Source organism: Cucumis melo, chromosome 9, assembly GCF_025177605.1.
Source record: "Cucumis melo cultivar AY chromosome 9, USDA_Cmelo_AY_1.0, whole genome shotgun sequence".
In the NCBI taxonomy this organism is placed as follows: domain Eukaryota; kingdom Viridiplantae; phylum Streptophyta; class Magnoliopsida; order Cucurbitales; family Cucurbitaceae; genus Cucumis; species Cucumis melo.
In genome coordinates, this window is record NC_066865.1 from 614,211 (window position 1) to 686,299 (window position 72,089).

At 30.5% G+C, this 72,089-nt stretch overlaps 7 protein-coding genes and 1 long non-coding RNA gene across 12 annotated transcripts; 3 read left to right on the top strand and 5 right to left on the bottom strand.

Moving 5' to 3' along the window:
* The first annotated feature begins 2,315 nt into the window (after window positions 1-2,315).
* LOC103498683 (ethylene-responsive transcription factor ERF021) lies at window positions 2,316-3,918 on the top strand. The gene has a single exon (XM_008461382.3). The coding sequence runs from the start codon at window positions 2,556-2,558 to the stop codon at window positions 3,120-3,122; it is 567 nt and encodes a 188-aa protein (XP_008459604.1). The 5' UTR covers window positions 2,316-2,555; the 3' UTR covers window positions 3,123-3,918.
* Window positions 3,919-7,142: 3,224 nt separating this feature from the next.
* LOC103498682 (protein DETOXIFICATION 12-like) lies at window positions 7,143-14,338 on the bottom strand. Of its 2 annotated transcripts, none has more exons than XM_051090111.1 (7): window positions 14,058-14,338; window positions 8,843-9,387; window positions 8,675-8,761; window positions 8,489-8,545; window positions 7,990-8,228; window positions 7,556-7,761; window positions 7,143-7,315 (listed from the first exon to the last, which is right to left on the bottom strand). In XM_051090111.1, the coding sequence occupies exons 1-7, from the start codon at window positions 14,256-14,258 to the stop codon at window positions 7,274-7,276; spliced, it is 1,377 nt and encodes a 458-aa protein (XP_050946068.1). In that variant the 5' UTR covers window positions 14,259-14,338; the 3' UTR covers window positions 7,143-7,273. The 2 variants fall into 2 exon arrangements, with proteins under 2 accessions (XP_050946068.1, XP_050946067.1); XM_051090110.1 differs by lacking the exon at window positions 14,058-14,338 and adding an exon at window positions 10,684-11,153.
* Window positions 14,339-17,621: 3,283 nt separating this feature from the next.
* On the top strand, window positions 17,622-19,528 carry LOC127150977 (uncharacterized). The gene is made up of 4 exons (XM_051090052.1): window positions 17,622-18,320; window positions 18,524-18,895; window positions 19,133-19,192; window positions 19,307-19,528. Exons 1-4 carry the CDS (start codon window positions 17,622-17,624, stop codon window positions 19,526-19,528), a joined length of 1,353 nt encoding a protein of 450 aa, XP_050946009.1.
* A 443-nt stretch (window positions 19,529-19,971) lies between these two features.
* Window positions 19,972-29,715, bottom strand: LOC127150991 (uncharacterized). Its single transcript, XM_051090112.1, has 4 exons — window positions 22,916-29,715; window positions 21,702-22,650; window positions 20,694-21,474; window positions 19,972-20,523 (listed from the first exon to the last, which is right to left on the bottom strand). Exons 2-3 carry the CDS (start codon window positions 22,636-22,638, stop codon window positions 20,762-20,764), a joined length of 1,650 nt encoding a protein of 549 aa, XP_050946069.1. The 5' UTR covers window positions 22,639-22,650; window positions 22,916-29,715; the 3' UTR covers window positions 19,972-20,523; window positions 20,694-20,761.
* A 15,166-nt stretch (window positions 29,716-44,881) lies between these two features.
* LOC103498679 (uncharacterized) lies at window positions 44,882-46,394 on the bottom strand. Of its 2 annotated transcripts, XR_001763888.2 has the most exons (5): window positions 46,291-46,394; window positions 46,075-46,202; window positions 45,875-45,955; window positions 45,223-45,317; window positions 44,882-44,926 (listed from the first exon to the last, which is right to left on the bottom strand). It is a non-coding gene; the product is annotated as an uncharacterized LOC103498679 (long non-coding RNA). The 2 variants fall into 2 exon arrangements; XR_539633.3 differs by having other exon boundaries at window positions 46,075-46,363.
* Window positions 46,395-57,024: 10,630 nt separating this feature from the next.
* On the top strand, window positions 57,025-57,770 carry LOC103498680 (ethylene-responsive transcription factor ERF022-like). The gene has a single exon (XM_008461373.3). It carries the CDS (start codon window positions 57,092-57,094, stop codon window positions 57,575-57,577), a length of 486 nt encoding a protein of 161 aa, XP_008459595.1. The 5' UTR covers window positions 57,025-57,091; the 3' UTR covers window positions 57,578-57,770.
* Window positions 57,771-60,840: 3,070 nt separating this feature from the next.
* On the bottom strand, window positions 60,841-68,764 carry LOC103498681 (uncharacterized). Of its 3 annotated transcripts, none has more exons than XR_007823653.1 (14): window positions 68,459-68,764; window positions 66,400-66,484; window positions 66,090-66,160; window positions 65,394-65,508; window positions 65,185-65,264; window positions 64,139-64,223; window positions 63,967-64,047; window positions 62,774-62,868; window positions 62,610-62,660; window positions 61,833-61,913; window positions 61,656-61,728; window positions 61,483-61,560; window positions 61,244-61,325; window positions 60,841-61,152 (listed from the first exon to the last, which is right to left on the bottom strand). XR_007823653.1 is itself a non-coding variant. In XM_051090113.1 (13 exons), exons 1-13 carry the CDS (start codon window positions 68,575-68,577, stop codon window positions 61,296-61,298), a joined length of 1,044 nt encoding a protein of 347 aa, XP_050946070.1. In that variant the 5' UTR covers window positions 68,578-68,764; the 3' UTR covers window positions 60,841-61,295. The 3 variants fall into 3 exon arrangements, 1 of the variants encoding a protein (XP_050946070.1); XR_007823654.1 differs by having other exon boundaries at window positions 65,394-65,488; window positions 68,459-68,690; XM_051090113.1 differs by having other exon boundaries at window positions 60,841-61,325.
* A 666-nt stretch (window positions 68,765-69,430) lies between these two features.
* LOC103498678 (40S ribosomal protein S9-2) lies at window positions 69,431-71,512 on the bottom strand. Its single transcript, XM_008461372.3, has 3 exons — window positions 71,344-71,512; window positions 70,559-70,940; window positions 69,431-69,853 (listed from the first exon to the last, which is right to left on the bottom strand). The coding sequence occupies exons 1-3, from the start codon at window positions 71,369-71,371 to the stop codon at window positions 69,670-69,672; spliced, it is 594 nt and encodes a 197-aa protein (XP_008459594.1). The 5' UTR covers window positions 71,372-71,512; the 3' UTR covers window positions 69,431-69,669.
* Window positions 71,513-72,089: the final 577 nt, after the last annotated feature.

The window sequence follows — 72,089 nt, forward strand, 5'->3', positions numbered from 1 at the left end:
ATATCGATTTTCTGCCTCATATTGACGTATTCGTGTATTTTATAGATTAAAATAGTCGTTTATCAATGATAAAATAATCTATCAGTCTAACATGACAAACAATTTTTAGCACCCATTAACCATAATCGTTTGTCCAAATTGTTTGTGAAATTTTCAAAGTATAGTAGGATCTACCCATTTAATTTTATATAACCCCATGAGGCTTATCCATATGTTTATTTCATTCCATGAGTCAACAGATAAATATATAAAATATCTATATATTAGATATTAGAAATATGTATATAAATGTGATTTGTTTTATAATTCTAATTTTCACATTTGGTCTCACATGATTGAATATTTAGCTTTCTCATTAAATTCTATATATGAATTAAGCCAATGGGGTGCTAAGGGCGGCTACATTACATCACCTAAATGCTTTTTCTAAAAGTGTTACCATCCACAAAAATAGATTGCTTTCCTTTCCATTACATTATTTAGCCTTTTGTCTTTTAAGTTTATGTAAAATACTCTTTTACCCATTTCCATTTTTAATATATTATTCTAATAATAATAATAATAAAACATTTGACAAAGTGGTTTTAATAAATAGTTCGTTAGATTTTTCTATTTAAAAAAAAACTCTATTAAAATATAGTTATGTTTAATTTTCGCATTTGATTCATTTTGATCTTTAAATAAATAAAAATGAAAATGAGAGGAAAAAAAAAAGAACATTTTAAACGTTCGAAAACTAAAATGAACTAAAGTTAAAAATATACATAGAGACTAAAATGAACGTTTTAAAAATATAAAGACGAAATCTGTATCTAATATTTTAATTCTTTATATTCTCGAATATTTCCTCATTTGAACACTTTCTAATTCAGCCAAGATTAAAATTAATTGATCGTAAATTCTTAATAACATTTTAGTTGACACAAATTTAAAAAAGAACAAAATTTGTTTAGAGTATGTATGTATGAAAAATTAAAGAGTTCAATAATCATAAACTTTTCTTAATTTCTCCTCTAAATTTCATTTGATTTAGCCAAATTGTATGGCAACCTTAACGACAAACTACTTCTCCTCTCTTACTTAAATGAAAGAGTTGAAAAAATGTAAATCATGTCTTAATGATTTTGGCTTTTGTGTATATAATTCATTATTTTGTCAATCATAATATAATATGATAAACCCAAATTCTTAAAAGTAACAAATCCTAAAAGAAAACATTAGCTAAAAAAATTGAAACATATCATCTATGTAAAAGAAGACGTGATGTCTAACAACTTAAACTATATTTAATTTCACCTAAGATAACATAGACTACTTTATTATTATTATTGTTGTTATTATTATCAAATACACAAAATTAATCAATCAATCAAATCGATAAAAACAATAACATTTTTAAATATAATAAAATAAACTAAAATATTTACAAAATATACCAAAAGTTTGGATTTTACCATCAAGTAAACTTTTATTATTGTCTACCAATATAACTGATAGAAACATATCTAGATAAAATCTGAAATTTTACTCTATTTTATCATTATTTTTGTCAAAATTACCATTTTAACGATTCCCCTAATATCTTTTAGACGGTGTTTGAGAAATTACAACATAGATAGAATTACTAGAAGTCGAAGAACCATTAGAATGCGTCTCAAATTGAGAGTGAAACAAAAATAAAATATTAAAAAGTCAAAGCGACTGAAAAATAAAGTTGTCGAAATGAATTTAATATTACAATACAAATTCAAAATATTACCTCCAACCATGAACTTTAGATTATACACTCGAGTTCGAACACGCGATAAGATAAAAAAAAAAAGTAGATAGAATATACTATATCCTACTCTTATTGTGTAGCTTTTATCTAGAGTGTATATATATATAAACATTTATGTGTATATTTAAATTTATATAACTTCACTAAGATGACATCACTCTTTCACCCATATATTATAATCACAACCACTGATTCCATGGCGTGTGGATTACTTTCCTTTCATAAGGTTAATATTAAATATTTAAATCAATATATTGTAAATTAAATCAGATTGAGATATTTCTTTGTATTGTAATATCCGAAAGGTTATGGGGTCCATTCACAAATTTCCAAGACTTCAGCCACCTGATTGCAAAACCGCGTCCCTCTACAGTTCCTCGGCCTTCTGCAATTTTCCTCTTCTTGATCTTCTTCTTCTTCCCTTCTAATGGAGATTCATTTTTCTCCATCACTTTCAATCCCCATTTTTTAAATTTTATTCTTTTCACCTTTTTAAATTAAATAATTTTAAAAAATAAAATAAATCTAAAAGCTTTTGAATTTGCTTAAGCAACTACTTGGAAGCTCACTCTTGCCATGAGAAGTGTCCACGTTTCAATTGAAGCTCTTTAGTTCATCCATTTAGTTTTTTTTTTCTCTATATATACTCTTTAACTCCTTCACTTACTTCCCCAATAATCAAAATCTACACAAATTGAGAATTACAAAAGGGACAAATTAAATTTGTTATTACATACATTTATTACATTTATTATTGTTATTATTGTTTGCGTGCATGGGAGAGCCCAGCTCAATGAGGAGTCATGGCGCAGCCACGTCCAGCTACCGCGGTGTTCGGAAGAGGAAATGGGGGAAATGGGTGTCGGAGATTCGTGAACCAGGAAAGAAGACGAGAATATGGTTGGGGAGCTTTGAGACCCCGGAGATGGCGGCGACGGCCTATGACGTAGCCGCCTACCATTTTCGTGGTCGTGATGCTCGTCTCAACTTCCCACATCTTGTCAACTCTCTCCCTTTCCCTCTTAGCTCCACTCCTGATGACATTCGTCTGGCTGCCCATGAGGCAGCTTTACGGGTACGAACAACGCCTGCTGTTGCATCGTCTGAGCTGGGTGACGAAACTTCCACCTTGGGGCTTGCGCCAGTGACTGTCCGATTGTCGCCGAGCCAAATTCAGGCGATTAATGAGTCGACCTTGGATTCGCCTAACATGTGGATGCAAATGTCGTCGGAGAGTATGCTAATGGATCAAGAGTTTTCAAATGGTAATGTGTTTGTTGATGACATGCAGGATGATGAGATGTGGGAGAATATGCATAATGATTCACTTTGGGATCCTTAGAGTCATTGGACGGTAACATTATTTTTTTAAAATTAAAAAATAGAAAAAATGACACATCATTTTTACAAAAAAAAAGAAAAAAAAGAAAAAAAGAGAAAGAATTTGGGTTGTGTGTTTAATTAACTAAGTATACTTTGACCATAATTAATTAATTAGGATTAAGCAAGGTGGATTTACTCAAAGATAGATGGATTAGTTAAGAAAATTAATTATTAGGAAATAATTGATTTGGTGTCCAATAAAGGAAAAGGGTACTTTTCTTTTTACTCTTTCCTTTTTTTTTTAATACAAAATTTACAATATTATAACCATCAATTTGATTATAAGAAAAAGAATATATATACTCTTTTTTTTTTTAATTTCTCTCACATACAATTAACAAACTATAGTAAAGTTGATAGTTTTGCCCTTTGAAATACAAAACAAAACAAAACAAAACCAAAATGAAAGGGGAGAGATTGATAATGTTTTTGGGTGAGAGCCAATTTGTGTCAATTCATGGAAAAGGAAAAGGAAGAGGAAAAAGAAAAAGAAAAAGAAGGGTTTTGGTGAACCCAAATTTGGATCATGGAATTTGGGTCTTCTTTAATTTCTTTATGAATTTAGAGATTTAAATTAAATTGTGGCATTTAATTGGGGTCCATATGAACCACACTTGTAGTTAGAATATTGGTTACCCTAATAGGCTATGTTTGTGGGAGAAATTAATAGAGTGTGGAGTGTGTGCTTTTTGTCCAATCACATTTGTATAATATAATATATGTTAAATGAAGTTTCATTATTACCATTTACAATATCCATTGTTCCCTTACTTCTTTCTCTCTCTCTCTCTTTTTCTTTTATTTTTTATGTTCAATGTTTATTAGTCAAATTAAAGAATATGAGAAGAAATTAAAGAAAAGAACTTTAAAAGTAAAATGATGATACATAACTTTGTTTAAGAATTCTATTCAAATGATTATAAAATGGATCCCAAATTTCTCTTTCTTTTTTAGAATATTAAATAATATATGGAACAAAGAATTTAAATTTGATTACAACGTTCTAAAAGAAGTAAAACATATATGTCATAATTGTATGTTTGTTTATGTTAACGTTCATGGACTACTCATTTAATTAACGATTCTAAGGAATCAAAAAAGAATAAATCAATCTACAATTCGAAGTACAATTGGAATCATTAAAAGCATTTCTTTACGAATAAAAGGAAGAGGGTTCAATTTCTCCAACTCCATTTATCGAGCTACAAAAATAGTGAGAATTATAATAGGTAAACTATTTAATTTTAATCCCATTAATTAATCAAGAATTGAAAACATGTTGTGATCGTCTAACATCATTTCCAGGGTTAGAGCTCTATGTAAGAGAAATTGTTTTTAATAGTAAATCTACTTAAAATATTTATAAATAAACAAAAAATTTATCGTGTGTCAATAATAATAAACGGTGGTAAACACTAATAGACATTTATCGGTAGCTATCAATAATAAATACTGATATTATGATATATATGTAAATATTTTGATTCATTTTACTCTTTATTTGAAAACAATCCTATATATAATATTTAGTTCCTAATATTTAATATAGGATTTTGCTCGTCTCTAATTTTTAAAATTCTAATTTTGTATCTATATCTTTAAAAGAACCTATACTTTATATCCGGACTTTGATAACATTTTTTGAAAATTTTGTATCTATATCTTAAGAACCTATACTTTATATCATTTTTGAAAATTTGTTTTAGGTCTTCAATTTTCTTTTTTTTTAAAAAAACATATAATTTTGGGTTACAATTTTAGAGTTTTTTTTATTAATAAAATAAATTAGTAACTATTTTTTAGAATTTTGTTTTAAAATAATTAAAAAAGACTTAAAATTTAGATATCAAATACAAAATTGATTTTGATTTGAATAAAATCTATTGAATTTGTTAATGTAATGGTAGATGATATTAAAAAAAAGAAAATATCTAGAAGATTAAAAAGTATCCGAAAAAGATTGGACAAAAAAAAAAAAAAATTTGTTTTAAGTAAAGATGATATTTTACAAGGATATCATAAAAAATGATAAATTTGATAAAATATTTATAAATTATAACAAAATTTCAGATTCTATCCATTGATAGACACCGATATACTTTTATCAGTTTTATTGATAGACATTAATAAAAATTGATAAACAATAATAGAAGTGAACCGATGTCTATCGATCATTGACAAAATTTAAGAGTTTGCTATATATGGTATAGTTTATTTTACTATATTTAAAAATGTTAATATTTTAGAAATATTTGGAAGGGTTTAGGATTTATAATAATTATTGGGACTTATATTTTAGTTTTATGATATAAATGATTAATTTTGATTTTATTTATTTAGGGTTAAGAAGATATAAGAAATGGAGTAAACACGGAAAAGCAAAGTAGTGGGTTTGAGTTGGGCTCCATACTCCATACCCAATAATATTTGCATCATAAGTGGTCATCAAACTTCCATGCCCAAACCAATTATTTCATATCCAAATGCCCCTTTTCATTTTATCCACAAAAAATCTATACATCCCTACCTATACCTATACCTATACCTATACCTCTCTCTCTCTCTCCCTCTTTACATATATATATAAAGGGAACTACGAACACATATATTTAAACAAAATTTTCTTATAATAAATTACTAAAATATTTACGATTCGTGGAACAAAATTCATAAATTTAACTATTTTTTTTTTAAATATTTCAGTTTGTTCTTCTGTCTTTCTTCTCTTTTTACTGCGATTTTTTCTATCGACTTTTTTTTTTCGTTGCGATTTCTTTCCATCGTCTTTCTCTCTTCTTCTTTTTTTTACGTCGTCTTTCTTCTCTTGCTCTTTGTTTTAGGTCGTTCAGATTTAGATAAATAAATCTGATTTTTTTTTTCTTATTTTTCTCTATGGTTGCTTCCCATTGTCTTTCTTATTTTTCTCTATAATTTCTTCCCATTGTCTTTCTTCCTTTCCTCTCCTTTTTTTACGTCGTTTAGATTAGCATAACCAAATCTAAAATATCGTGTATAAAAAATCTTTAAAAAATCATTTAGATTGAAAAGGTCAAATCTAAACGATCGTGTAAAGAAAATAGTAAAATCTAAATGATCTTATACCAAAGAATCTTGAAAAAAATAAACGATCGTGTAAACAAATTGAGACAATTGTGTACCAAAACAATCTTGAAAAAATTCATTTAGCCAAATTTAAATGATTGTGTACCAAATTAAACGATAGAATTGAAAAATAAATCAAAATCTAAACGTTCGCGTACCAAACAATAGCCAAGTCTAAACAACGATTGTGTAGCAAATATATTACGCGTATTGTTAACGGGACGTTTTTTAGTATTTTTCATTGTGGGCCTATAAATTTTTTTCGTTTTCAGAACTATTGTTAAATATTTTACCGCTTTGTTATATATTTGAAAAAAATACGATCGAATGGACTATTTTAGATATAAAAGTTTTCTTTTCTAATCATCAATTATATCTCACCAATATAATATATTATGCATGAGAAAGTTAAAGTTATCTTCTGAAATGTTTAAATTGGTAATGAATATATGTTGGATATAATAAATATAAAATACAATATATATTTGTATTTTAATAATAACTAATGTATTAATTAAAGAAAAAGAAACATATATATATATATATAAAATATGAATTGGATTCAAACGTTTGAAAGATTTGAATGAGATTGAAATATGTTAATAAAATGTACATATATTATTATAATACACTAGAAATACCATATGGCTGAATTTATAAATGTAATTATTACAAATATTTACCATATATATGTCTTTATAAATAAATGGAACATTTAGGTTGAACCATCCACTCTACATAATTGGAGAATTCTCTCTAAATAAGCTTCTCCCCTTCTCAATTTATTGAATTTTCTTTCAAGATGTTTTCCATCAATGTATTCCATATAATTTATTTTTCACCCTGTAAATTTTTATTTGATTATAAATAAATTAAATTAAGTAGAACCTGATGATTGATTAAGTAGTGTTCCTTAATGGATAATTGTTACCCTTTAATTTAAACCCCATAAATGGGTGAGTTTACAATTGAATCAAACTATTGTGATGATATAATTGGGGAGAGATTTTAGGTATTTCCTTCAAGAGCCCTTTCCCTTGCTTTTAAGGCCTGCATGGTATGTTTGATCATAACGTAGATGAGAAGATAGTAAAATTATATAATCACTATTATTATTAATTTATTCCTAAATTATTTTTTTCTAATATAGAAATGTTACGAGCAATTTTTGCGTTTAATTTTTTTAACTTTCAATTTTGGTTCATTTTGATCCTTAAATCGTGAATAAAAAGAACAAAAACAAGATTGATTAAAAAATAGAGGGAGAGAGAGAGAGAGAGAGAGAGAGACCTGTTGATTCCAATTAGTGAAAGTGGTAATGAGAGCAAAAAGAAAGGTTTGAAGAGCAGCTCCAGAAACCAAACCAATCCAAAGCCCTTTGACTCTCAAATGTACAACAAAAGCCAACACTGCTGACATTGGAATCCCAACTATATAATATGATCCCAAATTCACATATGCCCCTAAATCTTGCCATCCACTTCCTCTTGCAACACCTAATAATTATAATTTAACATTATTCCAATTCACACACACAAATATATATATATATATATATATATATATATATATATATATATATATTAAATCTCTCTCTTTCTTCTTAATTACCACAGAAAAAATAAATAAACGATGACGAAACACGTTTTTGTTTGACAGCATGCAGGATGAAAGGTGTAATTTAGAATGATTTTAAACACATAAAGATATATATTATGCGATACCTGAAAGAACACCAAGGAAACTATCAATGAGAATGGAGAGGCAAATCAAAGGCCACATGGAAGCAATGTGATTGGCAATTTGAGTGTCACTTGTGAATGCATATCCCAAGAACTTGTGACATCCAAACAGAGTTAAACTCACAACAATTGATTCAATGATTCCAAGAACTCCCACTACCTTCACTGCTACTTTAGCTTCCTCTGGATTTCCAGCTCCTAGTTCATTTGATACTCTTGTGCTATATATATAATCAAATATATAATGTAATTATATAATTAAGGGAGTTGAGAGCTTTGTAAATTTGTATAAATCATAGAGAAATTGAATGAGATAGTACACTTTAGTGAGAAACTCTTCAATTTTATGATGGTGTTACATGTTTCTTTTCTTATTATTTTTTTCTGTTAAGCTTAGATATTTTCATGTATAGAAATATGACAGACAATGGAATATATATATATAGAGAGAGAGAGAGAGAAAGGGAGAGAGAGAACTCACCTTACTGTGGCCCCCAACCCATATGGTATGAAATAATGCAAATAAGTGATTGAGAAACTGTCAAATACCATCCAAAAAAATAAAGAAAAAGAGTTAAAACACTTTAGTCTTATATATCTTTTTGAAAAGTTTTCATAAGTACTTCTCAACATCAAAACTAAAAGGCATAAATAAATTAAATAATACCATATAGAAAGCACAGAAGCCTCCACCTTAGGATTTGGTAAAAGCCCAGAAAGCAAAAGAATAACCTCATAAGACCACCACTCAAGGCTATGAAACAAAAAACAAAAATCAAATTAAATGATATCAAATCAAAACCAGATCAAATAATATATATCTGCTATCACTTACCAAACCATCAAGGCAGAAGGAAGGGCAAGCCGAAAGAACTTAGGGATACTCGAGATAGCCTCACTTGAGAACGGAGCTCGAGTCTTGTTACAAGAAGGAGAGAAGAAGATATAAAGACCAAGAAAAATAGCATTGAGCCAATAAGATATGCCAAGAGCCAAAGCAGCTCCCATAACTTTAAACTTGAAATGAAGAACAAGAAGCCAACAAATGGGAATATGCAAAGAGAGTGTAACAAATGAGAAAAAGAGCAAAGGAAGGATCAAGCTTTGAGTGAGGAGATAGCGCACAAGAGATTGAAGGATTGCATAGGCAAAGAGGTTTGGAATGAGAAAAATTGAGTAATTTCTTGCCACAAAAGAAATTGAAGGGTCTTGGCCAATCAAAATTAGTAATTTATCTGTGAAAAACCATAATATAGAGATTGGAAAACAAACTAAAAGGAGAGAAATCATGCAACTATAAGTATAAATTCCAATCTTATGATATTGTTCTGCTCCATATGCTTGTCCACATAGAGTTTCTAAAGCTCCAGCCATTCCTAGCTGCAACAATAATAACACCATATACAAAGCGTTAGAAAATATAATATAATACCAAAAAAATTGATTGTAAATGTATTTTGGAGTCTATCGGTGATAAACTATATCACTAGAAAGAGTTTTATTAGCAATAACCGTGTCTTTTATTAATAGATTTTGTCTTATTTTAGAAGAATCGTAAGTATAGCAAAACCTATAAACGATAGATTTCAATAGATTTTGTTACATTGACAATTTTTTTTAGATGTTGCCATATATACTAATATTATAAATTTAATATCTATATTTGTAATTAGTCCATATACATTTTTGTACTGAAACATTTAAGTTATTATCAATATTTTTATTTAATTCGATAGTACTATTTTAATTATCATTTAGAGTTAGTCATATACACAAATAAAATTAAAAAAAAGAGATTTTTGTTAATCAATTGTCAACATGAATTATCTTACATCTATTAAATTAATACAAAAAAAATTTAAAATTCTAAAAAGATGAGGAAATATAATAAATATCTTAGAAGAATAATAAATAGCTCAAGGAATATTAGAGAAAATTAAGAGAGGAAAAAAGGAAAGAAAATGAAAAGGAGAGAAAATGAAAAGGAGAGAAAAGAAATGAGAGAGAAATTATTTAGAAAATGAAATGAGAAAGAAAGAAAAACGGAAAAAACACTTAAAAGAGGAAAATAGTAAACGATAAAAGGAAGGGAAAGAGAGAAAAAAAAGAGATGAGAGATTGGAGAGAGAAATATACAAAAAGTAAGCTTAGTTAACATATGAATTTGTTAGTAATCACAATACAACATTTTTCTATCTTTAATTAATGATATATATTAAAATATATATAAAATAAAAAAAAAAAAAAAGGAAAAAGGATAAACACTCTCAATTAGATTCTTTGATAATAAATTTTGTTTTTCTTCTTTTTGTCGGTTTTTTTAAGTTAAACTTATCGATACAACTTTATCACTTATTTTCAGTAAATTTTTCTTCAACCAAAATCAAATTACGGAACCAAAAAAGAAAAGAAAAGAAATAGTTCAAAAAAGTTATTTCTTTAAGATAACCTTGAAAACTAGGATGAAAAAATTAGATAAACAAACCTAAAGAACAAAAAAGGAAATCATCGTTTACCTTAACTTCTCAAATTCGTTTTTTTTCTTCCATTCTAAAATCTATAAGAAAAAAAAAACAGTCATAGTTGCGTTTACGAGTTCTACATCGTAAAAGTTAGAAGAAAAGAAGACAAAGAAAGCAAAGAGAACGGAGATGGAAAGGGAGAGGATGAGATTACGAGGAGGCTAAATCCAGTAACCCGAACAAAGGAAATGGCAATGGAGACACCGGAAAGCAAAAGCTCGTCGTCGAGATGGCCGATGAGGATGAGAGTGATGACCTGCAAAAGGTACTGAAGAAGAAGGGCAGTGATTATGGGAGCTCCTAAGAAGATGACCTTCTTCACTTCCTTTGTATAATTTCTCCATTTTTCTCCCATTCTTTTTGTTCAAAATTTTCGTTCTCTTCTCCCAAACAAAATCCCCCAAATAAAGGAAACTAATAGTTTATGATAAAAATTCCAAAACTACACATTCATTTTTGCACTTATTGGTGACTATTTGAACATTGGACCCACACAGCACTCCTTTCTTTCAAGTTTAATTGTCTCTTCTCATCGTATCTAATCCCATACTGCTTCCGAATCTAAACTAATGCTTCAATTACCTAAAGAGAGATTACATTTCATTCCAAAATAAAAGTCATTGCTTAGAATCTTTTTTTTTTAAAAAAAATGTTTACATATAACATTTCATTTTTAAATAATTACAAACATAGAAAAATCTATCCGTTGATACACGTTTACTAGTAATATGATCTATCACTAATAGATTTTTAATAATGATATGGTCTATCATCGATAAATTTTGAAAACTAGATTTAAATTTTGTCATATTCACTTTTTTTGCAATGTCAATACTTTATGTCTAATTGCTATATTTATAATTATCCTTCAAAATTTGTACGTGGGAATTAAAATAGATTCATTAAGAAATATAAAAATTAAATAATAATAATAAAGATTACAGGGATCAAGAATAAAATCTAAAATTCTATATAAACCAAAATTCTTCTACTTTTCCGATTGTTCTATAATATGTCTGGGATGGGATTGCAATTAAGAATGAATTTATAAATATTTTAATTTATTTTATTATTAAGAAAAAAGGAAAAAAACTAAGAGGAGATTAGAGACTAAAACCAGAGATAATTACTCCTTATGAACATATTTATAGATATCTTATATATGTGAAAATAATAATTGATTGTTTCAACATCACGTATATAATAGGGTTTTTAAAATTTATAACAAACTGGTAAAATATTTATAAAAAAAATTCGAAAATGAAAAAAGCCCACAAACCTACAATGAGCAATATAAAAAATATCACAGTCACACGTGCACATGAGTAATCTTCTTCTAAACAATTGTGTACTATAGTCTAAATGAATGATATTCGATCGTTTATAGGTCATGATACACGATCGTCTAGTTTTTTTTAACAATGGAAAAATGCTTCAATTTTAAACGATTGTGTTGACTATGATAAACGATCGTTTAGATCATATTCACACGATCATGTAGTTCTTTTTAAACGATGGAAAAATACTTTAAATTTAAACGATCGTATTGACTATGATTAATAATCATTTAGATCATATCAACACGGACTTCAAATTTAAACAATCGTGTTGACAATTGTAAATGATCGTTTAAATCATGTCAAAATGATGTTTAGACGATCTTGATATATTTTTGAATATGAGGAAGATAAAGTAGCTCCAAAAAATCTTGCAAAAAATGGTGAAGATAAAATGAGAGATTTAAACCGAATAAATCGTTTAAAAATAGAAAAATGAAAATTTGGAAAAAGGAGATGAAAAAATCTAGAAGAGAAAGCACAAAGAAGGAAGAATAAGAAAGACAAGTGATGCCAGGGCAAAATTGAAAATTATAAAAGTATTTTATTGGCTTCATGAGCTTTTGCTTTTTTGTTACACAGGCGGTAAATATTTTTAGATTTTGTTACGTTTATGTAAATTAACATATTATATAAACAAGGTAAATATGAAAAAACCAATTCGACAAAATATATATACACACATATATATATAATATGAGTGTGTGTATATATATGTGAAACAATAATTTTCTTCAATGCAATCTTTTCTTTATATTATCCTATATGATTTTACATTTTTGTCCCTTTAAAAAGTGATGTGGTCTCATCTTTCATTAATAAAGTTGTTTAGACGATGGGCCATCTATTACTTTGTCCACAAAGAAAACTTTTCTTCTCCTAAAAAAGAAGGAAAAAAAGAAAATAACTTTTCTTGATCTCAAAATTCTTTAAAAGAAAGATAATTAATTAGGAGATAAAAACTAAAATGAACTTCATTCCTACAAATAAAGATGATTTAGTAGAACTTAAGACAAAGAAAACCCTCTTGAGAATAAGGGTAAATAAATAAATTATTACACAAATATTTCCAAAAGAACAAAGGTTGCAACATATTTTCATACACATATATATATATATATCAAAGTTTAGTTGCCAACATTATTATATCTACATTTTATGAGAATCAATCATGCACATGAAATAAGTGATCAACATCAACATCAGTACTTTATAACTTTTACAAGAATTACCATTATTATTTCTTTTAGAGAGATCATAATTAAATTATCAAATCTTCCAACTCCATCTACTCAATGATGTAAATATTTAGAATTACCATAGTAACCAATCACATGGGTATTTTAGAACTTATGAATGGGAAATCTAGACGTCAAATGGAACAACACACCAAGCTCAAGATTTGGATGAAAAATGACCAATTATTGTTGCCTCTAAGGACAGTATTTTGTAATGCTAGGTAATGTCGAGGAGCAATGTTGCAAGACTATATTCTAGCGTATCGTGACCTTGTCAAGGCTGATGAAGCTAAGGATGAGCGTTAATATTATTCTCTCTAACAGAATTGTTCTCCCTCTATCTCGGGAATGAAGCTAACACACTATTAGTGAACCACATAAATTTCTACATTAGCTAATTCAAATATAAAAAAGGCTCAACAAGTGGAAATTAATATTAAACGGAAAGGAAATAAAGTTGTAGGGGCTTGAACGTAACCGAGAACATTCTAAAGTAACCTTCCCTGGTACTATTTGAAAATTAACTATTCAACCCAAAAGCTTAGTTGATAGATGGAGTAGGTAAATTTAATATAATACATTCGAGAGTTATCTAGTACAAGAGTTGTAGGTAATATGATGTGTATATTTATGAAAATTTAACTTTAATTGGATGCACACGTTTAATTTTGGAAGAAGAACCGCTAATGAAAATTGAACTTTAACTACGTTTTGTATTTTTGTTGGCATTTTTGTCAATGCTCAAACGCGTTGGCAGATGAAGCTCTGTCAACGAACTCTTATCCACGTAGCTTGTATCGACAGAGACAAAGATTCTTATAATAATAATATATGGACTTATATATGGTTACGTTGAATTGTATCTTATCATATGATTGTGACATACATAGCTTATCACACATTTAAAATGTGTAATAAGCTAAAGAAAGTGTTACAGAAAGAAAAGGACTTACAAGAACACTACATCCAGTGACATTGATGAAGGATGAAGCAATGGAAAGTCCAGAAAGCAAAAGTTCATCTCCAAGATGTCCAACCATCATCACTCCAACAGTTTGCATTCCATACTGCAAAATTGTGCTAGCAGCCATTGGAGCTGCCATGAAGATCACTGTCTTCAACTCCTTTCTATAAACCCACAATTTTTCTCTCATTTTCTCACTAAACAAACAACATATCTTTAACCGCTTTTTTCTCCTTTACCTTCTCTTCCCCTATCTCTTAAAATAGAAAATACATAAATGGCAATTTGAGATAGGATCGCTATAAGTATTTGGAATCTGACACATGAAAGCATTGAACTTAATTAGGGTCCACAACTTTAATGAATCCTCTATTTTCCACTAAACCTCATGGTATATAATCGAAGTAAATTAGATAATGGATTATTGTTAGGGACATTGTCATTTGCACTACTAAAGATTTAATTTTTGAAGCATTTGCTTGCAACTGATCTATTTTTATATTCATGGGAAATTTAAGGTTGTTCAAGTTTCTACACACACACATATATAAATTAAAGAAAAAAAATTGGACAGAAATGAATATATGTAATGTTTTTTTAATCCTGTATCTTGTAAAATTGTATGAAATCTTCATCAAGGATCTCAAAAAACATTACTGTTAAAAAAAAAATTCAAACACAGTACCTTTTGACATGCAGGTTTGCTTTTTATAATAATATTGGATAATATGTGAATTTGCAATGCGAGAAAAAATGAGATATCCTTTCATTTTTTTCGGTGTTGGATTCTCAACACATCTCTCCTCAAGATTATATCTCCTTAGATCATCAAACTTAGACCATAATCGATTTTTGCTTAGGCTTTATAAACTCTAATATCATATTAGATTCCATAGGGTTTCAATCTCAAAATTGTGTAATCTAATAGATAGACTAATCTGTAAGAAGATTGATTATTAAATATATAATATGGTGTTAATTGAACCAATAAAAAAAGAAGGGTGGATGAAGGAGTGACATAAACTTTATCCATTCCTAGTTGTCTCAAATATAGAAAATTTGTTATGAGGTTAACTAAGTGGATGTCATTATTGTTTTTAGGCTGAGTACACACACAACCATTAACTCACCAAAAGTAAGACGTGTGTTCTTTCTTTGTGTTAAAGGAGCTTGAAAAAAGTTTGTAGTAAAGAAGAAATCCTTTTAATTTCCTCCCCTCCCTCCTTTATTAACCACTACAAATTGTTCCATTAGAAGAACAAAGGAGAGGATAATTAGATATCTATCTTAAATTAACTTTTTTATACTATTGAATTTACTTATTTTGGTTTGAAGATGTCTATTTTAATTCCTCTTTTTGCAAGTTTCAAACACATGAGATCGATTCCCACGTAAGAGAATTGTTTTGATGAGATCAAACAGTTTAATAATTCCAACTTATTTTCTAATAATGAGCTGAATATATATATATATATATCCCTTTGGAAATGATTAAGTTTCCTATGTGTATAGTGATCATAATAAGTATGTAAGAAATAATACTCTATATGCATGGCAATCATATTCCATTAATAATCAAATTATTGCCCATTTTATAGGTCAATTTGACAGTAAATGTGAATGATTTTGAAATTGCTTCATAAGATGAAGCATGAAACTAATTTTGTGGGCTTGTTGGGTAAAATTTATATGTACAATACTATTCAGACATTACAAGAGGCAGTGTTTACATATAAAGAAATAGAGGTACAGAAAGCAACCATCCAACACGAAGACCAAGCTAAGGCTTGTTGTGAAGTTGGTCAATTCAAGTTCTGGATAGTCCTTTCTCCAAACAATGGCTTGTTGGGTAAATTTTAGATGTACAGTATTAATCTTATTCTTAGTGTATCATCTCAACACTTAATTCAATTGGATAGTCCTTTCTCCAAACAACATCGAGAGTTATTTAATCTATATTAATCGGCAAAAATTATGAATCATCTCCTTACAACTATTATACTATATTACATATAAAATTTAAATTTAAATAATAATTAAGTCATCTTTACATGAAAATAAACTTTGTGAAATAAAAATATGGGTCGAGTGGGTATATAGCATTTGACCCAAAATATATTAAGGATGTAGCAAAAATTATAAAAAATTGCAAATATGGCAATTTTTAATGAAAAAGACGAAATTACCCCTACATATATTTTCTTCCACTTTCTTCGCGTTTCAAGCAGATTCTTCGTGGGAAAGTGCAGAAGATTCTTCGCGACTGTAGTCCGTTTCATCCTCTTCCTATTTTCTTCCACTTTCTTCCTCCCATTTGGTTTTTCGGTGCCGGTACTTTCCTCCTCTTTCTATTTTCTTCCACTTTCTTCCTACTTCCATTTGGTTTTCCGGTGCCGGTGCCGTTCTGGCCTACTACTTTCTTCTATTTTATTTTCCTTCCGCCACGCTGCAGGTACTATTTTCTTCTATTTTGTTTTTATTCCACCGCACTACATTCTACGTTGTGTTTTTCAGTTTGTGTATATCAATGATGTGTTTCTATCACTGATTTAGGGTTTAACTTGTTTATGTTGAAATGTTTAACATGCAGATCTGTTTTAGGTTTGTGTGTTAGTGTATAGGGTTAGGGTCTATCGGTGATATATTTGTATCACTGATAGTCTTGAGGGATATTTTATTTGTTTGCATTGGGATGTTAGTAGATAACCATTTAACGGGCATTGTTGTTGCCTAGGGTCTATCGTTGATATGTTTCAATCCCTGATAGTCTTCGAAGATGTTTAGCCTGTTTGACTTGGGAAATTAGTAAAAGCTCTAGTCTAATTTAGATTTTGTGTGTTATGTTGCTTAGGGTCTGTCAGTGATAAGTTTCTATCACTGATTAATGAATTTGGAGGATGTTTAACTGGTTTATGATGGAATGTATAACATGCTGATCTGTTTTAGGTTTGTGTGTTAGTGTATAGGGTTAGGGTCTATCAATGATAATTTAGTTTAATGTATATTTTTAGTTTAGTGTATAGGTTTGTGTGTTAGTGTATATTTTTATGTGATGTTGTTTATGTTCTATCAGTGATATGTTTCTATCAGCTTGAAGGATGTTTTACTTTGTTTATGTTGGATTGTTATTATATGTTTGTATCACTGATATGTTTGGGGGATGTTTAGTTCATTGGGTTGATGTGTTTGTTGTAATTTTAATAGATGGATAAGAAAAAAGATATTATGGAAAGCGAACCAAATGAAAAATGTGCAAAAAGAGTCTCAACACATGAACCTTCATCAAGCAAAAAGAAGATAAAAAAAAGAGAAGGTATTCCATTATATATATATATATATTGTTTTGTTTCTAAGTTAGTATGTTGCATATTTGTAACAATTATTTTGCTCTAAACAGGGAAAACAATTAATTATTCCCAAAGAAATGTGGAAGTCAACCTTAAGAATCACTGTGTACTGTAATCTACAAACTTCTGACCATATTATCGAAAGTTTATCACCTAGTTGTCTAGACTTGTTTAAAGAAGGACCATTTGGGCACTTAAATTTAAAAATGACAAAAATACCTTTACAACTATTAGCACACTTGATTAGAAGACAATGTGTCTCAACGGACAACAATGTTCTTCTTTTCAACATCGAAGGTAACATTGTGGAGTTTGGACTGCGAGATTTTTGTTTGATTACAGGATTAAATTGTGGTGAATATCCTATAGAAGATGTTTTAGATGCAACGGAAGAAAATGAGTCTATGGTTAAACAATTGTTTTTTAGAAATAACACTTCCATTAGTAGACAAGAATTGAAGACTGCTTTTAACTATCACTGTAAATCCTGCACCGATGAAGAAGAGCTAGTAAAATTAGCCAACCTTTACTTCTTGTACAATGTTTTAATTCCTAAACAAAATCACAATATGTTGGATTTAAAACATGTAAAGATGTTGGATGATAAAGAGAAGTTTAGGAATTATCCTTGGGGAAGGTTGTGCTTCAGTCTTACAAAGCAATTCATTCAAAATGCGGTGAAATCCAAAAGAAAGTCTAAGAACTTAGAAACAGAATCTAAAGCGTGTGCCTTTCTACAAGGCTTCCCTATGGTTCTAGCTTACTGGGCATACGAAATACTTCCTCAACTTGCTAGTGGGTATGTGACAAGAATAGGGAAAGGGTGTCCAAGAATATTAAATTGGGAATCCAGTGAACAACTCGATTGGCAAGATCTTGAAGATAACATCTTTCTGGAAAAAAATGTAAGTTTCATTTGTTTTCGTTTCTAGTATTTTCTAAATTTGTTGTTACTAAGTGATAGATCCATATCAGTGATAGATCCTTATCAATGATAGATCCTTATCAGTGATAGATCCATATCAGTGATAGATCCATATCAGTTATAGATCCATATCAGTGATAGTTTCTTTCTTGTTTAACACTGATTATATATTTTGTTTTTTAGCTATCTGTGGTCCCCATTGTTGCATCAGAAGAAGAAATGAAATCTGAGTACTTCAGATATTTTTTGGAATTAGAAAATGATAAATTGGATGAAGAAGCATGTGCTATGAAGGAAAGCAATATGGCAGAAAGAATATCTTCTTTACATGAAGATATTCAAGATTTAAAAAAACAGCACAAAGAAGATTTAGAGTGCTTGAAGAAGGGACAAGAGGAGATTGTTCGTTTGTTACTTTCACTGACAGAAGTGGTAAATCAAAGACTTTCGCACAAATGTGAAAGTGAAAAACAATCTCAAGAGCCCTTGGAAAAGAATCCTCCTCCACCAATAAGTTTAGAAATGATTGATGCTGATGTTGATAAAGAGAAAGAGGTAAAATTACTAATAGTTCTTTTACTTTTATTTTTTCCAAGACTATTATGTTTGTGTGTGAAAAGTCTATCAATGGTAGAATTGTATCAATGATAGACTATTCTTTCTATGATTTAAGTCTATTAGTGATAGACTATTCTGAAATTTCAATTCTGATTCAAAAGTCTATCAATGATAGGATATTGACAATTTCTATAATTCTTTTCATTGCAATACTAATATTAATATCTGCAAAAGATTGAAGATAATGAGGAAACCGAGGAAGATGATAATCATCGTGAAAATAAGTCAAAAATGGTGCATGACACATCAAACAAAGTGAATGTATTATAATAATCACATTTTGTTGTTTTATGATAGACTTAATGTATATATGTAGATAAACTCTAATTCAATATTATATATTTTCAGGTTGTTCAAGAAAAGGCAAAAGTGAAAATTATGGAAATAGCGACGAATATTGAAAAAGCTAGGCCGAAGAGACAACCTAAACCATCAAAGAAAGTGTTGGAGAATGTGAAAGAACAAAAGAATGTAAGAGGCAAGAAGAATGATTCTCCAAAACCAACAAGATATTCTCCTAGAATAAGGGATCTAGCACCTAGTTTTGATTTGCAAATCTCTCAATTATAAGTAGATGGATATTGTAGTGCAGTAGTTTTGTTGATATTTGTGGTAGACTTCACATTGCAAATCTCTTAATATTTAGTAGATAGATATTGTAGTGCAATAGTTGTTTTGTGGATGTTTGTGACAGAGTTCACATTGGACCTTCATATGCTGTTAGTTGATTTTACCATATTAATCAAGAAAAAGTTTTTTGTCTGTCTTTGTTTGCATTGAGATTAGTATTTATTGAACCATTCCTTTCATCAACTAAATCCCTTCTAGTTCCTTCAGTTGTACATTGGTTCCTATCATTGGTGATGACTACACAATAAAGTCTATCCTTGATAGAAACTATCTATGATAGACTTTATAGTGGATTACTTCATATTATTACTTTACAAAATCTATTGTTGATAGAAACTATGTGTGATAGACTTTACAATAAAGTCACTTTTACTTTTATAGTCTTGAGAAAAAGGTAGATTATTATTGAACGGTTTGAATCAAACAAATAGAAAGTATTTACTACACACACAAAATAAATGCTCTATATGCTAAAGCTAAAAGTTTATTATAGAAAACATAATATCACGTCACTGTAAAAATGGTGGAAATTTGCAATTTCTACGATTGTGACCAGCACGATGACAATGGCTGCATCTTGAGTGACTTTTCTTCTCGCCAATTGATAATATTCTTTGTTTTCGCGGTCGTCCTGCTCGACGCTTGAAAGTTGGAGGTAGTATGTTATTCTCAATCCCAATAGATTTCCAATTGGCATGGTTCCCAACCGGACGAACTGATCCAGTATAAGTTGAAATCAAAGTACTTGACAAAAAATACTTGGAAACAAAAGAGTAAGTATTCATATTACGCCCACGAAGAACAGCAAGAGCGTGGGCACATGGAATTTCATCAAGATCCCAAACGCGACAGGTACATGATTTGCAATCTAACCGTACAATAAATTGTTTTCTTCCATCAATCACTTGAAATTCAACATCATTAATAGCATTAACCTGAAGAAAAAAAAAAACTTAGTCAACATATATGGTTTATCCCTGATAGAATCTATCGCTGATATAAACAATCACTGATAAGAATCTATCAGCGATAGAGACTATCATTGATAGGTCTTGTTACATTACCCTTTAACTAAATAAATAAACATTGAAACAAAAAAACTTACTGTGAAGCTTCTTGAGTTTTGATGTTGAATTCGTAATTCTCCCTCAGCCCAACTAGTTAAAACAGTTCTCATACAACATGCAACTTTTCTTCGATCATAAAACCAATTTTGAAGTATTTGTCTGATAGAATCGAGTAATGCTGCAACGGCAAATCTCTAGATTCTTTTAGAACTGCATTTAAGCTTTCTGAAATGTTTGTAGTCATCATTTGATATCTTTTCCTTGTACAATATGCTCGAGCCCACTTTTCAAAACTAACCTTACTAAGATAGTCTCGTATACTAGGATACATAGACTCCATCCATCTCATATTAGTCTCAAAATCAACAACTGTATATGCTTTTCCACATCTAAAGAAGAGCTTATCAATTATAGGGTCCTTATATATCAACTTCAAACTTTTTAGAAGGTGTTGCAAACAAACGCAATATTCAGCATTTGGAAAAACATTATGAACACTTTTTGGGATACTTAAATGTCGATCAGATATTACAACTAAATCTTCCCGATCCCCTAAACTATTCTTTATATTCTCAAAAAACCATCTCCAGGATGCATCATTTTCAGAATCTACAATACTAAAGGCCAATGGGAAAATTTGATTATTACCATCAATTGTTGAGGCTGTCAAAAGAGTTCCACCATATTTAGATTTCAAAAATGTACCGTCAACTGATATATTGGGCCTACAATATTTCCATCCTTCAATGCATGCTCTAATAGCCATAAAACAGTACTTAAAATGTCCCTCTGTATCAGTTTCATAAGCAGTGAATGAACCTGAAATAAAAAATATTATTAAAATGTCCCTCTGTATCAGTTTTACTATAGGTCTGTCACTTATATGGTTTATCACTGATAGACCCTATAGTAAACCACCATAACACCAGTCGTCTGATGATATGCTCATTTACTATAAGGCCTATCACTGATAGAACTTGTCAGTGATAGACCATATCATTAAAAGCTTGATTGATGATATATAAATTGTAAGAATAAAAACATACCTGGGTTAATTTCTTTTAGTTTCATGAAAAAGTTTGGAATCAAGGCATAAGATTCTTTTGCTTCACCATTCAAAGAATTCATAACAAGTTCCTTTGCCCTCCACGCTTTATAGTAGCTAACATTTACACCAAGTTTAGTACGCATGTGAATCATAATATCATTTGGAGTTGAACGATCAAAAGAACTAAAGTCTTTTCCAATACAATCACTAATCAGTGATGAAGATGCTTGTTTATGAGTAGTTTGAATAACATTTATGGAGCAATTGTGATTAGCAATATACTTCCTTAGCCGCCATAATTCCCCACCCTTGTAACGAGATGCACGAACATACCACGGACAATTATCTTGGGAGCACTTAAACTCAATAGATTTAGAATTTGATCTCACAGTCTTGAACTCAAAGTTGTTCTTTATAGCAATGTAGTAAAATGACTTTGATAGTAATTCCTTGCTAGCAAACATATCCTTTTCTTTCAAATCAAATGTAGAAGACAAGCTACTAACATGAATATCCGTAAGAATTTGAAAATCGTCATCAATGGAAGAAGAAGGCAGCAAAGAACACAAATTATCCATCCCACTGTCAACAACACTAGACCATTCTAAATCCATATCAGGGACATGAGCAATAGCATGGGCAACTAATGGATGTCTTGTAATTTGCCCTTTAACTAAACTTAGAAACCAAGTAACATCTTTATCTTCTTGAATTTGAACCACAGTTTGAATATTAGTGATACCATAATCCAATAAAATTGACAGTTGTATTGAAGAAGGAGATGCATCAAATAGAACTTCTCTTAATATTAAACTCACAAAATTTTCAAAAGACATCATCTCATCAACCAATACACCTGTAGTCTTGTAATTCAAGTAACTATTTGTATCATCCCACTGTCCACTGTGAAACACTACTATGGGAAGTTTAATCATAATTCCAAATTACTGCAGAATGTGCAAAAAATAGTGTATTAGTGCTAGAAGACAAAGTGTCTATCAGTGATAGACTTGTATCATAGCGTATTAGTGATAGACTTCTATCAGTGATACACTAGGATACAAGTCTATCACTATCATTAATAAATGAAAATGATAGACATGTAATTCTGCAAGAAGATGAATTCATATCCAAGATTACAAACAGAAAAACTAAAATACTAAAAAGAAAGAATCTAAAGATTTAACGAAACTAAAATGAAAGACTACATACCAGATGGTTGGAGGCGGAAGAAGTTGTGGTTGGAGACTGAAGATGACGACTGGTTGGAGACCGAAGATGACGACTGGTTGGAGGCGGAAGAAGGCGTCGTTGGAGGCGAACGAAGGCGTCGTTGGAGGCGGAACAAGGCGTCGTGCGGAAGAAGGCGTTCTTGAGAATGGTAAGGCGGAAGAAGTGAGAAAATCGTGGAGAATATATTGGAGAGGGAGAAAATCACGCAGACGAATGGAGGAGGAGAAATTCGCGCCAGGATTGTTTTTAAAACAAGGGTAATATTGGAATATATTTTAAAAAAATCATCAATTTGCTATATTTGCAAATTGTTTCATAAATTGCCATATCCTTAATATTTTATACCAAATCTGTTATACATTACAAAAACTCTAAAAATATCTCAACCAACTGTTTGGAGTTGGTTTTCATACCAATATGCCACTAAACGAACTACGGTAGGTTTGAAAAGTTTCCCTAGTGTTTTCTTTTAAAAATTAAAATGCGCTCTATTAAGTAGAGTCAATCGTTGCGAAATGTTTTGAGAAGGGGCTTTTATATGCATAAGTTGATATTAATTGTAAATTGTACTAAGCATTTGTTTGATTAATTTTTTTCTAGGTGTCGTTGTGGATTGGGTTGGTAATCAAAACCATATTAAAATTGTTTTGTTTTTTTTAAGAGTATAAGTACTGAGTTTATAAATATTAATTTAATATTTTCGTACGTATGTAAGTCCTTCGTGTAAAAGATAATTTAGTGATAATCTTCATATATGATAATAAAATCATATTCACAATATTTAAAGTTTTTAAACCAAAGGAGAAAATTGAAACCATGCCAAAATTAAAATATTTAAATTACGACTTTCATAATTAAAGAAAAAGTATTATTTAACTTAAGTATACAAAATAAAATGTTGAAGCTCCAAGAATATGAATGTATAACTTTATTCTTTTATAATTTTTTTATCATATATCTTCATTTCATATTGAATTCAATGAATTGGATATCGGTGATTATTCTAGCAAGAGGGGAGGGTAATTCCACATTGAGAGAGGATTTTTCTAGAGGCAGGAGATTGTAAATAAGATTGAAATTGCGGATTTTGTTTGTATTGACAATAACATGATCTATGCTTCCTCACCATGTCACAACAAGATGACGATGGCGCTGTTGACATAGTGTATGCCCATAGACATACTCTCATCTCATTTGGGTCGCATGTCGCTGCATTTGCCAACTGGGTTTCTTTTACAAATACCAACAATAGTACTAAAAAGAAAAAACTTGTCATGGAAGAAACTTTATTCATTCTAGATGGTTTTAAGGAGACACTGATATGTTGTGAAAGATAGGAAAAGTAATTGAATTGTATTGGGTAAATGATTCAACAATTATTTTATAGACTCATACCAAGGAATGTTCATTTTCTTTTTCAGGAAAACCGTTTGCTCCAGCTTTTTTTTGGCTATTTATGAGCTATGTATTTTTGGAGTATATGTTAATTATTCGTTTTCCTAGGCAATTAGTATTATTTGTTAGTAGTTAATTAGCTTATTTTAGTTATTTGGTTGTAAACATTGCTCTACCCACATCAATCTTAATTCATTCCAAAAATCGATTGTTGAACAGAAACTCAACACCTTAGACTACTTAAGTGGACCGTACTCATACTATCAGCATCCAAGTGAAAAGCCAAGTTTAGCATCAGTTGCTCCAACGAATTAGCTTGAACGTTATTCAGTTACAACATTAGACCTAGGTAAATGACTGCATTATTAAAAATATAATTTCTATATTTGTGTCCATAGCAAATCACCTTATTCCTCAAATAAAAACTAAATCTAACTGCTCACAAGTTCATCTTTCTTCCTCGCGTTGATTAGCCAAAACGCATAACTACTTCTTCCTTGCATCACATAGCTATCACGCAACATTCCTTCAAAATGCCTAATAGCTATACTTAGTAATTTCAATCTCCTTCACAACCCTTTTATTCCAAAATGCGGGTTTCACAATTCTTTAATCTAAAACTTGAAGTCTAATGTCACATTTAAATCAAAGACACGCATATCCTTACTTTTCTATTTGTGCCTTCTATAGTTTTTCCATGTGTCTTTTTCAAGTTTCATTTGTATAGCCAAATTTTATTTCTTATATCCATCTCCACGAAACTTGAAGTCCAATGTCACATTTCAATTTCATTTGTATAGCCAAACTTTTCTCTCTATATTCACGTCCCCAGAAAATTACCTCATTCCTGAAATAAAAACTTAATTCAAATTACTTATCTCATTCTTAGTGCACAATCTCAACGATTATTTAATCATAGTAAACTTAAATGCAATGCCACACTTTAATCCAAAATTATCATATTCTTACTTTTCTTTTTACGTCATCTTTAGTCCTCCACGTGCCTTCTTTCAATTTCATTTGTATAGCCTAACTTTTTTTCCTATATTCATGTCCACAACAAATAACTTCATCCATTAACTAAAAACTTAATTCAATTGGCTAATCTCACTCTTAGTCCACTATCAACAGTTAATCCAATTTGATAATCTTTTCACCAAAATATGGCAATGGTTATTTAATCTTAAACTTGAAGTCCAATCCCACAATTCAGTCCAAAACTCTCATATCCTAACTCTTCTTTATTGCCCGTCTATAGTCCTCCATGAATCGTTTTCCAATTTTCTTTAGAAGTAAAAACTAAAGCAAAAAAGCGTATTAATGTCAAACAATTATTGAAACTTATAAAATGAGTATTAATTATAACTAAAAGATTGAAATATAAGTCAGATCATTCTTTATTGTGCATTACATATTTTAATGTACTGAGATTAACAAATTTATATACTCCACCAAATTTTGTTTCTTGGATCAAAATGTTATGAGAACAAAAAAGTTAGTTGAAAACATATAATAAAATCTATATTAATCGGTAAAAATTATGAATCATTTCCTTACAACTATTATACTATATTACATATTAATCGGTAAGTTTGAAAAGTTTCCATAGTGTTTTTTTTTTTAAATTAAAATGTGCTCTATTAAGTGGAGTCAATCGTTGCGAAATGTTTTGAGAAGGGGCTTTTACATGCCTAAGTCGATATTAATTGTAAATTGTACTAAGCATTTGTTTGATTAATTTTTTTCTCGGGTGTCATTGTGGATTGGGTTGGTAATCAAAACCATATTAAAATTGTTTTATTTCGTTTATGTTTTATTTTCTTTAAGAGTATAAGTATTGAGTTTATAAATATTATTTAATATTTTAGTACGTATGTAAGTCCTGAGCGTAAAAGATAATTTAGTTGACAATCTTCGTATATGTTAATAAAAACCATATTCACGATATTTAAAGTTTTTAAGCCAAAGGAGAAAATTGAAACTATGCCAAAATTAAAATATTTAAATTAAGACTTTCATAATTAAAGAAAATGTATTATTTAACTTAGTATACAAAATAAAATGTTGAAGCTCCAAGAATATGAATGTATAACTTTATTCTTTTATAATTTTTTTATCATATATCTTCATTTCATATTGAATTCAATGAATTGGATATCGGTGATTATTCTAGCAAGAGGGGAGGGTAATTCCACATTGAGAGAGGATTTTTTTGGTGGTAGGAGATTGTAAATAAGATTGAAATGTTGGATTTTGTTTGTATTGACAATAACATGGTCTATGCTTCCTCACCATGTCACAACAAGATGAAGATGGCGCTGTTGACATAGTGTATGCCCATAGACATACTCTCATCTCATTTGGGTCGCATGTCCCTCCATTTGCCAATTGTGCTTCTTTTACAAATACCACCAACAACAGTACTAAAAAGAAAACACTTGTCATGGAAGAAACTTTATTCATTCTAGATAGTTTTAAAGAGACACTGATATGTTGTGAAAGATAGGAAAAGTAATTGAATTGTATTGGGTAAATGATTCAACAATTATTTTATATACTCATATCAAGGAATGTTCATTTTCTTTTTCAGGAAAACCGTTTGCTCCAGCTTTTTGGCTATTTATGAACTATGTATTTTTAGAGTATTTGTTAATTGTTTGTTTTTCTAGCCAATTAGTATTATTTGTTAGTAGTTAATTAGCTTATTTTAGTTATTTGGTTGTAAACATTGTTCTACCCACATCAATCTTAATTCATTCCAAAAATCGATTGTTGAACACAAACTCAACATCTTAGACTATACTTAAGTGGACCATACTCACGCTATCAACATCCAAGTGAAAACCCAAGTTTAGCATCAGTTGCTCTAGCAAATTAGCTTGAACGAAGACTATATCCCATATTCAACTACAACATTAGACCTAGGCAGTTGATTGCATTATTAAAAATATAATTCCTATATTCATGTCCATAACAAATCACCTCATCTCTCAAATAAAAACTGAATCTAATTGGCTAATCTCACTCTTAGTGCACTACCCCAAACCCTTAATCCAATTTGATAATCCCTTCTCCAAACAATGGGAATAGTTATTTAATCATAAACTTGAAGTCCAATGCCACTTCAATTTAAAAACTCTCAGATCCTAACTTTTCTTTTTAGGCGTCTATAGTCCTTCACACGTCTTTCTCCAATTTCATTTGTATAGGCAAACTTTTTTTGCCTAGTTCCATGTCCTTGACAAATCAACTCATCCTTTAAATAAAAACTTAATTGAATCGACCAATCTCACTCTTAGTTGTTATTTCACCACTTAATCTAATTTAATAAGCCTTTCTTAACAAAATGGCAAGAGTTTTTTAATATTCCTACACATGGAGGCCAATGCCACACTTCAATACAAAAATCCCATTAGTGACAAAATCCAAGGAAAACTAAACAAGTGGAGAAGGTATAACCTTCCAACATATAACATGGCCACCTTCCTCATGCCCGCTTTTATACCCAATACTTTGGAAAAAATAATGGGGAAGTTTTTCTAGGAAGGTAACAGTGGGGGGAAGTTGAACAACTTGGTCAAATGGAACCAACTCATTGAGGCACAAAGAGACAAAGGCCTCGGGCTAAGCAATATGCATATCCAAAACCTGGCTCTCTTATCAAAATGCGGCTAGCGATTTATGACATATCAGAACACCCTATGGTGTAAAGTAGTAAAAAGCATACATTGGTGCAATCCTTTCCATTGGCACACAAGTGAAAAGGAGTATTTGAGACTAAGAAGCCTATGGATCAGCATTTCTTGAGAATGATGCAAAGTTGAAGCATTGGCTACTTTTAAAGTGGGTAATAGTAATAGAGTCTTCTTCTCGGCAGATCCATGACTAGATGTTATTCCACTAAACAGTAAGTTCTAAAGCCTATTCTATATTGCCCTTGATCCAAAAGGGTCAATTGCTGAGTGTTGGGATAGACAAACCAGCTCTTGGTCAATATACTTCAGAAGATTATTGATTAATGAGGAAGTCCTCGAATTCCAAGCCTCGTTGAGTTCATTGGATCCAGAAGTGATAAATACCTCCTCAGATAAAAGAGTTTGGTTCCTAAAACAAGGTGGCTCTTTCACTGTTAAATCATTAGTCAATCACCTTTCCACTGCTTCACCCATTGATATCACTTTCCAAAGGAGTCTCAGGAAAACAAAGATCCCAAAAAGAGTCAATATTTCATTGTGGATCATGTTGTACGGAAGCTTAAGCTGTGCTTCAATTTTGCAAAAATAAAAGCTCCCTTCCCATTGTATTTCACCCCACATGTGCCCTCTATGCTGTAATCATTAGCAAGACCTTCAGAACATTTTTTTTTACTACCCTTATACTGCAAATTGTTGGTCTCAGCTGCTGCAAATTTTTAATCTCTGTTGGGCTTTTAATAACAACTTAAGGGGAACATGTTGCACATTATTATGACTGGTCCAACCATGAAGAAAACAACTATACTATTATGGTGCAACGCAGTCAAGGCTCTTCTAGTAGAGCTATGGTTCAAAAGAAATGAGCGTGTTTTCCACAACAAGGCCTCAAGCTGCTAGCTGGCACGATTGTTTTAGCTTGCTCCTTTAAACGCATCATCATGATGCTCCACATCCACGGTTTCCTGGATTACTCCTCACAAGAGATCCAATCAAATTGGCAGGGTTTTATTTTCTAAGTGTCTTAAAGAGTTTGTATTATCAAATTGGAAGGCTTTTATTTTCTAAATGTCCTAAAGAGTTTCATTTGTATAGCCAAATTTTATTTCTTATATCCATCTCCACGAAAAAACACCCCATCCCTTAAGCAAAAAAACGTATAAATGTCAAACAATTATTGAAACTTATAAAATGAGTATTAATTGTAACTAAAAGATTGAAATATAAGTCAGCATTACATGTTTTAATGTACTGAGATTACAAATTTATATACTCCAACAAATTTTGTTTCTTGGATCAATATGTTATGAGAACAAGAAAGTTCGTTGAAAACATATAAAAAATCTATATTAATCAGTAAAAATTATGAATCATCTCCTTACAACTATTATATTATATTGCATATTAATCGGTAAGTTTGAAAAGTTTCCCTAGTGTGTTTTTTTTATAAAAATTAAAATGCGCTCTATTAAGTAGAGTCAATCGTTGTGAAATGTTTTGAGAAGGGGCTTATACATGCATAAGTCGATATTAATTGTAATTTGTACTAAGCATTTGTTTGATTAATTTTTTTCTAGGTGTCGTTGTGGATTTGGTTGGTAATCAAAACCATATTAAAATTGTTTTGTTTTTTTGATGTTTTATTTTTTTGCAAGAGTATAAGTATTGAGTTTATAAATATTAATTTAACATTTTAATACGTAAGTAAGTCCTTCGTGTAAAAGATAATTTAGTGATAATCTTCGTATATGTTAATAAAATCATATTCACGATATTTAAAGCTTTTAAACCAAAGGAGAAAGTTGAAACCATGCCAAAATTAAAATATTTAAATTACGACTTTCATAATTAAAGAAAAAGTATTATTTAACTTAAGTATACAAAATAAAATGTTGAAGCTCCAAGAATATGAATGTATAACTTTATTCTTTTTATATGTATATATCTTCATTTCATATTGAATTCAATGAATTGGATATGGTGATTACTCTAGCAAGAAGGGAGGGTAATTCCACATTGAGAGAGGATTTTTCTAGAGGCAGGAGATTGTAAATAAGATTGAAATTGCGGATTTTGTTTGTATTGACAATAACATGATCTATGCTTCCTCACCATGTCACAACAAGATGACGATGGCGCTGTTGACATAGTGTATGCCCATAGACATACTCTCATCTCATTTGGGTCGCATGTCGCTGCATTTGCCAACTGGGTTTCTTTTACAAATACCAACAATAGTAGTAAAAAGAAAAAACTTGTCATGGAAGAAACTTTATTCATTCTAGATGGTTTTAAGGAGACACTGATATGTTGTGAAAGATAGGAAAAGTAATTGAATTGTATTGGGTAAATGATTCAACAATTATTTTATAGACTCATACCAAGAAATGTTCATTTTCTTTTTCAGGAAAACCGTTTGCTCCAGCTTTTTTTTGGCTATTTATGAGCTATGTATTTTTGGAGTATATGTTAATTATTCATTTTTCTAGCCAATTAGTATTATTTTGTTAGTTGTTAATTAGCTTATTTTAGTTATTTGGTTGTAAACATTGCTCTACCCACGTCAATCTTAATTCATTCCAAAAATCAATTGTTGAACAGAAACTCAACACCATAAACTACTTAAGTGGACCATACTCACACTATCAGCATCCATGTGAAAAGCCAAGTTTAGCATGAGTTGCTCCAGCGAATCAGCTTGAACGGAAATCGTATCCCATATTCAGCTACAACATTAGACCTAGGTAGTTGACTGCATTATTAAAAATATAATTTCTATATTCATGTCCATAACAAATCACTTCATTTCTCAAATAAAAACTGAATCTAATTGCCTAATCTCACTCTTAGTGCACTACCCCAAACCCTTAATCCAATTTGATAATCCCTTCTCCAAACAATGGGAATAGTTAAATAATCATAAACTTGAAGTCCAATGCCACTTCAATTTAAAACTCTCAGATCCTAACTTTTCTTTTTAGGCGTCTATAGTCCATGTGTCTTTCTCCAATTTCATTTGTATAGGCAAACTTTTTTTTTTTGCCTAGTTCCATGTCCTTGACAAATCAACTCATCCTTTAAATAAAAACTTAATTGAATTCACAAATCTCACTCTTAGTTGTTATTTCACCACTTAATCTAATTTAATAAGCCTTTCTCAACAAAATAGCAAAAGTTTTTTAATATTCCTAAACATGGAATCCAATGCCACACTTCAATCCAAAATTCTCATATCCTAAATTTTTTTTTTCTGGCATCCCATCAGTGACAAAATCCAAGTAAGCCTAAACAAGTGGAGAATGTATAATCTTCCAACATATAACATGGCCACCTTCCTCATGCCTGCTTCTATACCCAATACTTTGGAAAAAATAATGGGGAAGTTTTTCTAGGAAGGTAACAGTGGGGGGGAAGTCGAACAACTTGGTCAAATGGAACCAACTCAATGAGGCACAAAGAGACAAAGGCCTCGGGCTAAGCAATATGCATATCCAAAACCTGGCTCTATTATCAAAATGGGGCTAGGAGTTTATGACATATGGTGTAAAGTAGTAAACAACATACATTGGTGCCATCCTTTCCGTTGGCACACAAGTGAAAAGGAGTATTTGAGACTAAGAAGCCTATGGATCAACATTTCTTGAGAATGACGCAAAGTTTGAAGCATTGGCTGCTTTTAAAGTGGGTAATAGTGAGTCTTCTTCTAGGCAGATCCATGACTAGATGTTATTCCACTAAACAGTAAGTTCTCAAGCCTATTCTATATTGCCCTTGATCCAAAAGGGTCAACTGCTGAGCGTTGGGATAGACAAACCAGCTCTTGGTCAATATACTTCAGAAGATTATTGATTAATGAGGAAGTCCTCGAATTCTGAGCCTCGTTGAGTTCATTGGATGCAGAAGTGGTAAATACCTCCTCAGATAACAGAGTTCGGTTCCTAAAATAATGTGGCTCTGTCACTGTTAAATCATTAGTCAATCACCTTTCCACTGCTTCACCCATTGATATCACTTTGCAAAGGAGTCTTAGGAAAACAAAGAGCCCAAAAAAGAGTCAATATTTCATTGTGGATCATGTTGTATGGAAGCTTAAGTTGTGCTTCAATTTTGCAAAAAAAGCTCCCTTCCCATTGTATTCACATGTGCCCTCTATGCTGTAATCATCAGTAAGACCTTCAGCACATCTTTTTTTTTACTACCCTTATACTGCAAATTGTTGGTCCTAGCTGCTGCAAATTTTTAATCTATGTTGTGTTTTGATAACAACTTAAGGGGAACGTGTTGCAAATTATTATGACTGGTCCAACCATGAAGAAAACAACTATACTATTATGGTGCAACGCAGTCAAGGCTCTACTAGTAGAGCTATGGTTCAAAAGAAATCAACGTGTTTTCCACAACAAGGCCTCAAGCTGCTAGCTGGCACGATTGTTTTAGCTTGCTCCTTTAAACGCATCATCATGATGCTCCACATCCAAGGTTTCCTGGATTACTCCTCACAAGAGATCCAATCAAATTGGCAGGCTTTTATTTTCTAAGTGTCCTAAAGAGTTTGTATTATCTAATATGTTTCTATTTTTCTGCTTTTATTAGTGCTAGACTTTTTTACTGTCTCTGCCTAATTTTGGCTCGCGGTTCTTGCTATAATTGGTTTCAGTAAGTTTTGTAATTTCTTGGACATGATGAGGGTGCTAGGTGTCACAACCAAAAATTTTCAAACGCGGGACGGGCAATTGTGCAGCACTTGCTCTAATCCAACGAGTAGATCAGCCTATTTTCCTTTGAGCTTAATTACAAAGCTTCTTATCGCCTAACTTTAAAATCTCCTCTTTTCCTTTGAGCTTAATTACAAAGCTTATTTATACTAATCCTTAACCAGATTAGTCATCCTTAAACTCACCTTAGCTTGCCAACTCCTTCTTTGTAACTTACACGTGTAGATTTAATATTTCTTCTAATCATGCTTAACTTTATTCCAACACATATCTTGTTGTCTAATCTAGATTAATGAAGCCTTAGACTTTCAACCTTCCTTTCCTTGCCTAGCTCACAAGTTCATCTTTCTTCCTCACGTTGATTAGCCAAAACGCATAACTAGTTCTTCCTCGCATCACATAGCTATCACGCAACATTCCTTCAAAATGCCTAATAACTATACTTAGTAATTTCAATCTCCTTCACAACCCTTTTATTCCAAAATGCGGGTTTCACAATTCTTTAATCCAAAACTTGAAGTCCAATGTCACATTTCAATCCAAGAAATGCATATCCTTACTTTTCTATTTGTGCCTTCTATAGTTTTTTCATGCGTCTTTTTCAAGTTTCATTTGTATAACCAAATTTTATTTCTTATATCCATCTCCACGAAAAATCACCCCATCCCTTAAGTAAATTATTAATCCAATTGGCTAATCACACTCTTAGAGCACTATTTCAACACCAATACAATTTGATTATCTTTTCTCAAAACAATGTCAAAAGTTATTTAATCCTAAACTTGAATTCCAATATCACACTTCAATCCAGAACTCCCATATTCTAATTTTTCTTTTTGTGCCGTCGATAGTTCTTCATATGTCTTTTTTCAATTTCATTTGTATAGTCGAACCTTTTTTTTTATATCGGTGTCCATGACAAATCACCTCATCCCTTAAATAAAAATGTAATCCAATTGGCTAATCTTACTCCTAGTGTGCTTTCCTAACACTTTATCTAATTTGATAATCCTTTCTCCAAACAATGACAAGAATTCCTTAATCCAAAACTTGAAGTCCAATGTCACACTTCAATCCAAAACTCTCGTATTTTAATTTTTCTTTTCGTGTCGTCTACAAACTTGCATATGTTTCTTTCCAATTTCATTTGAACAATCAATCTTATTTTGCCTATATCCATATTAGAGACAAACAAGCCCATTCCTTAAACAAAAACGTTTTTTCTATATCCATGTGCACGACAAATTATCTCATCCCTTAAATAAGAACATGACCCAATATGTTAATATCACTTTTAGTGCATTATCTCAATCAATTTCATAATCATTTCTCCAAAAAAATGCAAGGAATGCATTAATCATAAACTTGAAGTCTAATGTCACACTTCAATCTAAAACTCTCTTACCCTAACTTTCCTTTTCCTATTTCATTTATATAGCTAAACCTTTTTCTTATATTCATGTCTACCATAAATCGCTCCATCCCTTCAATAAAAACTTAACACAATTTACTAAACTCACTTTTAGTGCAATATTCCAACTATTATCCATTTTGATAATCTTTTCCGCCAACAATGGCAAGAGTTCTTTAATCTAAAACTTGAAGTCCAATTTCACACTTCAATCCAAAACTATCGCATCTTAACTCTCCTCTCATGTCGTCTATAATCCTTCATTTGTTTGTCTCTAATTTAATTTGTATATCAAAACTTCTTTTTGTCTATATTCATGTCTACGGTAAATCAACCATCCCTTAAATAAAAACATAATCCAATATGCAAATCTGACTTTTTAGTGTCCTACCTCAAAACTAAATTCAATTTGATAATCTTTTCTCCAAAAAATGGCAAAAGTTATTCATTCGTAAACTTGAAGTTCAATGTCATACTTTAGTACAAAACTCTCATATCCTAACTTTTCTCTTTATGCCTTCTATAGTCCTCCATGTGTTTTTTTCCAATTTCATTTGTACAACCAAACTTTAGTATGACTATATCCATGTTCACGTTATATTAACTCGACCTTTAAATAAACACTTAATCCAATTGACTAAACTCACTCTTAGTGCATTATATCAACACTTAATCCAATTTTATAATCATTTCTCCAAACAATGGCAAGAGTTATTTAGTCCAAAACCAAACTTTGCCAAGAGTTATTTAGTCCAAAACCAAACTTTATTATGACAATATCCATGTCCACGTTATATTAACTCGACCTTTAAATAAAATCTTAATTCAATTGACTAAACTGACTCTTAGTGCATTATCTTAACGCTGAATCCAATTTTAAAATCTTTTCTCCAAGCATTGACAAGATTTCTTTAATCCAAAACCAAACTTTATTATGACTATATCCATGTCCACGTTATATTAACTTGATCTTTATAAAAACTTAATCCAATTGACTAAACTCACTCTTAGTGCATTATCTCAACACTTAATCTAATTTTATAATTTTTTCTCCAAACAATGACGAGCTATTTAATCCAAAACTTGAAGTCCAATATCACACTTCAATTTCATTTGTATAGCCAAACTTTTTTCTCTATATTCACGTCCCCAGAAAATTACCTCATTCCTTAAATAAAAACTTAATCCAAATTACTTATCTCATTCTTAGTGCACAATCTCAACCATTATTTAATCATAGTAAACTTAAATGCAATGCCACACTGTAATCCAAAATTATCATATTCTAACTTTTCTTTTTACGTCATCTTTAGTCCTCCACGTGCCTTCTTTCAATTTCATTTGTATAACCTAACTTTTTTCCCTATATCCATGTCCACAACAAATAACTTCATCCATTAAATAAAAACTCAATTCAATTGGCTAATCTCACCCTTAGTCCACTACCAACAGTTAATCGAATTTGATAATCTTTTCACCAAAATATGGCAATGGTTATTTAATCTTAAACTTGAAGTCCAATCCCACAATTCAGTCCAAAACTCTCATATCCTAACTTTTCTTTATTGTCCGTCTATAGTCCTCCATGTATCTTTTTCCAATTTCATTTGTATATCCTTACAACAAAAAAGTTGGTTGAAAACATATAATTGATAATCCTTTCTTCAAAGGACGACAAGAATTATTTAACCCTAAACTTGAAATCCAACATCACACTGCAATCTAAAACTCTAATATCCTAACATTTCTTTTTGTGTTGTGGTAGTCCTCCATGTATCTCTTTCCAATTTCATTGTTATAACCAAACTTCTTTTTGCATATATCCATGTCCACGGAAAATCAGCTCATCCTTTAAATAAAAACTTTTTTCCTACATGCATGTCCACGACAAATTACCCCATCCCTTAAATTAAAACATAATCATATATTCTAATATCCTTTTTTGTTCACTATCTCAACACTAGTTCAATTTGATAGTCCTTTCTCCAAAATATAGAAAAAGGTTTTTAATCCAAAACTTGAAGTACAATACCACACTTCAATCCAGAATTCTTATATCTTAACTTTCCTTGACATGTCATCTATAGTTCATGACATGTGTTTTCTCACATTTCATTTATACAACCAATTTTTTTCCTATATTCATGTTCATGGAGAACCACCTCATGTCTTAAATGAAAATTTAATTCAACTAGTTAATCTCTCTTAGTGCACTATCTCAACACTTAATCTAATTTTATAATTCTTTCTCCAAACAATGGCAAGAGTTATTTAATCCAAAATTTGAATTCCAATGTCACCAATACAAAACTCTCATATTTTAACTTTTCTTTTTGGGTCATCTATATGCATCTTTTTTATAAATTCATTTGTGTACCCAAACTTCTTTTTGTCTATATCCATGTCCACGACAAATCAACTCATCCTTTAAATAAAAACTTAATCGTATTGTACTATCTCAATACTTGATCAAATTCGATAATTATATCCCCAAGCAATGCCAAGAGTTCTCTTTAATACAAAACTTGAAACCAATGTCGCACATTAATATAAAAAAAAATCTTGCATACATTAATACTGTTCATTTTGTCGCATATGAAGTCCTCCAAGTGACTTATCTCAATTCATTTGTATAGCTAAACTTCTTTTTGCCTATATCCTTGTTCACGACAAATCAATTCATCATTTAAATAAAAACTTAATCAAATTGGCTAACTCACTTTTAGTACACTATATCAACACTTGTTCCAATTTGATAAGCCTTTTTCCAAAGGATGACAAGAATTATTTAATCCTAACACTTCAATCTAAAACTCTCGTATCCTTACTTTTCTTTTTGTGCCATCTATACTCCTCCTTGAGTCTCTCTCCAATTTCATTTGTATAGCCAAAATTTTTTTCAATACTCATGTCCATGACAAATCACGTAGTCTCTTAAATAACAACTTAATCCAATTGGCAAATATCACTCTATCTAAACGCTTAATTCAATATGGTAATAATCTGTTCTCCAAATAATGGCAAAAGTTATTTAATTGTAAATTAAAAGTCGAATGACACACTTCAATCCGAAACTTTCATATCCTAACATTTCTTTTTGTACCTTTATAGTCCCTCCATGTGTAGTTTTCCAATTTAATTTGAATAGCCAAACTTCTTTTCAATACCCATGTCCATGGTAAATCTCGTTGTCCCTTAAATAAAAATTTAATTCAATTGGCTAATATCTCTCTTAGTCACTATCTAGACGCCTAATTCAATTTGATAATCCTTTTTCCAAATAATGAAAAGAGTTAGTTAATTATAAACTAGAAGACCAATGTCACACTTCAGTCTAAAACTCTCATATCCTAACTTTTATTTTTGTGCCTTCTATAGTTACTTCATGCGTCTTTGTCACATTTCATTCATATAGCCAAACTTATTTTTGCCTGTCTATTATGTTTACCACAAATCAACCCATACTTTAAATAAAAACTTAATCATAGTTAATCTCACTCTTAATGCACTATTTTAGCACTAAATCCAATTTGATAATTCTTTCTCCAAACAACGACAAGAATTATTTAATCCTAAATTTGAAGTCAAATGCTACACTTCAATCCAAAACACTCAAATCCTAACTTTCCTTTTTGTGTCGTCTAAAGTCCACCATGTGTCTTCTAATTTTATTTATATAGCCTAACTTTTTTCTTATATTCATGTCTACAGCAAATCACCACATCCCTTCAATAAAAACTTGATTTGATTTGCTAATCACTCTTAGTTCACCACCCAATCATTTTTCCAAATAATGGTTAAGATTTATTTAATCCTAAACTTAAAATCCAAAACTCTCATTCTTAACTTTCATTTTCGTGTCGTCTATTGTCTTCCATCTGTCTTTTTCCAATTTTATTTGTATAACCAAACTTTTTTTGACCTATGTCTATATCCACTACAAATTAACTCATACTTTAAATAAAAACTTAATTGATTTAGCCAATCTCACTTTTAGTGCACTATCTTAGCACTTAATCTAATTTAATAATCCTTTCTTCGAACAATGATAAGAGTTATTTAATTCTAAATTTGAAGTCCAATGTCATAGTTCAATCCAAATGTCTTTTTCCAATTTATGTCGTCTATAGTCCTCTATGTGTCTTTTTCCAATTTTATATATTCATGTCCACAAAAAATCACATTGTCCCTTTACAAAAACTTAATCCAATTGGCTAATCTCATTCTTAATGCACTACCTCAACATTTTATCCAATTTCATGATACTTTCTCCAAAACACGCAAGAGTACTTTAATACAAAACTTGAATTCCAATGTCACATTTCAATCCAAAACTCTCATCTCTTATCACTCTTTTTCATGTTGTCTATAGTCTCCTCTATGTATATTTTTCCAATTTTATTTGTATAACTAAACTTTTTTTTTGCCTATATACATGTCAGAGGATATCAAAGGCAAATCAACCCATCCCTTAAATAAATTCTTTTTTCTATATATTTTGTCCACGACAAATTACCCTATCCCTTAAATAAAAACATAATCCAACATGTGAATCTCACTTTTAGTGCACTATCTCAACACTTAATTCAATTTTATAATACTTTTTTTCAAATAATGGCAAGAGTTCTTTAATCTAAAACTTGAAGTCCAATGTCACACTTCAATCCAAAACTCTCATATCTTAACATTTCATTTTAAGTCGTCCATATGTGTTTTTTTTTTCTGATTTCATTTATATAGTCAAACTTAATCGTATTGACTAATCTCACTCTTAATGCACTATTTTAACACTTGATCCAATTCATTAATCCCTTCCCCAACAAATGGAACGAGTTCTTTAATCATAAACTTGAAGGTCAATGTCACACTTCTATCCAAAACTCTCATATCCTAGCTTTTCTTTTCGGCACATCTACAGTCATCCAAGTGTCTTTTTCAAATTTCATTTTATAACCAACCTTTTTTCTTTTTTGCTATATTCATGTCTTCACGATAAATCATCTCATCCTTTAAATAAAAACTTAATCAAATTAGCTATATCAACAATAAACAAATTTGATAATCCATTCTCCAAAAAACAGAAAAAGTTATTTTATCATAAACTTGAAGTCCAATGACACGTTTCAATCCAAAACTTTCATATGCTAACTTTTCATTTGGTGCCTTTTATTGTTATTCATTTGCTTATTTCTAATTTCATTTGTATAACCAAACTTTTTTCTACCTATATCCATGTCCACGAAAAATTACTTCATCATTTAAGTAAAAACTTAATCCAATTGACTAATATCACTCTAAATGCACTATCTCAACACTTATCCAATTTGATTATCCTTTCTCCAAAAAAAATGGCAAGAGTTATTTAATCCATAACTTCAAGTCCAACACCACACTTCAATCTAAAACTCTCATATCTTAGCTTTTTAATTTTGTATCTTCTATATTTCCCCATGTGTCTTTTTATAATTTCATTTGTATAGCACAAAACATTTTTCATACATCAATGTCTCTAGAAAATCACCTTATGATTCCTTAAATAAGAACTTGATCCAAATTGCGAATCTTATTTTATTTAGTGCACTATTTAAACACTTATTTAATCATAGTAAACTTAAAGTACAATGTCACACTTTAATCCAAAACTAGTATATCCTAACTTTTTTGCTTTTAGGTCATCAATAGTCATCCACATATCTTCTTCCAATTTCATTTGTATAGTCTAACTTTTTTTCCTATATCCATATCCATATCAATGACAAATCATTTCATCCTTAATTCAATTGGTCAATCTACCCCAACACTTAATCCAATTTGATAATCATTTCTCTAAACTGTAGTAAGGGTTATTTAATCTTAAACTTGAAGTCCTATGCCACACTTCAATCCAAAACTCTCGATCAAATCCTAACTTTTCTTTTTAGCTCGTCTATAGTTCTCCATGTGTATTTTTTCCAATTTTATTTGTATAGGCAAACATTTCTTGCCTATATCTATGTCCATGACAAATCGACTCATCCTTTAAAAAAAACTTAATCTAATTTAATAATCCTTTCTCTAAACAATAGGAAGAGTTATTTAATCCTATATTTGACGTTCAATGACACACTTCAATCCAAAACTCTCATATCTTAACTTTACTTTTTATGTCTTCTATAATCTTCTATGTGTATTTTTTAAATTTCATTCATATAACCAAATTATTTTTGTCTACATCCATGTTCACGATAAATCAATTCATCCTCTAGATAAAAACTTAATCGAATTGGCTAATTTGTGCACAATCTCAAAACTTCTTCAAATTTGATAATCCTTTCTCCAAAGAATGGCAAAAGTGGTTTAATCCTAAACTTGAAATCCAATATCACATTTCAACCTGAAACTCTCATATCCTAACTTTTCTTTTTGTGTCGTTTATACTCCTCTTTGAGTCTTTCTACAATTTCATTTGTATACCCGAACTTTTTTCAATATCCATGTCCGCGTCAAATCACATCGTCCCTTAAATAAAAACTTAATCCAATTGGCTAATGTCACTTTCACTGTCTCAACACTTAATCCAATATCACATTACCTGAAACTCTCGTATCTTAACTTTTCTTTTTGTGTCGTTTATACTCCTCTTTGAGTCTTTCTCCAATTTCATTTGTATACCCGAACTTTTTTCAATATCCATGTCCACGTCAAATCACGTCGTCCCTTAAATAAAAACTTAATCTAATTGGCTAATGTCACTTTTACTTTCTCAACACTTAATCCAATTTAATATATAACCAAACTTCTTTTGGCCTATGTCTATATCCAATACAAATCAACTCATACTTTAAATAACAACTTAATTGATTAGGCCAATCTCACTCTTAGTGCACTATCTTAGCACTTAACCCAATTTAATAATTCTTTCTTCGAACAATGACAAGAACTATTTAATTTTAAATTTGAAGTCTAATGTCACAGTTCAATCCAAATGTCTCGTATCCTAATTTTACTTTTCGTGTCGCCTATAGTCTTTCATGTGTGTCTTTTTCTGATTTCATTTATAGAGTCAAACTTTTTTCTTATATTCATGTTCATGGCAAATCACATCATCCCTTAAATAAAAACTTAATTTAATTTGCTAATAAATGTTAGTGCACTAGCCCCACCTCTTGATCAAATTTGATAAATCTTTCTCAAAACAATGGCTAGAGTTCTTTGATCCAAAACTTATATTCCAATGTCACGCCTCAATCCAAAACTATCATATCCTAACTTTTTTTAGGTCGTCTACAGTCCTCTATATGTCTTTTTTCAATTTCATTTGTATAGTCAAACTCTTTTTTGCCTATGTCAACGTCCACAACAAATCAACTAATCTTTCAAATAAAGTCTTAATTGAATTGGCTAATCTCACTCTAAGTGCACTGTCTCAACACTTAATCCAATTTTGATAATTATTTCTCCAAACAATAGCAAGAGTTATCTAATCCTAAATTTGAAGTCCAATGTCACACTTAAATCCTAACTTTGCTTTTTATATCGTCTATAGTCCTCCACGTGTCTTTCTCCAATTTCATATATTCATGTCCACAACAAATAATCCTATCCCTTAACAAAAACTTAATCCAATTGACTAATCTCAATCTTAATGCAATATCTCAACATTTTATCCAATTTCATAATACTTTCTCCAAACCAGGCAAGAGTACTTTAATACAAAACTTAAAGTCCAATGCCACATTTCAATCAAAAACCCTAATCTCTTGACACTCCTTTTCATGTTGTCTATAGTCCTCTCTGTGTATTTTTTTCCAATTTTATTTGTATAACTAAACTTCTTTTTGTGTACATACATGTCAGAGGATGTTAAAGGCAAATCAACTCGTCCTTTAAATAAATTTTTTTTTCTATATATTTTGTCCACGACAAATTACCCCATCCCTTAAATAAAAAAAACATAATCCAACATGTGAATCTCACTTTTAGTGCACTATCTCAACACTTAATCCAATTTTATAATATTTTCTCCAAACAAAGGCAAGAGTTCTTTAATCCAAAACTTGAAGTCCAATGTCACATTTCAATCCAAAACTCGAATATCCTAACTTTTCTTGTTGTGTCGTCTATAGTCCTCTATGTATCTTTTCCAATTTCATTTGTATAGCCAAACTTTATCCTATAAAAACTTAATCCAATTGGCTAATATCACTCTCAGTGCACTGTCCCAAAACTAGATCCTGTCTAATAATCATTTCTTCAAAAAATTGCTAAAGTTATTTAATCGTAAACTTGAAGTCCAATCCCACACTTCAGCCCAAAACTTTCATATCCTAACTTTGTTTCGTTTTGTACCTTTTATTGTTCTTCATGTGTCTTTTACCAATTTCATTTATATAGCCAAACTATTTTTTCAATATCCACCTCCATATGACTAATCACTTGATCATCCTTTAAATAAGAACTTAATCCAAAGGGATATTTTCTCACTCTTAGCATTATCTCAACACTTTGATCAAATTTGATAAACCTTTCTCAAAACAATGGCAAGAGTTCTTTAATCATAAACTTGAAGTTCAATGTTACATTTAATCCAAAACTCTCATGTCCTAACTTTTCATTTTGTGCAGTATATAGTCTTTCATGTGTCATTTTCCAATTCCATTCGAATAGCCAAACTTCCTTTGCCTATATTCATATCCACGGCAAATCACCGTATACCTTAAATAAAAACTTAATCCAATTGGTAAATATCACTCCTAGTACACGATCTAGCCACTTAATTCAATTTGATAATCCTTTTTCCAAATAATGACGAATTATTTAATTGTAAACTAGAAGTCTAATGTTACACTTCAATCCAAAACTCTTATATACTAACTTTTCTTTTTGTGCCTCCTATAGTCTCTTCACGTGTCTTTTTCCAGTTTCATTTGTATAGTGCAACTTCCTTCTTCCTATATCCATATCCACAGCAAATCACCTCATTCCTTAAATAAAAACTTAAACAATTGGTTAATATCACTCTTGAACACTTAATCCAATTTGATAATCCTTTCTCCAAACAATCGCCAGAGTTATTTAATTATACACTTGAATTCCAATGGCACACTTAAATCTAAAACTCTCAAATCCTAACTTTTCTTTTTATGCCTTTTATAGACCTCTATGTGTTTTTTTTTTTTTTTTTCATTTGTATAGTCAAACTTCTTTTTGCTTATGGTCATGTCCACGAAAAATCATTTCATCCCTTACATAAAAACTTAATCAAATTGGTCAACCTCACTCTTATTCATTATTTCCACACTGTAATCTAATTTTATTATCTTTTTTTTTCCAAACAATGACAAGAGTTCTTTAATCCAAAGTGTGAAGTCCAGTGCCATACTTTTATCCAAAACTCTTACATCCTAACTTTTTTTTTGTCGTTTATAGTCCTTCAAGTGTCTTTGTATAGCCTAACTTTTTTTCTTGATATACATGACCATGGCTAGTCACTTTGTGCATTATATTAACACTAAATCCAATTGGCTAATCTTTTTTCAAGGAATGAAAAGATTTTTGTAATAAAAAATTTTTAGTCCAATCTCACTCTTTACCCAAACTTTGTGTATCCTACCTTATCGTCCTTTCTAGTTACATACATAGTCAACCTACATGTTCTACTCAATAGTCTTCCAAATGTCCTTTTCCTTGAACAGTGGTGTGGTGTAGTGTAGTGTTATCCTCCCATATCCATGTCCATGACAAATCACTTAGGCCAATATCTCAACACCCAATCCAATTTGATAATCTTTTATTCCAAAAAAATGGGCAGGAGTTCTTTAATCTAAAACATGAAATTCAATGTCACGCTTAAATCCAATACTCTCATATCCCAACTTCTCTTTTTGTGGAATCAATGGTACTTCAATGTCTCTCTTTCCAATTTCAAATGTATAGCCAAACTTTTTTTTCTTTTTTTTGCATATCCACGTCCACAACAAATCACTTCATCTCTTATATAAACACTTAATCCAATTCGCTAATTTGAGTCTATAATCCAAAATTATGGTATCCTAACTCATTTTTATTCCTCACAACATATATCGGCATAAACCTACATGTTACGATAGTCCTTCCGTGTGCCTTTTTCCTATTTAACTTACGCAGTCTAATGTTATTTTTCCATATCCATGACCTATCGCTTAATCACACTTAATCCACTCTGCTAATTCTTTATCTAAAGACTGAAAAGAGTTTTTCAATCAAGAACTTGAAATTCAATGTCACACTTTAATCAAAAATTCTCATTCCTAACATATCTTTCTTCCATTTAAAATTTTAATTCCATAAACCATCTTCTTTTCCCAAATTCATGACCAAAACAAATCACTTCGTACCTTGTATTAACACTTAACCCAATTGACTAATCTTTTTTTCAAGGAAAGAGAAAACTTCTTTAATCAAAAACTTGTAGTCTTTAATCCAAAATTTGTGTATCCTAACTTAGAAAGAGCAAGCTTAGAAACCAAAAAGATTAAATGGTAACAGACATTAATTCTTCAATATTCTAGGACAAATACATTCTACAGTATCAAGTGTGACCAACCATACTGAACAATAACAACGAGAGACGAAAAGCAAACAGAACTTCGAAAATATTCTCAAACAAATAAACAAAAACAGAATGGCTAAAGCAGCATAATCTAACAGAATAACTCAAACTTCTAATTTATATGGAAAGCATACCTAACATTTTGAGCCGCAAATTTTAACTAACCCATTCTCCATACCAACGTAAAGAAATCTCCATCTACTATCCCTGCATTCAAACAGATGAAAAAAAAGGTTCGTCAATTACTAGCGTTGCTCTGTTTTCAAATGAATTAAAAAAAAATTGCTTTTAAAAATTAAACTCGAATCAAATAATCTTGAAAAAAACAAGCTTTAAAGCATGATTGACTCCTACAAATTCATTCAACTGAATTAGGATTTCTAAATTTTGCGTTCACTGATGGGCTTAGAATCTTATGCGAAAAATATCTCATCGAAGGTAAATATGAACAAGTTTTTAGCATACTACTCAATGAACAATATAATCGATTACAAGTAACCTACCATTTCTTTGAATGGTCGTATGTAAGTGTAGAGGGAATTGATACACGGGCAGAGTCAACATTCCTCAACGAACCTCCTTTTACACTCCATTCAATCTACAAATTATGCATTATTTAATTGATTAACAAAGTCAGACTATACTACAATAAGCTAACGAATAGAAGACATCATTTCAATAGAAGAATATGACCGATCAAAATATGATATTTCACCTACGGTCCAAAGACTGACAGATGAGGAAAACATTAATTTAATATGAAATCTCCTACTGGTGGTGGTGATATTAAATAATTAGTTAACATTCACCAAGTAACAAGACACCAACTTCTAGAAACAAAACGTCCAACTAGAGGTTGATGGTGAAGTGCCACTATTTACATTATGATTTATGCAACTAAAAGAAGAAGAACTAGGTAAATGATCGAGGTGCTTGAGCATTCCATATTTCCCTGCTTCATCCTATGCTCACACTCAGACTTATTTTTTAACAATAGTTCTTTTGCAACAATCCAAGATGAGGCAGTTTCTTATAAACTCTTAGCCTTTTGGATCTTCAGTACACTCTTCATTCTAGACATAAATTTTGTGTTTCTTACTTATTTATACTTTTTTTTAGGGACAAAACTAGCTAACTAACCAAAAGATACACTACCTGTGACCAACAAGCACGATTGCAGTAGGTGAATCTCTAATAGATGGTCTCTATAACTGCCAAAACATCATTGCACATTGTCTGCAAATTTTATAAAAGAAAAAACCTAGTAAATGGCAAATGAATCCCACCAGTCCACCATAGTAGAGAATTTACAAACTAAAGATGGCAGAACAGTCACTGAATTAGCATATCAGTACCTCGATTGATAAGTCAATATCATTCTCAGAAGATGATTCTCCACGTCCTCGGAATCCCAGCACGGGCAACTGCTTTTCTTTTGCTCTAGGAAACAGAGTTCCGTCATGATCCTTCGCAAAACCCTAATCTTTCGTAAAAAGGGGTTTTGTCAAATTACCCTCAAATCGCTTTCAGCCTGAATAGAGTGAAAGTAAGAGAGGAAGGAAGAAATATACATCGATGTCATCGATGAGGAATTCACCGGAGATAGCTGGCGACAGTGATGCCGTGCAACGGCTCTTATTTAGTCTGACCAACTCGTTGACCATATTAAATAAATGGCTACTTAATTTAATTGATTTAAGTCAGTCTTTAATTATATATCAAACATTATTTTGTTTGTTTTCTGACCAAATAAAAAATGAAAATTCTTTTTCCATTGTTATTTTCCTTTCCGTTTTCTTAGTTAAAATATTTAAATTATTCTATCTATTTGAAAGAAAAAAAAAATCTCTCGTAACAGTTATAAACCCATCGAACAACGACTGGATTTAGTATAAGTACAGAAGACTTGAATTCCTCTCAACTTTGTACTCTTTATATAATATCAATACATTAAATGTTATATATGTATAATGCATTTATGGGTATATGTATATTAAAAAAATAAATAGGAACATTTCGTCATGCTATCGTATCACTATAAATATTTTTCTCCAATTTTACAACTTAATACATTTTGATGAGTGTCTTACAAACTTAAAAATGATTAAACATTAATTGCTAAAATTTGAAAACTATATTTCATTTAAATATGAAAATCACAATTTAACTCTTAAAAAAATATGTAAATTGTGGATGAACTTAAAAATACAAATTTAATAATTGTTATAAATAATTAAAAAGAGTGAAAATAATGAAGGAGAAATCATGGTTTATGTATTATATATATATATATATATAAAACAAAAGAAATTGATTTATCTATCACAAATTTGAACATTGTTAAACAATGCTCTACTTGATTAAAAAATTGAAATAGTTAGTTTATATCATGAACTAATTAGAAAATTCTAAATTATAAAGAAAAAAGATGAAAAGATATATCATGACATGAAAAAAAAAAGTTGAAAAAAACATTTGTATAACAGTAGGAAAAGGAAGATGTTACAGAGTTTTTTGAAAATTTAAAGAGATGAAAAGCTTTGATCATTAATTTATTTTTGCTTATTTAAATATATGTTTTAATTGTCTATAAATTAATTCTCAAATTCATGTTTTTGTTTTAATGTATAGCCAATGGAGGGTTTAATGTTAACATGTAACATATAGAATTTTAATAGTTTTGCAAATAAAAATAAGTAATATTTTATATTTCATCTTAATGAATATTAACTATTTATAATTATATTTAGTTAGATTAAGAGATAGTGATTTAAATATGTGAGATAATTAAATGAATTAATGGATGAAATAGGAGTGTGGAAGAGAAACTTGGGTCTTTAAGTAATTGAAAATAAAAAATTTTAAAAGGGATTTTAGAAGTCATCTAGGGTGAAGAGGAAAAACTAAAAAATATTTATATCTACGTCTACAACATACATAATACCAACAAAAATGGTAATTATGTCCACGACGTTTTGACAAACATATAAGAAAGAAATTAACAACTTTGTTTTATACTTGAACATCTATATCATCAACCCATGTACAAGGTTCGAATTTGAGCAATTGACTACTGAGAAAAAAAATCTTCCACATAACAAAAGGTCATGCTATGATGATAAAGATAGAAGAAATTTGTATTTTGATTAATATCCATATTATTTAGGTTAGGTCTAACCCAGAAATATCCATATTTACAATTATTTGTATTTTCATCCATTGTTCTTTTCTTTTCTCGACTCTTTTGCCCTCTTCTTTCCACTTTCATAGCAACTCACGAAATTGACGGTAGATCACGTCGATCAAACCGTCAACCACATTAGACTCTGAACAACAGATAGACGAGTGAAACTCAAGCTATGAATCGAACTTGACTAGATGTATGAGTGACTTGGCTTGACGGCAAAACCACGACACGAATCCCTTGTACTCTTATCTTTACTATCTCCCTTTAACGATGGTGCACACATGGTGGACTCAGATAATATGTGTTTTTTTTCTTTTTATTTTCTTGTAGTAAACTTGATATTTACTGAGGTATACATATGTATTCCTTTATTTGATATAATTGAGAGTATATAAATTAGCGCATCACGTTTATTTTAATTTGTGATTATAGTACATTACGTGCATTGAACGTTTTGAGCTTTTATTTTTATTTTTCTTATTTAATTACCCTCGTACTCTTTTCTACTTCAAATTTTAAGCCCAAGATTTTAAAAATAATTTATGGTTATGAAGGTTAGATAACGATCCATTCGTTGGTGGAAATCAGAATAAAATATAGCTTCTCTTAGACTTTCAAATAATGCATGATTAGTCATACCTCGAGATAAAACGAGAAAATAACAATTTAAATCATTTTTATTCCTTTCCGAACAATTTATCCTTGAAAAATTTCTTGGTTTGCATCCGAAGAAGTCAAGTAAGATACATTTTATGTTGAAATTAGTAACACTCATACACCCTATATTCATATATATATATATATGTATATATATATATATATATATATATATATATATATATATATATATATATATATATATATATATATATATACTTTTATTGTAGTTAATTAATTTGGTAGGCATTGGCATTGTCATCATTGAGATTTTCTTGAGGTTCATCTCCCATGGGTTTAACTTTGAAATATATCTCATTTGATGTGGAAAATCTTTTCTTTTATGCAGTGGCCCCAAATCCAACCTCCCTTCTTAAAGATCATACCTAGGGTTTTTGGTGTTGGTTGATCCTTGCATGCAACTATCACATTATAGTTTGCTACTCATCTTGTTACCGTTTTTCAAATTCTTCGCAATGTTATTGGACAAATCAAAGGTAACAAATTAAGATGTAATGAAATATTAAACCCATAAACAATCTTAAACAGAGTCCAAGCAGAATATGGATAACCCTATTATTATATGTAAATTAGGAGAAATGTACATAGATAGTTCTTCTCTCAAATTTTGACATTTCTATTCATTGCCATTCTAAGGAATTATAATCAATATTGTTGTATTAATAACTATACTTCTATTTATTTTCATCTTTTAAATTTCACAATATTTAAGACTAATAATGTTAATTTAGATACGTTAGGTAGGGTACCCAATTTGTCATAACAATACCCAAAAAGATTGTACTATTGATGGGCATTAATTTTGAATTGGCCAAAAGTAGATTAATATTTAGGAATTAAAACAATATAGAAATTGAAATTCTCAAATTAAATGTACATTTAATGTATTGAGATCCAAAAAATTTCCTTCACATATTTGGCCACTTTCGGAAGATATCATATTTGTAATATGTATACATAAACAATATAAATGTCATACTCCTATTATTGTAAAAAAAATAAACTAAGATTAGTCCGTTCTAGTTGAAATCAATTGCTATTTGGAGAATTATTAGGATAATCACTGGTTTGAAGGCAAAAATTATTTAGGACTATAATAACTACGTCTTAGTAAGTAAATATTATCTAAATATTTTCAATTAACTACCATAAACACTATTTTAAAACTTCCAATTTGATATAGTTTTTACTATATAACATTCATTATTTTTTTTATTCTTTATTACGGTGTTTATTATTTTGTTATCAAACTAAAATAATATATACACACTAAATACATACTATTATAATCCAAACTAAAATAATCTACACTTCTAACGTAAGTTAATTATAACTCTCTCAATATTTCAAAACCTCCCTTGAGATTATGGAAAGAGTTTGTTACTAGTTTCAACAAGCTAAGCAGTTTAATACATAAAATGATCAAAAAAAGAAGATGAAGATTATTTATAAGGTTTTATTAAATTAACAATAGAGAATAAGGTTCAAAGATTTAAGTAGAAATTGAAAGAAAGATGAGAGATATGTTATTGTTGGAGATGGGAAAGGACAACAAAGTTAGTATGGGAAAGGAAATGCACACGTGTGAGGTTAGATTTTGGTGAAGTACGGTAAACCGGAAGAGCCGGTGGACGCGGAAACCGTACGTGGGGACGTACGAGAGGAGATGAGGAACGAACACCCTGCCGGCTGCCGGTGCATTTATTATTGGTTTTTGAGGGTTGTTGGGTGTACTAATCAAATTTATATAAACTTGTGCTTTCCTTTTCTTTTGCCTTTTAGCAAACTTAGCTTGCTCCAGCTGTTTCACTCACTCACTCCCTACTCCCATTCTTTTACTTTGACCAAACCAACCCCACACACCCCCCCCCCCCCCCCCATTTCTCTTCTATTATTTCACTTTCCTTTAATACTTTACCCTTCCTTTTCAACATGTTTTAACGTATGTCGGATGTTTTGTGGAGCTATAATGTAATTAAGATTGTTATTGTAATTAGATGAGTGTTCGAAAACGAAACGAAAATGGAATCGTAAAACGTGATAATGGTGAAAAAGATGATTGAATTTAAAATCTTGTTCAAAATGTTTCATATTCTAAACTTGGATTTTGGAATTACATTACAAACCACTAAACAAACCTTTCCAACGACAGAATTTGAACTAATGATATTATCGCTAATAATATTCACCAAGTAACCAACAAAATATGAATCCCAAAGAGTCATTAGATTAGACTCTTTCCAACTACACGAGCTAAATTATACACATAACGACATTGCTTTCGGGAGATACCTAGCAAACCTAGCCAAAACATTGGCTTTTGACAGTGTAGTCTTTTAGTTTATTTAATATGCTTCAAATGGTAAAAATATTATTTTTTGAGATTTATTCTATTTTAATTTTTTTAATTCTTTTTTTTTTTTTTTTTTTTTTCCTTTGACCCACGTAATTTCAATGCCATAAGGTTATCATCTTTTGTGTTACCAAAAACAAAACAATTTAGTGGCTCATCTCATCTTAATTATAGCAATGCCACGTGTCCACTTTCTCATGATTCAAAATGTCGACACTCTTTTATTTAATCGCTTTGTATGAGTCAATGACTTTTTTTGTTAGAGAAGTTTCGATAAATAACGAACTAATAAAATAAATAAAGTCCATAATATTAGTCATTTTTTCGTTGCGATTTTTTTTCATCTTTCTTTTTTTATTTTTTCTTTTTGCTGCGTATATCATTTTTCTTCTTTTTCTTTTTTACATTGTTTAGATTAGGATAACAGATTTTGAAAAGAAATCGTCATGTAACCAAATCTAAACGATTATGTAATCCAACGATCGTTTAATCAAATCTAAACACGATTGTGTATCAAATATATTATGCGCGTTATCAAATATATTACGCGCATTGTTGACGGGATATTTTTTATATTTTTTATTGTGGGTCTATGCACTTTTTCCGTTTTTAGAATTGTTCTATACAATGAGATATTTTGGTGTTTTGTTATATTTTTTAAAAGATCCATTTATTTAATAATAATTAACCTTTTTACCATTGGTGGACAAATAATTTTCTACTTTTTCTTTTAAAAACAAAGATTTAAAAATGGTAGTTAATTAAATGACTTATAAAAGTCTTAAAACCTTTTTAGGTTAAACCTCTAAAGTAGTAACGGTATCAATTTAAATAGCAAATTTATAGAAGGGTACAAATTGATATACTTACAAGATTTACGGTTAAAATTTTTGTTAGTACTACAATTATGGTATGAAAGATTAAACCTTCCACCTTTAAGATGAAAGATTATGTCAGTTGAACTAAGTTAATTTTGATCATTAATACAATTATTGTCCATAGTTTAAATTGATATGACCGTTCTACAAATATAGGTATGAATCAATATTTATCATTTTTGGAAAAATTATTGTCATGGCTAATTGGAATGAGAGAATACACTAAGAAAAAATCCAACAAAAAGCCTTTATATTTAATTTAGTAATTAGATATAGATAGATTGATAGATATATTATGAATGCATACAATCTCACGACATCATCTGACTAGAAATAAATTGTTATTTAATATGAAATTATTTTATTAAAAATATTTTTCTAGAGACTTATTAGTATCCTTTTTAAATTCTCACACCATCATTCTTTTAATTTGGTTTAGACAATAGACTTAGATATTCAATCAAATTTAACACATATATTAAAATTATATCAAACAAAGACTTACAAAAATAAATAAATAAGAACATAAATTATTAAAAATTGGCATAAAAATTATTAAGAATTAAGACTAAATATATATATATATATATATCATATGGGTAATAGAATAATATAGTAATAAAGAAATCAAAGAGACTAAAAGCAACCAAATTCATCCAATCCAAATGGATAAAGGAAGAAAAACATATATTTTATTTGAAAATCATAGGAGAAATCAAATCAAATCAAATCAATTCATTGGTTCATTAAACTAAAACTAAAGTATTATCCAACATGGATATTTATTTAATTTTGTATTAGAATTAATTATTATATTTATGGGATAATTAATAATAATAATAATAATAATAATAATAATAATACGTATACACGTGAGAATGGAGGAGACAAGGGCTAAGGAGATTGGAAAATTCCACAAACAGCTGGAAATAATTATAAGCCTATCATTTCTTTTTCTATTGTCAATTTCTTTTTGGATTTTCTATTTTATTTACAAAAAGTATATATATATACATATATATAATTTTTATTGATTAATTAATGGGTTTAATTGAATTTTCATGAAAAGATAGGTTTTGGAAGCTTTTTAGAACCACTTTGGCGTTTTGCGATAATTGATTTTATGTAGGAGAAGTTATTGCTCTAAATTCAATGGAATAGTACTCATGTTAAGTGTGGTTGCTTTCTTAAATGGTTTTGTGCTAAAGAATCAAAGATTATTGTTTTAGGGTTTTCATTTTAGGATCAATGAAACTGCAATTTTATTGTTTACGATTTAACTAGTTGTCATCATGACAAACTAACTTCTTTAGCATTTGACTCAAAAAGATCATCCTCCTAACTACAGGATCGATATTGACGTCTTCTAATTTGATAGCAGAATATTATTGTAGGAAGGAAATTGAGTTTTTTTAACAAATAAAGAGAACCCTTTTCTACTTTTTAATAGAAACTTCTATTTTTTTTTTAGAATTAAAGGATCGAAATTTTAAATTTTAAAAAGAGCACCGTCCTAATTATCATTAAACTATGTTTATTATAACTAAATGACAACAAATTAGTTTAAATCAAAACTAATTTAATAAGACATAATAGAAATCACAAAGACGAGACAGAAAAAAAAAGGTTTAATTTCTTTTTATTTATGACAAGTCAACATTAATTAATTGTTGGTTTTCATTAATTTGGGAAGGTCGGTAGAAATTTTGATATTTTTCTCAATTTTTTCTTGAGAGTGGGTTTGAAATTGGGATGCCTTTTAGTGGGAAAATGTGCTTCTAATTCAACAGCAAACTTTTATATATTTATGTGCTAATCATTGTATTAAACATCTACTTAATTTAAACAACTTTTTGGAAGTTACTTTTTTTTTAGTTTTCAAAATTTTGATTGGTTTTTTAAATTATTGGTAGAATATAGATGACAAAGAAAAAGAATTGAAGTAAAAGTAGTGTCTGTAGACATAATTTCAAAAAATAGAAAATAAGATGGTGGTTATCTAGCATGATCTTAATTTTCAAAAATTGAAAAGAAAAAAATCTAATAGTTTCTAAATAGGGTTTTAGGGTTAGGTTAGATTTAAGGTTGAATTTATATCTAATAGAACAGATTTGTTAAAATATATATATATATATATATATATATATATATAAAAGCTCTATTTGACCAAAAAAAAAAAGTTAATATCAACTTACTAATTAATACAAAATTGAAACTTTCGTCGACCCAAAAAATACTGAGTTGTTACAGTTTTAGGATTATTTTAGTTGGGTATTACAATTGTTTGTGTTTGGGATGTATATTTTTTTAACGGATTTTTAAAAATATATAATACAAAAAAAAAAACTATTTACACTTCATAATAAAAAACACTAGAAAAAGTATAAAAAATCGTTACACTTAATTTTTCTATAAAGTGTAAATACTTTGATAATTTTTCTTATTTTAGTTTAGGTTATAATAATATATATGTTTGATGTATGAACTTTTTAGCCTAAGAAGGAAATAGTAAAGACCATAGCAAAAAATTAAAAAAACGATAAGGGTAAAATAGTAATTATAAAAATATTTAATTATCGTAACAAAGGAAAGAGATAGGTAGTTTTTATAATCTTATATAATTGGGTATGACAGACACCTACCCAGAGACAAAAAAAAACACACCATTTAAAAAGTTAAAAAGAGACCATATTTATGATTGTTTTTCTTTTTTTTTTTTTTTGTTTGTTTGAAAAGTAAAGTAAAGTAATTAAAATTGTAATTTTAGGGATATGTATATATATGTAATGTATATAAATGGAAGGATATGGAAAAAAGGGTTTTGGGAAATCTGAAAAAGTAGGAAAAGCAGTTTTTGAGTACTGAAATTTTATCCAAAATTTGTCTGTCTATCTTGAATGAGATACTTTGTACGTAGCCCTCTTTCATTTCATGCTCCCTCCAATAATGTCTTTCATTGTGACATCAACAATCAACAACAACACCACCACCCTTTTTCTCTTTTATTCATCTCTCTCTCTCTCTCTCTCTCTCTCTCTCTCTCTCTCTATATATATATATATATATATATATATGTGTGTGTGTGTGTGTGTGTGTGTATGCTCGTAAGTACACACCTACGTACATTAATTCTTAAGCGTTACATATATATGGATAATATAATCAATCATATACTGTTATAATTTTACTGCTTCATAGGTGCTGACAAGAAAAAGTATATGACCACACAACAATAAATTTGTTGGGAGAGAACAAATTAAGGTGATATACCAATAAACAATAGAAAGATGCACGTATCGATCTAGTCTTTAATTATTTGCTACTTCGATATTGTATGGTTTAAGATTTTAAGTGGAATTTTTGTAGAGTTTTAGAGTGATAATCAACTTACTTCTTTTTAAGTTATAATAATTGTACTTATAGGTTCGGTAAATAATATAGTGTATCTCAATTCTCAAATAGAGAGCTTGCACAAGCTAAATAATCGTTGGATGGGACATCCTTATATTAAATATTTTGTTATCATTTTAGTTCGTTGAGCATGATCGAACACTTTAGCTTGTAAAGAAGGCATTAACCAACCCTCTTTCCCTAGCCAAATAATTTTAGTCGTAGGTGCCATATTTGGATGGATCTTTATTTATTTTTTATGTTTCTTTCCCGTTTTCGTCGTTCAATGTAGATTATGTCCAAAAATAAAATCATCCGCAATAGTTGTTTTTTGTTTTCACGATTAGTAACCAAGTCTTGAGTGTTCGAGAAGCTAAAGTATAACCTTAGGATTCTAAACGATAATACGTGAGGATAGTGTGAATTAAAGTGTATCACATGTGTTATGTAAAAACCCTAGTCTCGTTGAAGCTTAGGTTATACCTTTTAAGAGATTAAAGCTAACCTTGTCAAGTAGTTTGATTTTGCCACAATTATTTGATTTGATTCTCCTCCCCATTCATCTCTAAAAATAGCCAACTACAATACTGAATCATTGATATGATCTCTCAATCTAAAATTCCAACCAATTTAAGTGTCATTGTGACTTAGGTAGGTGCCACATTAATGGCCACTCAACTTTAAAAGTTCTTTCCTCATTTTGTGCATCCACCCCACAATTTTTAGGGGATAGATTTTGGCATCAACATTAAAAACAAACTAAAAAATATATTTCCAAACTAATCATTCATTTTCTCTCTTACTTTCTTGTTTTTAGTTTTTTTTAATATAAATTAAAGTACAAAAAAATCAGTTTATTGTTTCTTAAAGAAAAAACAGTTTTTTTTTAATATAAATGCATGGTAAATATTAACTCAATCAACTATAACACAATTACTTTCAATACAATATTTTTTATAAAAAAAATAATATTGTTACAAAATGAAAAGCAAAAAAAATTGCAAGTAAACTCAAATTTCTTTTATAATATTTAAGTTAAATTATGAAAGGAAAAAAAAAAATTGAAGTCTACATATATAACTTTCAATTACATCCCTACACTTCCAAAATTTTACCTTTTGTAATTATTCAAAGAAAATTAAAGTACTTTTTTATTGTAAAAAAATACATCAAAATTAGTGTGTGGGGTAGTTGATATGGTAAAAAACTAATCCATATAAGATAGAGTTAAAAAATAATTATATAAATAACGATGTTAATAACAAATTATATAACGTGTATGTCTTGTAATCTTTATACATAAATTTCTTTCTTACTATAACGAAACAAACGTAAAATACTAATGAACATTATTTTCTTAAATTTAACCTATATTATATATTTACAAGAGCAACAACCATCCAATCAAACATCACATTTATATATCTTTTTTCCATGAAAAAAAAACTCCAAAATAGAAACCTTACCAAACATGAATACAATCAATCACACACACACATATAGAGAAATAATAATAACAATAATGCCAATAAATGTTCAACGTGAAAATCTCTAAAATATTTTTCTTTTTCTTTTTTTTGTTTTTTGTTTTTTTTGTTTTTTCAAAAGATACGTACCATGCCACGTGTCATAGTTTGACTCATGCTAGAAAAATAAAAAATATAAAAACGTGCCACGGTTCCTACCAATTGACAGCATCTTCCCACTTTAAATAGCAACTACCTCGAAGCCTCACTCTCAATCAATAACTCAATAATAAATAACAATTCCATCTCTCTCTCTCTCTCTCTCTCTATTTAAACCAACACAACAAACAAACCTTATTCTTATTATTATTCCTCACTCCCTCCCTTCCTCCCTCCATTTCCTTCTTCTATTTTCCAAAAATGGACCCCAATTACAGAGGCGTTCGTAAGCGCAAATGGGGAAAATGGGTTTCCGAAATCCGTGAACCGGGTAAAAAAACCAGGATTTGGCTCGGTAGTTACCATCTCCCCGAGATGGCTGCCGCTGCTTACGACGTCGCCGCCCTCCACCTCCGAGGCCCCGACGCCCGCCTCAACTTCCCTGACCTCGCTGACTCATTCCCCCGCCCTGCCAGCTCCTCCCCTGACCACATTCAGGCCGCCGCCCACATGGCTGCATTGCGCTTCGCTAACACCTGCAAACCCCCCGAACCCCCTGCGCCGGTTCGGGTGGGGCTGTCCCCTAGTCAGATTCAAGCGATCAATGAGTCGCCGTTGGATTCTCCGACGATGTGGATGCAGATGGCGGCGGAGGCGCTTTCTTTACAGCCTCGTGAATGGGATGATGAATATAACTATAATAACAACAACATGCAACTTCATCATCATTCTATTTGGGATTATTAATTATTCTAACTTATTTAATTCTTACTATTATTATTACTAATTAATTAACTACTTTTTTCCCACTTTAAATCATCATTTAATATAATTGCACAATACTGCTACTTATAAATTATGTAATTACTATTTTTATATCATTTTTATGTATAAGGTTTTAATTGTTATTAGAAGAAAAAAACGTGTGGATTTTTTATTATTAAATTCTTAATTGTTGATATTACTTAACATTATATAGTACGGCCTTAATCACTTTTTAGTATATTCAAATTCACTTTAAATAATTATTACTTCATATTTAACTAAATAAAATATGGTCGCTAGGTGTATGTAATTAATATGTTAGGGAAGGAATTTTTAGGGTTTTACGATGAAGGTAAGTGTGTGTACTCCGTGCTCTCTACTTTAGTTTAAACTCATCACTAAAGTTCACATGCAAAGAGTTCTTATAACTTGAGGTTATTATTTAGTGTGATGCTATTTATAAGGTATTCCTGCTTGGAGTAGGTCAATATCGATCAGTGGTGTGGTCTTTAAGGTTGTAAAGTATCGGTGACAAACTAATATAGCACGAACATTTTTGTTTTAATGAAAGAAACTCCATGAGCGTGCTCATCAACTAATCGATTGTGAGGAAGTGAGGACTTTACTTTTTTTTTCTCTCTTTTTTTTTTGTAAAAATAAAAAGGGGGGGTTACTGTTAAGTGTTAGTGTAAGAGTAGGTGTGGAGGGAAAAAGGGTTGAATTGAAAGAAACTGTATCAGCCGCCCAATCTTGAAAGTGGGGCCTAAATCATATGACTTTTTTTTTTCCATAACCGAACCTTCCTCTTCCCATCTCTTTCTTTCATCTTTTTTTTTTTTTTTCCTTTTATTCAATTCCAATTTTCATTAATTAAATTTCCAAAATATATTAAGGTTTATGTCACTAATCAATTCACATATACATGTACGTATACGATACTTGTTGATCTCAAATTTACTTCTATAAAAACCGATCTAAAATTCACGTAACAACAATGGTATAAAATCGTAATTTAGAAAAATAACTAAAAAAAAATATTTATCTTTTTTAAGTTATATACTTTTGTTTCATTTTAAAATTCACCAAGGATGGTAATTAAAAAAATTCAACTATTTGTAGTTATAAAGAATTCAATCTTTGTTTTTATTTTATTTTATTTTTTTCCTCTCTTTTTAAAACTATAGCAGTTAAGCTGCAATTAGATTTCATAGCTAAGTATATCATATTATTTCTAATTTATTAGGTAATTCTTAATTAGTTTAATCCATAGTCTTTTAAAATTATAGAATGTGTCATTAATTATTTAAAAAATTCAAGTAGATGAACATTTAAGATAAAATTATCAATTTTTATGAGTAGAATTAAAATAATGTAGATGCATTATTAATTATATTATTACTTTTATTAACATTATATATTTGGATACATGAACAAAGTAACTCAAGTGTACATATATACCTATTAGCTCATATGAATTCAACCTTTGATTATTTGGTAGATATTCAAGATATAAAATAATATCTTAATATCAACTAAGCTATATGGTATGGTTTACTAATGAGAATGATTAAACAATAATTTGACTATTGTTAATCTTATTGGTTAATTAGTATACCTAATAAAAATATTTGGTGAAATGTTAGTTTTAGGAAATCTCCATTTGATGAGAGAACTCAACTCCCACCCCCATGTGCTGTGAGACTAAGTATAGGGAGAATTTATATAAAAGGTCAAACCTTTGACTTTGCATTTACCAATTCTATGTAAAAAGGCTAAAGAAGTCAATATAAATGCAAGTTTGGAATTGGGAAATAATTAAATTATGTTGAATATATGAGATTGTCTATCAACTCCAAAAGTCCAAATTCCAAATTCACACCCAAATGAAACAACTTTAGCCTCTGTTATTGTCTTTGTATTTTGACTTGTAATGAAGATTTTGACATCAGGATTATTGGTGACCGATTAGGCTCTAAACGTCGGTTTAGAGGTTCATTGAGTATTTTGTTTAGGGATTTTGATAGAATGTTTATGCATTTTTCTGATTTTTTATGCTTTTTCTACTTCTTCATTGAATTTTTCTATGATGGCTATATAGATTAAAATGACAACTTTATCACGTATAACTTGAATGTTTGTTTAATTTGCTCACATTATGCCTATAGTCGTAACGATGGTATGCTTAATAATTTGAGTAATAAATAGTTTGAGTTATAGTTATAAATTGATATCTAGCATTACCAAAGTCCCTAAGTAACGATCTCCAGCAATTTTACAACGTTTTAAAATTCTTTTGGTATATTGATTGGATCAGATTGTTCTAAAACCAAAAATCACAAATATTAAAATCCATAATCTCTAAATTAATATAAGACCCATATTAAGTCAAATATACATATTTCAATTGTTTTTTGCACTGCCCATTTGTTTGGTTATTTCTCAAAGGTGTAGCATAGCCAGATTTTGACATTTTCTTATAAAGGAAAACATCGGTCATATACATTATTTAAACAGAAAAAATTCTAATACTATCGTAATACATATTATCGAGAGAGAAACCCAAGAATGGAGGAAAACGTGAGAAGTGATTCGTTAAAACCGAAAGCAAATTAGATATTTCACATTTTCAAAATGTCAAAATATGCATATTTAAAACAAAATGTCAATAACATACATAGAAGTTTTTGGATTTTGGGTTTAGTATGGACAATTTTCCAAATAGGAGGAGAGAGAAGACAAGAGAGATGAAAGGAACTTTTTTTTTCTCTTTACCTATTAGGTCATCAAATATAACAAAATCTATTTTATTACAAGTAAACCGAAAAACAAATATACCAATCTTTTAAACGTATTTTTCCAAAACGTAAGACAAAAAACATACTTTTCAAAGACTTAGAACCAAATACACGTCACTTCCGCTAAAAAAACATATATCTTTTTATTCTTTTCTAAAGTTACTTTGAATGACAAAAATATTAGAAATACTTTCTAAAAAATATAGCAAATTTTCATATGATATCAATAGATACTAAAGACTCCATCAACCTAAAATTTTGTTGTATTGATTTACATCCAAGTTTCAAGAAAGATATAGGAGAAAAAGGTTTTAATTTCCCAACACCAAATTGTTGTACTAAAAAAACATAGTTGATATCAGTAAAACTAAGTGAGACATGGATGGTCTATACTACGTAAATTTTGCAAAAGCTAAGTAGTAGCTTTTTGAATCAGCAATTGCGGTTGAGTTATGCCACAACAGAAAAGCTTGTAGTACTCCATTTATAATATGCCTTCTTCTATATTATGGTTCGTAGTTATCTAAAAGTAGTAGCTTCATCAATTATTAATAAGTTGTAATGCATACTTTGATAGGGTCTTATTTACAGTCCTTCATCACACAAGCTGAGAAAAGCAATTTCACACTGCTTTAATTGACTTCGATTCTTGCGAGTCGGGTGGATGACACTTTAAGAAAAGTATGCTAACAACTAGCTTTACTCCGAAGCAACTACCGTGTTTAGAACATGGTTTACTCATCATCTAGTTCAGTTTCTATGCTGCATTGTAAAATAAATGAATAAATTTGATTTTTGTTTATTCTGCTTCGAAAACAACCGTTTAGAAAGAAATTATTCTGCAAGATCAAACCTGGAGGAGAAACTGCAAATGATCTTTTTCTCCTGTTCTCATTTGAAGGTTGCTAATGCTGCAGTTTGCAAATTCCCGGTATCTGCGACAAGATGATTTACATCATGAGATGGTAGAACACAACAAGAAAACATTATGAACAAGTGAAGTCTTCACTTTTTCCATCATCAAACCCTTTTGTTAAGGAACTTAAAAGATTTAACGTCTCATAGTAATGAGGTTTGCAATTTGATACTGACCTCAACGCCATTTGGACCTATCCGATTGCGAGAAAGAAAATTTAGTATCAGACTTGAGAACTCTTCTGGTGTATCTTCCTGTACAGTTCAAACAATAACTTCAGCTGAACAAAACATAGTAGTAGGGGCTGCAGGATGGAAGAGAAGTTTGCGATTTTGAAACAAAGTAAAACCTGAATAGCATGGCCAGTGTTCCTGACTACCACCATCTGAAACTTCCCTTGCATTTGACCAATTGTTAGTGTTCTGTCATAAAACATGGTAAAGTTTTTTTAGAACCTCTACTTAAAAAATGGGCGAGTACTATAATAGATGAACTTGATGGTTTAGAGGGCATGTTTACTACTAACTTGTCCAATCTGTCAGCTCCCGCTAGAAGCAAAAGCTTTGGAACAGAACATGAAAGAAACTTTTCAGAAAGCCCCTCATACCTGCAAGAATATTATCCAATTTACTAAATAGAATGAATCAAGAGGCCACAAAAACCAAAAGAAAGTCATAAATTCGACCAAGAAGTTGTAAGTCATCAGAGAAAAGGAGTTAACGTAATAAAAATCTGAAGTAGAAGCATTTTCAGCCATAATTAACTTGGATTTATCATTTATGCAATCCACATCCTTCACACCTTCTAATTTCACGCTTGAACAAAGAGGAGAACACTCTCTGATTTACTGATTTTCATAGGACAAATCTATTTCACCATTATTTCAGATGCTAAAAATCATTTTTTCTATTTTTTTTTTTTTTTTTTTTTTTTTTTTTGGTAATAAGATGATACTGAGAATGGAACTAAAGAAAGATTGCTGCACGTCAACCTGAGAAACTTATATGAATGAGACTAGGAAAACTTATATATCTTCTTGAACAGCCAACTTAAAAAAAAAATTCAATTATATATTGTTTCTCCTATTCTTGCCAAGTGGGGGGGCTTTATGCATCCTCTCTTTCCTGAATACTCTAATTTGAATTCCAATTAAAGAAAAAAGGAAAGGGGAAAGAGGGAGGGGTCGGGAATTGCAATTCATACAAAACATAAGGACCAATTAAAATGTGGTTGCAAAAGGACTGATTAAATCATACATAACAACAAAAAGACTGATTAAAATCACAGATATTCATTTTCATACCAGCTCTTCCAATACTGTTCCGTTTTCTCCAGTTTTGCTCGGTAAGTATAGCTGCACCACAAATTCAGATGATTCGTGGATAAAAAAGTAAAATCAAAGGTAAATATGAACAAGTTTTTAGCATGCTACTCAATGAACAATATAATTGATTACAAGTAACCTACCATTTCTTTGAATCATCGTATGTGAGTGTAGAGGGAATTGATACACGGGCAGATTCGATATTCCTCATCGAACCTCCTTTTACGCTCCATTCAATCTACAAATTATGCATTATTTAATTGATTAAAAGAATCAAACTATACTACAATAAGCTAACGAATAGAAGAACCCATTTTAATAGAAGAATATGGCAGATCAAACTATGATATTTCACCTATGGTCCAAAACTGTCAGATGAGGAAAACATTAATTTAATATGAAACCTCCAACTGGTGGTGGTGATATTAAATAATTAGTTGCATAAAAATTTAATAATAATATCAGATAACTAGATGTAGATAGACAAATCCAGCAGACAAATGAAACCAACAAGGATCCAAAGCCATAGAGATAATAGAAGAAAGCCGTCTATATTATTTTCTTACCCTACAGGTAAGTAATAGACTAACATCCCTGAACCCTTAACAATTGACATTCACCAAGTAACAAGACACCAATTTCTAGAAACAAAACATCCAACTAGAGGTTGATGGTGAAGTGCCACTATTTACATTATGATTTCTGCAACTAAAAGCATAATATACATTAATCTTGGAATATAATGTATTCTACAGGCAGATGGAACTACATTTATGTTCTAGAGGCATTTGTTGATCAGTTCTTTTCAAAAAGGAAAAAAAAAACTGTTTTTATTAATTAAAAACACTTGCTAATACAATATTAGGTCATGTAGAAGGTAACTGATCAACACTGAGTCATTACCATCTATAATTATTTTAGCACTCTTTTGACTGGAAATGTGATACTTAAGATTTCTACCCACGGTTTTATCTTTGACCCTGTTTGGAAAACATTTGTTTCTTTGTTTTGGTTTTTGAAAATTTTGTTTATAAACACAACTTCCACCTATAAGTAAGTTTCTATGCTTTGTTATTCACTTCCCACTTTGTTTTAAAAAACAAAGCTTTTTTTTTCCTTCTTATTGGGAGTAGTTTTCGAAAATTTGATCCTGTTTTTAGAATTCAAGTTTTTCTTAAGAAGTGTGAGCACAATAGTATGAAACTCAGAAGAAAATAAGCATATATTTCAAAAACAAAATGTCCAAAGAAAAATAAACCTAAGAAATAAGTGTCATCTTGGAGAAACAAATAAAGAAACATATGAATAATGTTCCAGATCAAGGATAATAGTGTACCGCTTTCTCAACACTAGAAAAATGTTTCATCCTGTTGGATAAGATTTTTTGCATATGAATCAATGAAGCCATGGCAGTTCCCTGAAATCAAAAAGTTGTAGGAAAGCTGAAAATTGCAAAATATGACCATAACCCGTTATTTTGGAAATACCAACACAACAGTTAAACATACCTCCACAACGTCCACAACCACTAAACCAGCTAGGCTAGGTAATGCTCTCTTGGCAGCAACATGTACAGCAACCGAACCTCCCATACTTTTTCAAACCATTCCAACGAACTTAATAAATTTTATTAAAATTGGCACAATCTTACTAGAAATATAATTTAAAGATGATATCAAATTTTTAAGTTTTACAAAGAAACAGTAGATGTAGTGTAGAGATGCACCTTAGTTCTATCCACCCAAGTAACACTCAAAAACACATTGAACAAAATTTCTCTTTTCTTCTTCTTTCTTTCTGTCTTTTCTTTTTTTCTTTTAAAAAGATACTCTTCCATTTAGAAAAAAATAAAAGAGTAAACAAAAAATACAAAAACAAAAACAATAAACGAAAAAACTAAAAGGAGCCCAACTAACCCCAAGAAGGGCTCTAGTCAAGCAAACTAAGGCCTATGGGAAAGTTACAGAAATCTTAACACATAAAGACAAGTATGAAATCTTACAAGGACCACCTCCCTTACAGATCTTTAAACCAATCTAAAATATTTTGTTATTGTTGCTCTAAAGCCCCACAAAATAGCACAAAAAGAATCAAACCAAAGCCTGCTACCCTTGTCCTGTAAGGGAGAGTAAGAAACACACTCCTCTATCAAAACTCTGCAACCCCTTGGTCAAGCCATACTTGAGGGAAACTGTGAGTCTGTGACAAACCTTATACCTTTCATTAGACATTGTTTGGACCTTTCCGTAATACTCTCTCTTCAACATTTGGGAGATTGGGCTACAAAGCAAACAGTTTTATAAAGGAAGTAGAGCTTGGTAAATGACGAGGTGCTTGAGCATTCCATATTTCCATGCTTCATCCTATGCTCACTCTCAGACTTATTTTGTCACAATAGTCCTTTTGCAACAATCCAAGATGGGGCAGTTTCTTATAAACTCAGCCTTTTGGATCTTTCAGTGCACTCTTCATTCTAGACATAATTTTTTTGTTTCTACTTATTTATACTTTTCTTTAGGGACAAAACTGGCTAACTAACCAAAAGATACACTACCTGTGACCAACAAGCACGATTGCAGGAGGTGAATCTCCATACATGGTCTTTATAACTGCCACAACATCATTGCACATAGTCTGCAAATTTATTTAAAAAAAAAGAAGGAAAAAAACTTGTAAATGGCAAATGAGTCCCACCAGTCCACCTCAGTAGAGAACTTACAAACTAAAGATGACAGAACAGTCATTGAATTAGCATATCAGTACCTCAATTGATAAGTCAAGATCATTCTCAGAAGATGATTTACCATGTCCTCTGAAGTCCATTGCAACTACTCTAGCCTTTTTCTTTATAATACCAGCTGATAGAGCAAAAGAAAGCCTAGTGAAATAATTTTTGACAATTAGCCAGGTAAGTGAGAATTATAGTACAAAACAAACCAGAAATGTATACAGGAATACTGAATTCAAAAGGCAAAATAAATTGAATATCGAACTAAGTTACTGGTACAATACGTACATGATGCATTTTACTGGAAATATGTAAACATCAAAACACAGAAGTAGATTTGGAAAACTTAGGATACCCACTTAAAAGGCATGACTGAAATAACAGTATGTCAAAACCCAAAGTACTTTTGTCTTAACTTTAAGTCTCAAGTTAGTCAACAACATTTAATAGCTAAAATAAAATTAAAATGTAGACAGAGCAATCCATAAAGTGAAGACATTTTTTTCTTAGAGGGAGTCGTTGCTTCATATGGAATATCTAATAAATAAGATGTCGATCATAACTCCATCATGTAATGAAAAGTTGTTAACTAACCACCTACTTCGAGAAGCAGTTAGATTGAGTCAAAGCTGTGGGCCTGTAGCACTTACGAATATGGGTGTCCATGAAAATAAAACTAGACAATTTAGAAGGAAGAAAAATTACAAGTGTAAGGGATAAATATTACATACCCAGAATAGCCTCCTCCATGCAGACAAAATACAACTGGCCCTTCCTTTCCAGCCATGTAGACATGAAAGACCTAAAAGTATGATGCATGTTAGGAAAAAGAGAACAAGTCCTGAAAGTCCACATCTATCTTTGCATATATGTATGCAAGTCTCTATAGTCTGAATTCTGAAATATGCATTCTTTTTTTCTTTTTCTTTTATTCCTAATTTTTTCTTAAACCCAACTTTCACTGAAAGAAAAATTGAAAGAATAAGAAGCCATCCAAAGAGAAAGCTCCAATCAAGAACTCTTGAGTAAGTTAATACTAACCTCATTTGAGTTTGGAATGGAAATATCATCCTCTCGGTCAAAATACCCAAGCCAATCTTGGGGCAAGTATTTCTGTGAAAAATATCTGCGAGACAACATAGAATCAAAGTCTAAATCCAAACGCCATAATAAAAATATATATCACCTTTAAACCAAAAAAGGTCCCATCCCAACATGATCTTCATGCATTCAAATAAAAGAGCAGTAAAATCAATTACATGAAAACTTATAATAGAAGGATTTTTTTATAAGAAATACAACTTTCCCTGAGAAGTGAGAAAAAATGAAAGGAGTATTTTGGGCCATTGACATGAGTTGAGTTTTTAACTCAAAACAATGTTTGACCAACTAACTTCCTAAGTCGGAGTTAGATAACTCAACTCCATCAATTTCAACACTTTCCTTTTTTCTCTCTCTTCCACCCTCCAATGTTTTCAATGACTCCACCCACTGATGACCAACTCTGGCAACAATTGTCGTTGGTGACATGCTCTGACGACCACCCCTGATAGCCAACTCCAATAACGACTATTGTTGGCAACACGCTTCGACCACCACTTCTTGTAGCCAAACTCCGACAACAACCTTTGGCAACTAACTCTGAGTCTCTAACAATCATCTCTAGTGACCACCTTGACATCCAACTCCACATAATTACCACCTCCAGCAACTAACTTCGACAATCACCTCTGGTGACCAACTCTATGATCATCTCCAACAACCAACTCAACCGATCATATATTTTCAATTTTTACTTTTTTAAAAAGAAAAAAAAAGATCAATGGAAGTGTTTTTAAATAAAAAAATTAAAATTATTAGATAATGTGTTCCATAGTCATTTCATATAATAGTTTATAACCTTATGTTATAAACTATTGGTTTACCCACAAGGCTTCATAAAATTGGCAATAGGTTTTCTCCGTTATACTCATGATCATCCTTTCATCTAGCGAATGTGAGGCTTTGATTGCATTTCCAACACCAACATACATACATAATAAACCGTAACCTACTATTTGACACAAGATGACATACAAAGTTGTAAACACATTGATGGCCTACTTTGTTTGTACATACTACACTCAATACATTCCACTAATTAGAAGCATCACATGCACAAATTTGTAAAAGAATTGCCAAAAAAGAGAAACAATTGAAATGTATGATCAAAGTAAACCTTAAGCCTATGACATGTGTAGAATTATTAAATAAAAATATTTTAAAAAGGAATAGTTACCAAAAAAATGTATTATCTTGGTTAGAGAAAATTGCACAAGATACCCTTGACTTCATAATTCAATTTTGCGTCCGAAACACAAACTTCCTAACTCGAACAAAAGAATTCAGCACCCCAAATATAGACATAAACTTCAAACATATAAACGCAAGACTCATAACTCAACTCAGTCTCCAAAATAAAACAGCTCCGGAAGGAATCTCGTTCTCCACAACGGAAGGTAAACTGATCAAAGATGATAAGAGCTTCGTTCTTGTCAAACTTTGACACACATTAATAACTAAGATCTTATATTGAAAGAAAAGAACATGATATAGGAAGTAAAGAAGAAACCTCTTGACACTGATTAGTTTAGTACAATAACATTTCAGCTTCTTTCTACCAAATTCAATACAAGATCTTTTTTCCTAAAAAATAGCCTGCTGTTGTATTTCATTCTACAGTTTGTTTCCAATATATCACCAGAAACTTCTTTTTATGAATCTATCAAAAGATGCTCCATGGATTAATCATGGTGTGAATACAACGACCACATATCCAACCAAGAATGGTTCTAATCGAAATATTTACTCTCCAGAAAGAAAAGAAAAGAAAACAATAGAGATTTGGGTTACAAGGAGTTAAAATAATTCGAACCAAAGAAATTCATTCAAGAAAATGAAGGCATTGTTTCAATTTTCCATTCATTAACAGATCTCCCGATTCAATTCTAAACAATTCAGCAGAAATAAAAGGTTGGATAGTCCATGCAGATATTCTGAAAACATAGTGCGGCAACGTGAGAGTGGGGAAAGGGAGGCATCAATAAATTTGAGAACTTACATATTCTTAGAGCGCTGAGGCTTGGAAGCGAAGACCGATATAAGATTCCTTTGTGGTAGTCCTTGATCTTCAGAAACATCTTCGGGAAGGGAACCGAGATTAGAAGATGATAATTCCATTGAGCGATTGATCGATTGCTTCAAGATCAATTGATTGTTCGGTTTAACAAAAACGAAACGATAGGTACGATGGAACGGATTCCAGATTACAAACCAAAACGTGTCTGCAAAAGTGGAAGAAAAAGAGAGATAAACATATCGGAGATTCGGGGGTTGCCGGAATGCCTACAGTTGGGCCGTCCATCGTCCGGCTAAGCCCAGCCCACTGCCTCATAAGGGTACATTGGGCTTTTCGCAGTGATTTAGGAAATTTTTCTTCATTTTCAACCTTTACGTTAATATTAAAAAAAATAGTCATTATCTCAAACTCAATTGGCATTTGAACCTCTAAGTTTTAATCCCCACCTCTAATACTTTTTACATTGTATTATATACTCTTTTTTTCACCTAGTTACCTTGTTAGACTTATATTTTCTGAATTTTCAAAAATAAAGTTTTGTAAATGCTTATTATCTGTTTATAAATTAATTTAATTGACATGTTGAGTTGACAATTTCTACTCATTCTATACTTTTTTCCCGTGAAGTAAAACTTTCAATTATCCTCATTCACATTATTCACAGCTTCTCTTCCTTTTACTCTCATGGTTCCAGAGCTCAAAAATTACTTTACTAATCCCAAGTTAGTTTACACATTAACATTAGGGTAAAAACAAAGCAATTTCAATTCTCTAAGAGTGAGTTCAAATCTTTTCTTTTAACTGTTCATCAATATCTTAAAACCCCTTGATAGTTACATAAATGAAAAGACCCCGATAGGAAAATCTTTGATTAGATTTAAAGAACTCATGGGGCTTGAAATGGATCAAATTACTGAATACTAACAAGTTGTGCAAATAATATCATAGACCAAATGAAGTGAAAATAATTCATAATGCGTAGAAATATTAGAGAAGAACAAAGTTCTCAAAATAATCCAATATCAAAGCATGAAAAACTGTGGCAACTAAAAACCAAATAGGTTGTTAATAAAATCCCCATAACAAAAAGGCAAGCGAGTTCCCTAATTCAAACATATTTAAAGCAAAACTTCTAAGAAGGATTTAACATTCTTTCTGATAAAATAGTGATAGATAGATAAGGTTTAAGTAACTCAATCTTCATCCTCTTCATCTCCATCTCCTCCAGCAGCCTTCTTTGCGGCAGCCTTCTGGTTCTTTCTCTTCACTCTTCCAGGACGACCACCTCCGAATGGACTTGTGAGGGAGAAGTCGATGTGCTTCTGGGAGTCTACTCTCACCATGAAAGAAGGAATGTTCACCACCTGCCTTCCAACCCTAAGAAAGACAGAGGAGAGAAATGTGACAAATGAAATTATTAAAAAGTACTTCATGAATAACACAAATATACCAATAGCAGAAAAATGCATTGAAGATCCTTATCTTATAAAAATAAATCTTAGTATAAGAACTAGAATAAAAGAAATGTTAAAGCAATTGGCTTTTGGTCTTACGCTTCTAAAGACTTTTAAGTGCTTCTATACCAGCCAAAGTGAGCTAGGCGCTCAAATTGGCATGACCACCATCTCTGGAGGTCGGAGGTAAAATCCCCACCGCAGTTATACTAAAAAAAGGCTTCTATACCAAGCATCTGGGGTAAAAGCAATACAAACACCTTTTAAGTCCTTGTGGCTCCCCTTTTCTTCAGAAAATCCAATTATATTGTTTTCAGATCATGAGATGAGTAAAGATTCAAAAACCCCCAAGCCATTTCGTCAAAAATATCTTACCTTGCCAGAAATTTTTGCAACAACAAATGGAAATTTATCCAAGCCAAAAACACTACTACCAAATATAAAGATAAATAATCAAAAACATTAATGAAATTATTTTGAAAGCAGCACCACATATATGATGTCTGTAACAGCTGACAGTTGATCACAGACCACTGAGAATTTCATAAAATGATAATTAAGAAAACCATAATAGCTAATGTAAGGAAAAGAATGCTCTTAGTAGAAAAGGCAATGAAATCGATTATACCTAATATGCTTCTGCCTGATGAGCACTCTAGCATGGTGGATAGACTTGGCCATACCAGACTTGAACACGAGAGTTTGGAGACGACGCTCAAGGAAATTCTCCACAGTAAGAGCCAAGACATAATCGAGCTTGTTCTGACTCTCATCCAAGAGACCATATCTGTTCATCCTCCTAAGGAGAGCCTCTCCTTCAAAAATCCTACGCGGATTCTTTTCATCGAGTGTTAAAAGCATCCGGGCATTGTTTCGGATTCGGCTCAAAGCATACTGAACCCTCCATAACTCCCTCTTACAACGAAGCCCATATTCTCCAACCAATTTCAACTCTGCATCCAGACGCTCCTTCTCATAAGGACGTCGGGGTTTCTTGAACGTCTTCCCATCTATTTAATGATAGAACCCACACTTAAATCGGCATATCTCTCAGCAAAAGCAACAAGAAAAAAAGTATTGTTTTTCAGAAAAAAAAATTAACTATGCCATGAACATAAACTCCATATGATGCAGTACAAAAAATCCAACAGGAGAAAATGTAATTAGAACATTCTCAATGATTCTACAATATGTTCCAATATCACCGATTCTACAACAAGTGAAACTTAGATCAGCAACTGAAAATGAGTTATAAAACTAATGTAAAAGGAATCAAATCCATTCGAAAGTTTCCAGCTCTACCGATGAGAAAAGTAAGGTAAACACAATCAGAGAAGCAGCAGAGAAACGGAAGTTGGAAAATTTTGAGAATGACGAAAATAATTGAAAGACATGATAAGGAATTATACATACAATTCCTATAGAAGGAAACGTGCACCATGATCTCTTCTCTGCTACGGCTGCACTAACAGAATGATCTCCACTGCCAGAGAAAGAAGAAGGGAGGAGGAGAAGGGGGAAGAAAGGTATATGAAGAGCGGCTAGGGTTTGCTAGGGTTTTTTACAATTTCGTTCTTTTATTTTTATTTTTCTTTTTTTGTAAACTTGGGCTGGGCAGTGTGGGCCGTGGGTAGAATGAATTGGGCCGCTAGCGAGCGATAAAAGTTCAGGAAAGGGAAATTTGTGGAAATAGGAAATATAAGAATAGAAAAATAGCAACTGTTATTTTTCTATAATTCATGGGAAAACTAACTGTCATAAATATTTTCTAACTTTTCTTTCTCGAAATTACCCCTCCACATATGACAATTGTTCATATATAAATACAGTGTATATTTGTTGATATCAAAAAATCAAACAAAATACCACATATCACGAGTATTTGTAAATACACTGACTTATGACAATTATTAACTAAATCAAAAAATTATTATATTTTTTTAACAATCTCTAAACATATTCAATTAGTTTCAACGTCCCCTAATTATGACGATAAAAATCAACAAATTAACGAAAAATAATTTTAAATATTCAATTTTTTATTTTCCAATTTATAGATTCAAAATTGAATCTCTCCCTGAAATCATGTAAGAGATAATGCAATAATTAATTATTATGATAAAAATTAAGAAATTAATAAAAAATAATTTCAAATATTC

Excerpts from the sequence above, each read along its gene's own strand:
- LOC103498683 (XM_008461382.3), top strand. The coding sequence starts at position 2,556 with ATGGGAGAGCCCAGCTCAATGAGGAGTCATGGCGCAGCCACGTCCAGC.
- LOC127150977 (XM_051090052.1), top strand. The coding sequence starts at position 17,622 with ATGACAAAAATACCTTTACAACTATTAGCACACTTGATTAGAAGACAA. Across the intron at positions 18,896-19,132 it reads ATGTTGATAAAGAGAAAGAG|ATTGAAGATAATGAGGAAAC; the intron begins GTAAAATTACTA and ends TATCTGCAAAAG. Across the intron at positions 19,193-19,306 it reads GTGAAAATAAGTCAAAAATG|GTTGTTCAAGAAAAGGCAAA; the intron begins GTGCATGACACA and ends ATATATTTTCAG.
- LOC103498680 (XM_008461373.3), top strand. The coding sequence starts at position 57,092 with ATGGACCCCAATTACAGAGGCGTTCGTAAGCGCAAATGGGGAAAATGG.
- LOC103498678 (XM_008461372.3), bottom strand. The coding sequence starts at position 71,371 with ATGGTGCACGTTTCCTTCTATAGGAATT. Across the intron at positions 70,941-71,343 it reads CGTTTCCTTCTATAGGAATT|ATGGGAAGACGTTCAAGAAA; the intron begins GTATGTATAATT and ends ATCATTAAATAG. Across the intron at positions 69,854-70,558 it reads ATCAGGCAGAAGCATATTAG|GGTTGGAAGGCAGGTGGTGA; the intron begins GTATAATCGATT and ends TGTCTTTCTTAG.
- LOC127150991 (XM_051090112.1), bottom strand. The coding sequence starts at position 22,638 with ATGATTAAACTTCCCATAGTAGTGTTTCACAGTGGACAGTGGGATGAT. Across the intron at positions 21,475-21,701 it reads ACTAAAAGAAATTAACCCAG|GTTCATTCACTGCTTATGAA; the intron begins GTATGTTTTTAT and ends TTTTTATTTCAG.
- LOC103498681 (XM_051090113.1), bottom strand. The coding sequence starts at position 68,577 with ATGGAATTATCATCTTCTAATCTCGGTTCCCTTCCCGAAGATGTTTCT. Across the intron at positions 66,485-68,458 it reads CCTCAGCGCTCTAAGAATAT|ATATTTTTCACAGAAATACT; the intron begins GTAAGTTCTCAA and ends GTTGTCTCGCAG. Across the intron at positions 61,914-62,609 it reads GAACAGTATTGGAAGAGCTG|GTATGAGGGGCTTTCTGAAA; the intron begins GTATGAAAATGA and ends ATATTCTTGCAG.
- LOC103498682 (XM_051090111.1), bottom strand. The coding sequence starts at position 14,258 with ATGAGAGAAAAATTGTGGGTTTATAGAAAGGAGTTGAAGACAGTGATC. Across the intron at positions 7,762-7,989 it reads TTTCCTTGGTGTTCTTTCAG|GTGTTGCAAGAGGAAGTGGA; the intron begins GTATCGCATAAT and ends TATAATTATTAG. Across the intron at positions 7,316-7,555 it reads TCACTAATTGGAATCAACAG|GCCTTAAAAGCAAGGGAAAG; the intron begins GTCTCTCTCTCT and ends CATACCATGCAG.